Source organism: Bubalus kerabau, chromosome 6 (genome assembly GCF_029407905.1).
Source record: "Bubalus kerabau isolate K-KA32 ecotype Philippines breed swamp buffalo chromosome 6, PCC_UOA_SB_1v2, whole genome shotgun sequence".
Lineage (NCBI taxonomy): Eukaryota > Metazoa > Chordata > Mammalia > Artiodactyla > Bovidae > Bubalus > Bubalus kerabau.
In genome coordinates, this window is record NC_073629.1 from 2,306,501 (window position 1) to 2,378,589 (window position 72,089).

The 72,089-nt window shown below is 43.2% G+C and overlaps 2 protein-coding genes across 4 annotated transcripts in view; one reads left to right on the plus strand and one right to left on the minus strand.

Annotated features, from left to right (window-relative positions):
- The window catches only part of POU2F1 (POU class 2 homeobox 1), a 399,485-nt gene extending 398,554 nt beyond the window's left edge, over positions 1-931 (minus strand). For both annotated transcript variants that reach the window (XM_055587185.1, XM_055587184.1), the window contains exon 1: positions 928-931. The gene's annotated coding sequence lies outside the window, so the exon portion shown is untranslated. The remainder of the gene's footprint in view (positions 1-927) is intronic.
- Positions 932-12,992: 12,061 nt separating this feature from the next.
- On the plus strand, positions 12,993-56,867 carry GPA33 (glycoprotein A33). Of its 2 annotated transcripts, none has more exons than XM_055587190.1 (7): positions 12,993-13,885; positions 16,524-16,678; positions 24,895-25,111; positions 37,765-37,917; positions 53,824-53,943; positions 54,650-54,782; positions 55,169-56,867. In XM_055587190.1, the coding sequence occupies exons 1-7, from the start codon at positions 13,762-13,764 to the stop codon at positions 55,305-55,307; spliced, it is 1,041 nt and encodes a 346-aa protein (XP_055443165.1). In that variant the 5' UTR covers positions 12,993-13,761; the 3' UTR covers positions 55,308-56,867. The 2 variants fall into 2 exon arrangements, with proteins under 2 accessions (XP_055443165.1, XP_055443166.1); XM_055587191.1 differs by lacking the exon at positions 12,993-13,885 and adding an exon at positions 14,400-15,127.
- The last annotated feature ends 15,222 nt before the right edge of the window (positions 56,868-72,089 follow it).

A 72,089-nucleotide genomic window follows, 5' to 3' on the forward strand; every position in this document is an offset into this window, starting at 1 on the left:
GCTACAGCCCATGGGGTTGCAAGAGTCGGACACAACTTTCCAACTAAACCACCAATACGTGAGATTTTAGCCATTGCCTTAAAACCAGAGAAAGAGGCACTGGTGAAAGTGGTAACATCTGTATCACATATATGGAAACTGAGGCAGAGAGACACTACTACTCACCCAATATAATTTACAGAGCGAGAGAAGACTAAGCAAAAACAAAGAGAAAAACAACCAATTAGAAAGGCTCTTTCCAAAGGTCAAAGCTCTTTAGCTCTCTTTGTACTCTGGTCGTTGAAAACGCAGAACATGGGGAAACTCCACATAATAAAAAACAGACATTCATTAATATAATGGTAGACTCCAAATCAGGTGCTAAATAGCAAAGTCACTGTGTGGGGATCCATGGAGGGTCTATGGGTTAGGACGGAGGTCTTGGCATTAGACTCCTGGGAACTGACAGAAAGTAGAATGAGCAAGGAATTTGAGAGATAAGGGTTGGGGGAATTTTAGGAGTTGACCGTGCTGAGAATCTCATCAGCTTGCGATTTATTTATTTATTTTAAAATTTGGCCATATTTTAAAACTAAAAATATTATTTTTCTTTGAATGAAAGATTCTTTAAATTCTGTAGTGTTTACAATTGTCAAATATTTCACATACATGATTTTATATAATCCCACAATAACCCTTTCTTCTCCTACTCCTATCTTGCCCCTTCTCTCTTCCCTCTCCCCACTGGTAACCACTAGTTTGTTCTTTATATCCATGAATCTGCTTTTGTTTTTTCATTTTATTCATCTGTTTGCGGCATTTTTTAGATTCCACATGTGATATCAGACAGTGTTTGTCTTTCTCTGTATTAGCTTGCAATTTAGAAATTATTGTGGGCTTCAGGGATCTAGCAAGACTACGGTGTGTTGTTGAATCCAAGTTCATGTGCCCCATGTACAATGAGGCTAAATAAACTGAAATACTGGAGTGTGAAAGAGAAAGTTTTACCGCAAGGGCCATAATAGGAGAAGGGGTGGCTCATGCTCAGAAGACCTAAAGTCCCCATGAGTTTCAAGAAAGTAGTTTTAAAGGCCAGGTGAGGAAGGAGAGTCACAGGATGTGTGATCAGCTTGTGCACAATTTTCTGTTTGGCTGGTGGTGAGGTAACAGAGTGGTGTCACAGGGGTTGACATCCCTCTCAGGCTCCAGTAGCTCTGGAGGCTGCATGCTCATGGTCACTAAGTACTTTCTTCCATTTGGTAGGGGTTTCAGTAACTCTAAAACAACCCAGGAAATGTGGATCAGGTAGTGCTGTCTAGGTTCTTCAGGGAGGAGCTAAACATTCTGTTACTGTTATATGCTAGTTTACTGTTTAAATTCTTACTAGTTTTCCTGGTCCAACTGCTACTTTTGCATTCACTCTTGATTCAGACTTTTATGACTCAGGGCAGGCCTGGGAGACCACAGCTTTTCCACAAACAAGGGGCAGGCAGAGGACATGCGGAGAAGGAACTGTCCTGGGCGGTCCCATAGGGTCCTGCACAGTTACAGGAGGAGGTGAAGAGTTCTGCCAGGAAACTTGGGAGCCCTAAGACATGGGAAGTGGAATGGAACAGGGTCTGATTTAGGGCTCACTTTTCAGCTTCTAGAGGCAAGCTCCAAAGCAGTTGGCCTGCCAGCCCAGGGTGGTTCTCCCAGGTCCCCAGGTTTCCCCAGGTTCCCCTTCTTTCCCCATCTCTCCAAATGCAATCTTGAAGCTGTTGGTTGCTCGGGAGGGTCTGGTCAAACTCGGAGGCCCTGCCAGAAGGCCCATCTGTCTGGGGCAGAGGGGCCCTCGTCATCAGGCTAGAGGGCCTACTTGGTTCATTCTTTAACCCAAACAGCTCTTTACCAAGCACATAGTTTGTGCAGGAAACGCAGGAGTGAGGGGTCTGGAATGAACTGCAGTCATCAGGGAATCTGTCTCAGCCATCACATCCAGACCCGAATGACGTGCTTCAAGTCTCAAGGGTAGGAGGCTGAGAGGAAATGACCACCCTTTCTGGGCTGGGCCAGCGACCTCTGATCCTCTTCTCCAGAGCCTAGAAGTCTCTCTCATGCCTTGCCTCCTCCCCTACACACCCCTGCATTTGCAGTCTGGCTGCAACCTGAAAGCCATGCACGAATAAAAAGAAGGGATTTGGGCTTAGGGAAAAAATAACCCAAAACAAAACAGACCGAAAAGTGGCCCTAACTGTGAACAGCCTTGAGCAGTACATTTCACCTCTTCCTGTGAGAAGGCATGTGACCCCTGGGTGAACTCATCCAGTGGAACCAGTTCTTGGGATTGTGTTCAGACACACTGATAGAGTGTTCTGCCTCCATCCACTTTCCTCCACCCTCCAAGTCTGGCACCAGGGGCTCGTCACCTTTGCCTCCATACTTTATACTAAGGGGAAGGGGCTGGAGCAGTGGAACCATGGAAGCCGGGCTTGGTGGCTAGCTCTGGGTATATGTTTGTCAGGTGGAAATGTTTGTGGGTGAAATAGTCATTTCCATGTGTAAGCGAGCAATAAAGGCCTTCAAAAGTCAAACATAAAAACTGTTGGGTGACACTCCCCACCATGAGAAGGAACAGGGAAATTAGGGAGGGCTTTCTGGAGGAGGTGGGGATTAAGCTGGATTCCAGAGGACCTACTGGCTTTCCCTGTTGTTCTGTTCTTCACCTGAACTTGCTCAGTAACCACTAAAATTTTGCTGATGTCTTGGGCAGAGTACCATAACAGAATGAATGAAAACAGGCCCCAGGACTCATCGGACTTTGGGGAATCAGAATAAAATCACATTAGGTCATATGACGGAGAAGGCAATGGCACCCCACTCCGGTACTCTTGCCTGGAAAATCCCATGGACAGAGAAGCCTGGTAGGCTGCAGTCCATGGGATCGCTAAGAGTTGGATATGACTGAGCGATTTCACTTTCCCGTTTCACTTTCATGCACTGGAGAAGGAAATGGCAACCCACTTCAATGTTCTTGCCTGGAGAATCCCAGGGACAGGGGAGCCTGGTGGGCTTCCGTCTATGAGGTCACACAGAGTCGGACATGACTGAAGTGACTTAGCAGCAGCAGCAAAAGCAGGTCATATGAAGGGTATGCAAACAGAAGGTGGTGCATTCAAGAATTTAAAAACAGTACTTAAACCTACTAAAAGTCATTATGACAATTCCAAAAATGTCAGTGACACAATACCTCCCCCTCCCTGGCAGACGCTCCCACCCGCTTATCCTCTCATGTCACAGGCACTCAAGAAGGGCAGGCCCTCTTCCTTAACTGACTTTGCTGCTGCTGCTGCTGCTGCTGCTAAGTCGCTTCAGTCATGTCCGACTCTGTGCGACCCCATAGACAGCAGCCCATCAGGCTCCCCTGTCCCTGGGATTCTCCAGGCAAGAACACTGGAGTGGGTTGCCATTTCCTTCTCCAGTGCATGAAAGTGAAAAGTGAAAGTGAAGTCGCTCAGTCATGTCCGACTCTTCGAGACCCCATGGACTGCAGCTTACCAGGCTCCTCTGTCCATGGGATTTTCCAGGCAAGAGTACCGGAGTGGGGTGCCATTGCCTTCTCCTAACTGACTTTAGCTTGAGGCAAATTAGTTGCCTCAATAAATCTCAGTTTCCTAATCTGTGAAATGGAGAGGGCAACCTATAATGTATAAAAATGCACATTTTACCTCCCATTTGGTTATTAGAGATAGCAAATGAGGTTGTCAATGTAAAGACCCTGGATCAGTGCCTGCCACATAACAAGCATTCAATAAATGCCCGTTATTATTATTGTTGTTGTTATTAGTGTGGGCAAGTGTAAATTATAGGAAAGTAACTAGACTTTGATGATCAACTGTCTGATCACTCTGACCTGGCAGACATCTGCCAAGAGATTGAGAGTCACTGTGGATGAAAGATTTTCATCCACCCTCCCAAAGGCTGCTAGAGAAAATGCTCCAACTTGTGTATAAGACCAAAGCTCTTCCACTCTGGGAATTTTTTCAGCCACCAGACTCCATGAAAGACTTGATATAGTAGAAGGTACAGCTGCAGGAAAAGAGAGGCATAAAGAGGAGTCCACCAAGGGGAAAAAAGTCTCTGAGACTCTGCCCAGAGTCACTAAAATCTTTGAAGACTTGATAAAAAACATAACCAAACAAAAAGCCCTACCTTCCTAGAACTAGAGGAAACCTCAAAGCTTAAGTTAGAAAAGCAGGAAGTACTGCTTTTCACCAAGAAATAAGGGACTCTATCATCCCGAAATATTCAAGATGAGAAAATATTTTTTTTTTCTCCTCCATCTAAAAAAAAATTTCAATAAGCTCATGGATGATTCATCCATGATGGGTTTTTGTTGGGAACTATTAATAAGTTTCAAATTTCCTATCTTTGTAAAGTTGATCATGCCATTTTAGAATCCTCCCCCAGGGGCCTTTGTTAGAGCTACAGTCCCCAGCAGGAGACTTTTCCTCCATGACTTAGATTTGCCCACTCTGAAGTACCATGCTCCTGTTAGTCACACAGGCTTGGGCAGCTTCCCGAGACCCTCCCTGTCAGAGGGTGGCGTATCTTCGCCTCGTGTCCCTTGCATCTCTAAGTCCACACAGTGGCCTGGTCGACTCTGAGGTTTACAGGGCTCAATCTCAAACATGTACAAAGATGAGAACCAGATAAGTGGCCTTGTGCCAGTTCATCTTGACCCCATGAGTGCATGCTTAGTAGCTCAGTCATGTCCAGCTCTTTGCAACCCCATAGACTGTGGCCTGCCAAGCTCCTCTGTCCAGGGGATTCTCCAGGAAAGAATACTGCTGTGGGTTGCCATTTCCTCCTCCAGGGTATCTTCCCGACTCAGGGATCGAACCTGGGTCTCCTACATCTTCTGCACCGCAGGCAAATTCTAAGAGAGTGGCCTTGTGCCCAGTCCATCTCCACTTTAAGAGGGTGGTATTCAGACCACAGCCAGTAGTGTTGGCCATCAAGTACACTGCAAGATGGCCAGGCTGGCCTTTTATCTCCTCCCCGGCTCTAAGCCCTGTTGCCACACCTGACCCCAGGGTGTGACTCACACCTGGAGCCTGGGGAGGGCCTGCTGCTGCCTGAGCACAAGTCAGAAGCCAGTGCTCACAGGGAGGGCTCGTGTGCCTGGGGAATTACACTTTCTGCCTGTCAGAGACGAGATCAGATTAAAATGCCCCAGTCCCAGCTCCAGCCTTGAAGTGGGAAGAATGCAATGAATGGTCACCCTAAGTGTGGTATGTGTGCAATGAGTGATGGTTTAGGGCAGTGGCTGCAACCCAGGCAGCCCATCAGTATCCCCTGGGGAGTAAAAGTACACGTGTCCAGGTACCCCCAGACCCTCTGAATCAGACTCTTGAGAGGCAGAATCTGGCCATCTCTCTGATTATGAAAATTTACCCAAGTGATTCTGATGTGAAAACCTCAGTTCAGAGTTGCCTACTGGACCTTGAGGAGAAATAGGTTTAATGAATAGTTGTCTGCATGACTGGGGCTGATACTCTGCATGTGATTTGCAGCTCAATTTTGCAGCATCTGGCTGCTTCCCTGAGTTAAAGTCCAGCCTCCAAACTGATGTCTTAACTCACACTTTCATATGCATAGAAGTCGTCTTGAGATCTTGTCAAAACACAGACTGATTCAGTAGGTCTAGGGAAGGACCTGGGAATCTGAATTTCTAACAAACTCCCAAGTGATGTTGCTGCTCCTCCAGGGACTACAGTTTGAAAAACAAGGCCTCCAGGGAAGAACTGGTTCATGGGCACAGGTGTGATCCTCATCTTGCCCTCATCTTTGCCCTCTAGGGCCCCATCCCAGGGTCTTGGTAACCAAGTAGCACTGCTTACTGCGATGCTGGCTAGCAGGGAGGAAGCCTGGGGGAAAGTGAGCCTGGCTAAGCAGGTGCTTGTATTCCTGGCAAGGTCTAACCCTGATAATCCCTCCCTCCTTCCTAACATACTCTAGTCTGTCGGTCCCCCAAGATACACCCATTCCTGGTTCTCCTCTGGCATTCCTGGGCTAACCTTTTCACATCTCCTTTGCAGCTTCATGCTTCTCGGCCTACCATGAAATGTTAGAATCCCCTCCACTTAGACCCTCATCTACATCTGCATCTTTAGTTAACACCCATTCTGACTGGGCTTTCCTTGTGGCTCAGCTGGTAAAGAATCCACCTGCACTGCAGGAGACCTGGGTTCAATCCCTGGGTTGGGAAGATCCCCTGGAGAAGGGAAAGTCTACCCACTCCAGTATTCTGGCCTGGAGAATTCCATGGACTGTGGGGTCACAAAGAGTTGGACACAACTGAGCAACTTTCACTCACTCACTCACTCATTCTGATTGACCCACATTTGACCCCATTTTTGTCTTCAAACTCAATCTCTCTCTTGAGCCTTAGACCCATAAATCCAAAAGTATGCGTGACTTTTCAATTTAGGTATCTCAGAATCAGTTCAAACTCAAAAGCTGTAAACCAAACTCATGATATTTGTCTCCACATCTGGGCCTTTTCCAGTGATCTCTACATTTGTAAATGACACCCAATCCCTCCAGGAATGAAAGCCAGAAAAATAGGAGTCATCTGTTACTGTTTTCTATTGCTATGTAATTATCCATTCCAAAACTTAGTAGTAACTTAAAACAATAATAATAAGTATTTATTTTGCTCACGAATCTGCAACTCGGATGGGGCTTGGCAGGGACAGCTTGTCCCTGCTCCATGTGGTGTCAGCTGGGGTGACTTGATTGGGGTTGTAAGACCCACTTCCCAGACTCTGGCTCACTGGCTGGCAAGTAGTTGCTAATTCTGATCCCTCTGTTTGTGAACTTCTCCACAGGGAAGCTTGGGCTTCCTCACAGCATGGTAGCTAGATTATAAGAGTGAATATCTAAAGAGATATAAGGCGGAAGCCGCCAATATCTTAAAGTCTGGGCCCAGATATTGACCCAGCATCTTTTACCATACTTCCACCATATTCTATTGATCAAGCAATCACAGAACCTAGGTTCAAGGGAGGGGACATGAGTCCTTTTGATGAGAGGAGTTCCAAAGTATTTTGGGACCATATTTTAAAACCACCATATCACCCTTGACAGCTTCTTCTCCTTTAGCTACAAATTCAAGTCATCACTAAGTCCTGATGATTTTAGCCCTCCAGTATCTCTAAAACCTGTTCATCTTTCTCTATTTCCTCTGTCACCTCTCTGAAGTAAGCTCCCTCTCCTAAGCTACTTCCATAGTCTCCAACTGGGCTCCTGAGCCTATTTTGCCCCTTCTACCTGCTGTCCACCCTGAAGCCAAAATGATCTGCTAAAATAAAATTATGACCATGATACTACACCTACTTGAAGCTATTCAGTGATTGTCCATTACTATTAGGATAAGACTCATCTTGTGAGGCTAGTTTACCCTAACTCTTATTTAGACTCTGTAAACCACAGGGACATTCTTCCAAATCCCAATATTTCAGCACCTAGAATGTCTCTCTTGCCTGGAAAATCCCATGGACAGAGGAGCCTGGTAGGCTGCAGTCCATGGGGTCGCTGAGGGTCGGACACGATTGAGCGACTTCACTTTCACTTTTCACTTTCATGCACTGGAGAAGGAAATGGCAACCCACTCCAGTGTTCTTGCCTGGAGAATCCCAGGGATGGGGAAGCCTGGTGGGCTGCCGTCTATGGGGTCACACAGAGTCGGACACAACTGAAGCGACTTAGCAGCAGCAGAATGTCTCTACACTTTTGATATTACAAAAATGTTTGTCACATTACATCTTGCACTTCTTGGTCTGGAAAAATGTTATCATCAGACCTCTTTGTAGGGTCAGCACCTTCCTTTTTTCTGGCTAACCTTGAAGTATCACAAGTTCTTTCTCTCCATAAAGCCTTTCCAGGTAACTTTGAGCCACATTGTTTTTTTCCTGATTTGACTTTGAAGTCTCAATCACTTTTTTTTTTTCTCCCATCTGATTTGCTGCCATTTAACCTTTCATCCATTTTGAGACATGTTTGCCTAAGCAGCACGGGGACAAGAACTACTGCTTTTATATATATATATATATATATATATATATATATATATATATATATTTTTTTTTTTTTTTTTTTTTTTCTGTATCATAGTTTCCAGAACAAGTGCTCACAATCTATTTGTGAACAATATATTTTGGTTTTCCAGTATCAAGTTATAGTTTTGTGGTCCTCTTTTTTCCTCCGACTCTTTTCATTGGGCTCTCTCCTCAGATATAAAACTCCCTTTAATCCAGCTGGGGTATCCATCTTACCAAGCATTCTCAGATTCTATTACTGACCTTTAAATTATGAGATTCTACCATGTATGCTAAACATAAACAGCTAGATTCTTGTCCTTGATGATTGATTTTGAGGCTGTTCTGCCTGCTTATCTCCTTTATAATTTTTCTCTCTGTCCCCTCCAAATCTAGGTTAACTTTCCATCTGGACAACTTTCCCAAACTAGGCTTCTTTACAACCAGCACCTGACCTCTAACCAGCCCCCCTGCCTCCGCCAGTGCCCATTTCTAAGCCCTCTTTTCTTAGATGGCCCCCAGAAAGCCAGTGTAGGCCGTGCAAGCTCCACTCCTGCAAGGCCACTAGCATCCTGCGGGCCAGACTTTGCTGCTGCGGCTTTGTTCAGTCGCCCGGTTGTGTCTGACTCTTCGTGATCCCATGGGCTGCAGCATGCCAGGCCTCCCTGTCCCTCACTACTTCCCAGAGTTTGCCCAAGTTCACGTTCATTGCACCAATGATGCCGTCTGTCCTCTGATGCCCTCGTCTCCTTCTGCCTTTGATCTTTCCCAGGGACTTTTCTAATGAATCATCTGTTTGCATCAGATGACCAAAATACCAGAGCTTTAGCTTTAGCATCGTCCTTCCAGTGAATATTCAGGGTTGATCTCCCTAAAGATTGACTGGGAGCCAGAGGATGGGCTAAAAGAAAATGGGCCCGAGGAGCTGACACTGAGGAGTGAGAAGGGCCAGAGAAAGGGGTCCAAAGACGGTGGCGACCATTATGCCCACAGCTGAGCCCCTAACTCCACACTCTGACCAGAGCCAAGACTGCTGAGCACAGGAAGTGGGGGCCTTACCCTCAGCATCAGGACCTGGAAGTGAGCTTTGCTATGACACCGATGTGGGGCGAAGAGCACTGAAGAACAAGCGTGTTTGGACCATGCACTTGGATTTGCCTCCTTCATTTCCAAATTGGAAGTATCTTACAAACTATGCTGATGTCCCAAACAAGCAGTAACGTCCCAAGCAGCAATTCACTGCTTGTCCCTTTATGCTCACCACCAGGTTCCTTGGGTTGAAATCAATCATCATACTCAATTTGTGACAACAAAAATCATATTGAGCAGGATATTGTCAACCAAACCAGGAAACTTTGATAAGAGTGGCTGAGAGCATAGCAGTGCCCTCCTCATGATGAAGACTGGGAGAAAGGTTTGTAGCAGCAGATCCTGTTTGTCTGGGGCACAGCCAGACAATATAGTAATGATAGCCCTGCAAGAGACATAGTTACGGAATGTAAGCTCAATCTGGCTTCACACACCCATGTTGTCAAGTCTCTGCCCTATGTTCTGTCCTGGAAAAGCAATGGGAATGCACAGTAACGAATATCTATCTCATCAAATGCCAGACGGGAGAGGACTCTTGCTTCTTCCTGTTACTAGTAGGTTCTTCATTTTCCTCCTAATTTAATTATCTAAAGATAAACATCAGTGATTTTCAAACTGACAAGCGCTCACTCATTCGATGCAAGAAAGAACCCTCATACTCAAAAGAACTGTTTCAAATAGATGTAGATAATGGGAAAAAAAAAAACCCAAAACCCTCAATTGCTATCATGGCCTATTAGACTTGGGCCCATCCCATATTTCTGACCACACTGGGGGAGGTGTAACTTTGGAGTTGCTTTCTAGGAGAGTCCTGAAGGGTGAAGTCTGACAGATAGCAAGAATTATCCTAAACTGCCCTGAGGCCCAAGTATGAAGTTTGAACTTGGCCTCTGTTTATTTGGAATCATCACGGCCCACCCACACCACCCACTTCCATTGCTGCACAGCGGCTTCTATTAGTTTCTGGAACATGGCCCACCTTCTCCCATGCCCTGACCTCTGTACATGCTCTTCTCTCCTCCTCTCACCTCTTCCCTTTTTTTCTTGTGGTTCCCTCCTGCCCATCCTCCAATGTCAGCTCAAAGGGCCTTTCCTCAGGACAACCTCTCCTCATCCCCAAATCCTCTGTTATATCCTGTCATTGACTGTGTACCACCGGTTACCATGATGGTTTTACATTTATCTCTGTGATGTGGGAACTGTGTCTGTCTCTGCTTGCCATTTTCCCCCAGAGTCCAGCAGAGCCTTTGGAACACAGGTGTCCAGCAGCCATTTGCTGAGTGGGTGTCAACGAATGAGCACCCACCCCTTTGAACCTCAGCAGGCAGCAAGCTGGTTTGCTCTCAGTGTTTCCTACCTGTCTTTCTTCCTTTGCCTTTACACTATCCTTCTCTCCAAGCCTCAGTTTCCTAATAGCATTTGTTTTTTTAAATCAACATTTATCCATCCTGCATCCCCTTTCTAGGGATGGATGGGTGAGAGGGGCTAATTAAGGAGATGGGTTTGCCCTGCAGGTTAAAGGAAGAGAGCCACTCACTGTGCCTTCCCTCCCTCCCAGGCAGCGCTTGCATTCCTGGGAAGACCCCCTGGAGGAGGGCATGGCAACCCACTCCAGTATTCTTGCCTGGAGAATCCCATGGACAGAGGAGTCTGGAGGGCTCCATGGAGCTGCAGAGTCAGACATGACCAAGTGGCTAAGCTCATGCAGACACACACACACACACACACACACAAATGCACATGCACACGCGCACACACACACACACACTCACACACAGTGCCTTCACTCAGTGGTGGGATTTTAGTATTGAGACAGCCAGTGGAGAATATATTTGACTTGGAGGTAAAGTTCAGTTGCTCCTCAAACCACTCCACCTTGGCAACACTCAGGTTTTGTTCCCAACAGTCTAACCCCTGACTGTTGAGCTTGTCTCTGTTCCCAGAGCACCCTCTCTGCCCAGGGCACCAACTGTCACACTTGGAACCCGCCTTCTTCCGGGGTTCTTCCTCTCCTGGCAGTCAGTGCCCTTTGGGCGGCTTCCTTGTCCTCTGCCCTGTGAGTCAGGGATGCCATAAACACCCGGCATAGGTAGAACATGGCGACAGACGGACGCTCAGACAGACAGACAGACAGTGCACGTAGCGGTGCAAGGCAAAGCCCCCAGTCAGAGCTCACTGCTCCACTCCTGCCCACTGGCTGCTCTCTTTCTGCACACTCGGGCACAGGTGCCTCTTGCCATGGGCAAGGCTAGTCCTCCACCTTTGCCCATACCCACCCAGGCAGGGGTCGTGCTCCATCGGCTTCTTCTCCTTTTTTTTTTTTTTTTTTTTAAGGCGTCACTTCTTTTCTAGGAGCTCCATCTGTATGACCTAGGAGCCTGCTCAAGTCTCTCCATCTTCCATTCCAGAGGGGATGAAAGAGACCGTCTCAAGATCTTTCATAGCCTTCTGTCTGCAGCTTTCCCATTTCTCTGTGTTAGGCAAGCTCCCTGACAAAACAGTCCGTCCCCACTTCTCTGCTTCCTTATTTCCTACTTGACTTGTAGAAATGTAACTCAGTTTTATGGTTGCAAGAGTATCACATGTCTGCTGCAGAATGTTTGGAAAATAAAAATACACAAAAAAGAAATCCAGAATCCAGAGATAACTGCTATTAATTCTATACTTTGATATATTTTCTTTTAAAATTTACTTTCTGTGACTCTGTGGAAGTGAGATACTGTTATATGCACAGTTATGCACCCTGCTTTACTCTCTTATATACACAAGTTCAACAACATGAACTGAGTCCCTTGGGGGCTATTTCAAGTCCCATCAGCTCAGTAAGGCTTTCCATTAAAATCCTTCTTCTGGATCCAAATGCAGTCCCTCCCCTCTCTCCCCACCTCCATCCCTTCACACTTCACTCCTTAACACTTGCACTAAACACTTACTTAGGCTTTGTTAGGATGCTGGCTGACAGTGACTTCTAACTGCTTCCTGGGCAGGGAATACAAACCACTCAACATACAAGGTCTTATTAGCACCCAGCTCTGTGTAGACACCTTGGGGGTGGGAACTGGCAAATGATGAATACAAGAGGAGTCTGAGACACACACCCTGCTAGAAGGAGCTGCCATGTGATGAGGGGAGGCAGCCTGCACACGTAGACCCACACTGACATGATAATGATGTGTGTGGAACACAAGCTCCCTGGAGCAGTTCAGCAAAGCCAGTAAGGGCTGAGACGGTCCTGGTGGATTCCCCAAGAAGGTGGGACATGAACATGCCTCTGATCATTTTCTCAGTGCCTTGCACTAAGCTAGGGCCTTAGGAAAAATTCAGTAAATTGACAGGAATATATAGATTCCTAAAGATCTTTGTTGAAAAAAGGCTTCCACAAATGTCCATTGAGTTCTAACCCCTCCTCCCCGCCTCTCCATCCCTCCTTCCCCAGCTGTCATTCTGAGAGCCTGCAGGGGTCATGTCCACCTTGGGGGACAGGACAAACCAACACGCACGTGCACGTATGAGCTGCACCCCTTGCCCTAGAGACCAGCACTTTCTCAGTGTAAGAGCTCTATCTATCTAGTCCTAAGGCACGATGGGTCCCTTCTGGCCTCCAGCACACCTCCTCCCTGACTAAGACTGTGGTTTCTCTGTGCAAATGGATTTTCCTAAGTGGAGGCATTACTGCCAGTTTCCCAAGGGTTCCCATAATGTGCTATGTATGCCTCAAACAGCCGGTTCCATCAAGCATTTCATTAGCCTCCTTGGATGTATTGCTTTCTAGTTAGCTCTCAGGAGACCGTTTATTATCTTCTTAACAAACCTTAATTATTTACAAGCAATTCTGGAGGCCTCAAGCTGAGTCTTCACACCCCAGTCACTTAGGGAGTTTCAGTGACCTTTACCATTTCCACCTGGGGCCACCTGCAGACTTGGTGTCCCCTCTCTGGGGCTCCTTTGGTTATTTATTTGATTTTTTTTTTTTTTTTTACATCTTCTAGCAACTAAGTTTCTCTGGTTGTAAATCCTACCTATCTTTTAAATTTAAGTTCTTCGTAACTCATTCATTTTGTTGGCAAAGGGCGCTTAATTGAGTATTTCCTATGTATTAGGCACTTTGTTGAGCCCTGAGGATATGAAAATGAAAGAAGCACAGTGTAGCAGAGGAGAAGACACGGCAATATAGAATGTGGACACAGCTCTTGCTTATCTGCCAGGGTAAAGGTTGTGCATACTAAATATGCTATTATCCAGCCCTCACAGCCTTGAGTTAGGTAGTATAATTAACCTCGTTTTATAGTCAAGGAAGCTGAGGTACAGAGAAGTTAATTAAGTTGTGCAAGGTTGCACTGCTAGGAAAACTAAGGATGAGGATGCCAGCCTGGGCAGTTGGCTTCAGTGGCTGTGCTTTTGGCCACTCTGCCACGTGTGTGACAAACTCTCACGAGAGAGCACGAGGATGAAGGCACGCACAGGTGGTGCTTGTGGCACAAAAGTCTGAGATTTTCATTCCTTCTTTGCAGGTGAAAGCACCTACTTCCCAATTTGTATACCTTGGGAAGGGCAACACATCCCTGAACTATTTATTAGTTTTTAACACCTTATGGTGAATTAGCTTAGACAGATGATCTTCATCAATATCGGAAGAGCCCAGCCTTGGAAAAAAAAGAAAGGAGAGCAGCAGGGAGGAGGAGAGAAAGAATACTTCTGGAGCAGGAGAGACACAGCTGTTAGCAGCAACAGGATGTGTGAGTGGCAACGACTGGGGAGAGGGTGGGTTCTGGGCAACTGGAAAGAAGATGCCCAGTGTAGACCTATACAAAAAGTAGAAAGGGAGGTTGTTGGAAAGCTCTAGAAACCAACTTCTCCACTCCCTAGTGTTCTGATTATAGATTAGATATCCTTACCCAGTGCTTTTCCCTCATCCACTGCGTAGGATGCAAAGATTCCATAGAATGTGGGTCACAGTAAGCCTATGGGAAGAGGTGAAAGGAACTGGACTTATTACAGTTTATTACAGAACTAGGAATGAGAAAGCTGGTGATTACAAACATCAGAAGCCTCTGAGTTTATGATGGGAGGCTATTAAGAAGTTAAGCCAGATGTCTTTGCTGCCAGTAATGTCAGAACAAGAGGATACTCACTGAAGTCAGCGAGAAGGATTTAGATTAGCTATGGAGGATTCCCAGTGATGGCTGTTGGCACGAAGTGCTTAAACATAGGATAAATTCTCATCTAGGATTATGGAAAATGTAAGTGTGCCTTAGGGCACAGGATTGGCCTTTAAAAATCCTTCTCAGGTTTACAAATAACATTTAAATAGCACTCTATATTTGTTCAAGATATTTTCCCTTTCTTTATGAGTTCTTCCTCATCCATTCATTTCAATCTCTTCTCTCACTAACATAAAATGACTTTAACTCACTGTTATTATGATCTTTAAAAGTGATCTATTCTTTTTAAATTATTTAACTTACTTATTTTTCGCTGCACTGAGTCTCGGTTGCTGCTCTTGGGCTCCTCTCTAGTTGCGGCACCTGGACTTCTCACTGTGGCAGCTTCTCTAATTGCAGAGCGTGGGTTCTAGCGTGCATAGGCTTAGTTGCCCCGCCATATGTGGAATCTTCTTAGACCAGGGATTGAACTCATATCCCCTGCATTGACAGGCATATTCTTAACCATTGGACCGCCAGGGAAGCCCCTTGATCTATTCTTTAGTTATAGTCATTGCTGCTGCTGCTGCTGCTAAGTCGCTTCAGTCATATCCGACTCTGTGAGACCCCATAGACAGCAGCCCACCAGGCTCCCCCGTCCCTGGGATTCTCCAGGCAAGAACACTGGAGTGGGTTGCCATTTCCTTCTCCAATGCATGGAAGTGAAAAGTGAAAGTCAAGTCGCTCAGTCGTGTCTGACTCTTAGTGACCCCATGGACTGTAGCCTACCAGGCTCCTCCATCCATGGGATTTTCCAGGCAAGAACACTGGAGTGGGGTAATTATTATTAATTTACAATAGTTCACCCATGGTGATGGTGATGGTTTTTCTTGTGATTAACTTCTAATTAAGGATGCACCTCAACAAAAGACTATGAGATGAAAAGGTAGAAGTTATTCAATATGAATATATATATATATAGAACACACACATATGTAATGTAACTGTCATATATTAAGCACTGATTATGGGTCCGGAGTCATTCTAAACAAAGTACACATTTCATGTTATTTAATTTTCAAACAACCCATTTTTCAAGCAAGGACTCTGGCACAGACAGCTTACGTAAGTTGCTCAAGGCTATACATTTAATAGATAAAGGAACTGGAATTCCAAAGAGGTATTCTAGCTCTGAAGCCTGTGCATTTAAACTCAGTGCTATGCTACCCTTACAGGCACACCGAATCTACACCGACATACAGAACAATTCCTCCTAAGGAAGACCTGGGGGCTGATCAAAGTCACTACATACAGAAGGGCAACATAGAAATGAGTAGGAAACACAGAGATGTTGTATCCATGGGAACCCAACCCCTAACACAGAAACCAATAAGGAGGGTTATTGCTGATGGGCCCAAGCATGGACTTGCCCACCTGAGAAACAGCATAAAAATCAGCAGTTCGAAGGGCACCCAGACTATATGGAAGGAAATCCACTTGCTAGAGCTTCAGCCAAATGGGCATCACTCACATTGCAGTCACAGGTTGACTCAGATTCAAGGGGAGGGGACACAGACCCCAGGTCTCGATGGAGGAGAGTCAGTGTTACATGGTAAGAATGTATGTGATGAGAGATGCTAGTGTGACCACACTCTTTTTCTCACCGTTTTCTTTTTTTTCTGATAAACTTATATAGAATAAATGCTCCTGGGAGTACCCTCTCTCTCTTTACCTTAACTTAATCTTATTCAATGAATTTACCATATATAAGTGCTCCATAAATATGTATTAAATATTGAGTGAATTATCATCACAACAAAAAAAGATGGGGGAAAAATTTATTGAGTGTGTTCTATGTGCCCGGCATTAAGCAAAACATTTACATGTTATCTCATTTAATTCTCCAAACAGTTCTGAAAAGTATTAATGTTCCTTTTTCTGGATGAGAACTGAGGCTAAGAAAAGTTCACACAATGCCTAAGGGGAGGGGTGTGGCTGAGGCTCAAAGCCAGGCTTTTGCCCACCACACAAGCCGCTTGACTTTATTGAGATGCTGCAGGATGGGGCAGGGTGAACCAAGGTATACGTGTTTGTCTTCACCCAAGGCTTGGAGGAGAATAGCCGGTGTGCCATGGCCAAGATCGCAGTTGTAGTGTGTTGAGCTGTGGTTGGAGGAGATCCAGTGGATAGTGAGTGGGTGTGCCATGTCATTTACTTCCTACTTTCTTTCCAGTCTGGGTGACTGTCCATGGTATCTTTGTGGAAACCCCAAAGGATGTTCTTCGGGCTGCGAGGGGGAAAAATGTTACCCTTCCATGCTCCTACCAGACTTCCTCCGCCAACCGAGACGGATTTATCCAGTGGGACAAGCTTCTAAGGAGTCATACGGTAAGGATCCTTAAAACGCTGGGAGCATGCATATAGGACTGAGTATGACCTGACCATAGAGCAGCAGTTCCCAACCTTTTTGGCACCAGGGACCTACTTTATGAAAGACTATTTTTCCAGGGACTGGGGGGTGGGAGGTGGTTTGGGGATGACTCAAGACATTACATTTATTGTGCACTTTATTTCCATTATTATTAAATTGTGATATACATGAAATAATTATACAACTCATCATAATGAGAATCAGTGGAAGCCCTGAGTTTATTTTCCAGAAACTGATCTGACAGGAGGCAGAGCTCAGGTGGTAACGCGAGTGATGGGAGCAGCTGTACACACAGATGAAGCTTTGCTTGCTTGCCTGCCTCTCATCTCCTGTGGTGTGGCCCGGCTCCTCACAGGCCAAGGACCAGTACCAGCCCGTGACCTGGAGGCTGGGGACTCCTGTCTTAGAGGACACGCACTACAAAACCTTTCAATACAAGTTAGACAGACTAAACCTCATTAATGCCCAGGCTGGGCTGGGTGGGGAAGGAGCAGTGAATGTTGGACCCAGGGAGGGCTGTACTGTGCCATCTCTAGTTTGAAAGAGTTACCTTCCCTCAAACATCTTTCTGTTGTCCAGTCTCAAGGGACCTTTACTGTATCATTTGAGTCAGTCATTACTTTTGATTAACACAGAGCTCTCCCAGAGACCAAATTTTATTGTAGCTTTTTTCCCCTTCCTGCTTGGGTTCTTTCAGGGAGTATGGGGAGATTTTATTTTCTATTTTGGAATAGATAGTAATCCTATGGTCCAAAAATTAAAACATTGTGAAGAAGTACATTGATAAGTCTCATTCCCATCCTTGCCAATCTTGTCCCATCCCTGCCCCAGTTTCCATACCCTAATCCCCTTATCTCCCCTTTCTCCCAGACAAGGCTAATTTTCATTGGTACTGGTTCTTTGGGGGCCGCATTTGCTCTAATTTATTGGTATTTCTGCCACAATCATTCAGTACTGTGAATACCACTTTTGGCTAAGATCTGGTTTCTTGTGTTTCCTTCCAATGGTTCTTTATGCCAGTTCAGAAAATGTATGTATTCATATACATGAAAATACATATGCTTTCCACCCTAGAATCCCAGTCCCCTATTCACTAGAGGGGTATGTGTGTGTGTGTGTATGAGTGTGTGAGTGTGTGTGCTCAGTAGTGTCCAACTCTTTGCAACCCCATGGACTGGAGCCTGGCAGGCTCCTCATCCATGGAATTTTCCAGGCAAGAATGCTGAAGTGGGTTGCCATTTCCTACTCCAGTGGATCTCCCCAACCCAGGAATCGAACCTGGTCTCTTACATCTTCTGCATTATCAGGTGGATTATCAGTGGGATTCTTCCCACTGCACTACCTGGGAAGCTCACTAGCTGCTGCTGCTAAGTCACTTCAGTCGTGTCTGACTCTGTGCGACCCCATAGATGGCAGCCCACCAGGCTCCCCCGTCCCTGGGATTCTTCAGGCAAGAACACTGGAGTGGGTTGCCATTTCCTTCTCCAATGCATGCAAGTGAAAAGTGAAAGTGAAGTCGCTCAGTCGTGTCCGACCCTCAGCGAGAGGCAACCACTATTACCAGATATTGGGGTGGCCTTCTGTAGATGCATCACATGTAAACATAGGCATATATTTACATATATGAATATGTAAGTTTCTATAAACTTCATGTACACTGTCCTCCACTTGGCTTTTTTCTTCTTAATATACTTTGGAGCTCTTTCCATATGTCAGTGCATTTATATTTATCTTTTTTAAAAAATTCATATTATATATTTCATTTTATGAATGCTCTATATGTACCAATGATGGACATTTGTTTTACTCCCTATATTTTGCTACTACAAATAATATTGCAATAAATAGTCATATATGCATGTCTCTAGGTATATATCTATAACTATTATTGTAATTGTTAATAAATATGTATTCATATATAAGATAAATTATTTTAAAATGGAACTTTGGGGTCAAAGGCTATATGAATTTAAAATTTTGATAAATGTCAAGTTGCCTTCTTTGTATGTCAGACCAATTTTCAGGTTCACCAACAGTGCAGGCACTTATTTCTCTAATTCAGACTATTCTCAAACTATCTGATATTTGTGAATTTGATGAGTGGGAAAATATCTCTTTATTGATCAAATTCACATTTCTTTAACTGTAAGGAGAGGGACATCTATTCATAAGTTTTTTGGGGTTTAATTTTTTTTGTTTTGTTTTGTTCTGTTTTGCTACACCAAGTGGCATATGGGATCTTAGTTCCCTAACCAAGGATCAAACCCTCACCCCCTGCAGTGGAAACAGTCTTAACCACTGACCACCAGAAAGTCCCTATTCATCAATTTGAAAGTTACTTCTACTTTTAAAGTGCAGACATGCCTGGCATTAGATCCCCAGCTATTCAGAGAGAAGGCATTAAGCTTTTCCCTGACAGAGAAGAAGGGATGACCCAAGACATCCAAGTCCTAGAGCAGCAGGGCTGAGGAGAAAAGAGAGTAATTCTTGGCCTGAGGCACCTTACTCTCTGTTGCCCAAGGGACCCTGATGGGCCAGAGTACCTGTCCTATCTGTTTCCAGAATCTCAGGGAAGAAACCTAGAGAAGGCAGCTGCTGCCGTTAGCTTGCAGAAACTGAAGACATGTTCTCTCAGCAAACCAGATGTTAGGTCTCTGCCAGGCACCTAACAAAGATAAATTTACCTCTTTTGAGATAAATACTAAAGATCTTATGTTGACTGATCCCTTACTTCCTAAAGGATTTGAGGCAATCACGTTGAGAGCAAGTAAGTTCAGTTCAGTTTAGTTGCTCAGTTGTGTCCAGCTCTTTGCGACCCCATGGACTGCAGCACACCAGGCTTCCCTGTCCATCACCAACTCCCGGAGCTTGCTCAAACTCATGTCCATCGAGTTGGTGATGCCACCCAACCATCTCATCCTCTGTCATCCCCTTCTCCTCCTGCCTTCAATCTTTCCCAGCATAGCGTCTTTTCTAATGATTCAGTTCTTCTCATCATGTGTTCAAAGTATTGGAGCTTCAGCATCAGTCCTTCCAGTGAACACCCAGGACTGATCTCCTTTAGAATGGACTGGTTGGATCTCCTTGCAGTCCAAGGGACTCTCAAGAGTCTTCTCCAACATCATGGTTCAAAAGCAGCAATTCTTCGGTGCTCAGCTTTCTTTATGGTTCACCTTGCACATCCATATGTGACCCACTGGAAAAACCATAGCCTTGACTAGACAGACATTCGTAGGCAAAGTAATGACTCTGCTTTTTAATATGCTGTCTAGGTGTGAGAATACTCTGTGAGTTCTACCACAGCCCTATTTTTAATTTTAATTTGCTGTTACTTGAGAGCAAGTAAGAGTGCAGAGAAAAGGATTACATCTATGCCCTCAAGGAGATTATTGTGACAGGTACTAGCAAGAGTGGGAGATGACATGGGGGAGAGTCAAGGAAGGGGAAGCCTTAGGATGGCTGTAACCAGTAGGTCAGAAAAAAAAGCTGAACTGAGAAAGACCGACATCCATACAGTCATCCACAGCTCAAGACAGGTCCTCATCTCCTGCTTTCTTGTTCCTCCCTTTCTCAGCCAAGCTTCCTGAGAGTCATCTGTTCCTACCAGAGCTGTGGCATGTGACCGGGTGAATTATGCATCTGGGTACCCAGCCCAGGGGACCTGATCACCATTAGCTTGGCACAGATGTGTCTGTCCAACAACTAGAGTATCTTTTCCTGATTTGCATAAAGAGTACATTCAGACCTCAGACCTGACTCTTTTCCCTACCCAGCATGGTCTGCCTTCCTCCCCTAACACTCCACCAAAATTATCAGCAACTTCTCTTTTGTTAAATTTAATGTACTGATTCTGTCCTCATCTTATTTCATTTCTCCCTAGCTTTTCTGACTATCAGCCACTTCCCCATCTCAGAACCTCTCTCTCTTGGCTTTCTGATAGTCTTATCTTGGCTTCCACTCTTATCTCTCTGACCTCTCCCTGACTTTCTCAATTAAGTAGCTTGGGGGCTTGCCATTTCTCTACTTGCTTACCTGAGGTGGCTCCATTAAGCCCATGGCTCAATGTCATTTGCTTTTCATATATTATCTACTTCAATCCTCACAAAAATCCTATGATACAAGTGTTATTATCGTTATCTCCACTTTGTAGAAGAAGAAAGAGACTCATAAAGGAGTCAAATATTTCACTCAGTTCAGTTCAGTTCAGTTGCTCAGTTGTGTCTGACTCTTTGTGACCCCATGGACTACAGCACACCAGGCTTCCCATCACCAACTCCTGGAGCTTGTTCAAACTCATGTCCATTGAGTCAGTGATGCCATCCAACCATCTCATCCTCTGTCGTCCCCTTCTCCTCCCACTTTCAATTTTTCCCAGCATCAGGGTCTTTTCCAGTAAGTCAGCTCTTAGCATCAGGTGGCCAAATTATTGGAGCTTCAGCTTCAACATCAGTCCTTCCAATGAATATTAGGACTTCAGAACATTTCCTTTATGATTGACTGGTTGGATCTCCTTGCAGTCCAAGGGACTCTCAAGAGTCTTCTTCAAGACCACAGTTCAAAAGTATCAATTCTTTGGCAATCAGCTTTCTTTATAGTTCAACTCTCACATCCATACATGGCCACTTGTAAAACCATAGCTTTGACTAGACAGACCTTTGTCAGCAAAATAATGTCTCTGTTTTTTAATAAACTGTCTGGGTTGGTCATAGCTTTTTTTTCCCAAGGAGCAAGAATCATTTAATTTCATGGCTGCAGTCACCATCTGCAGTGATTTTGGAGCCCCCCAAAATAAAGCCTCTCACAGTTTCCATTGTTTCCCTATCTATTTGCCATAAAGTGATGGGACCAGATGCCATGATCTTAGTTTTCTGAATGTTGAGTTTTAAGCTGACTTTTTCACTCTCCTCTTTCACTTTCATCAAGAGGCTTTTTAGTTCCTCTTTACTTTCTGCCTTAAGGGTGGTGTCATCTGCATATCTGAGGTTATTGATATTTTTCCAGGAAATCTTGATTCCAGCTTGTGCTTCTTCCAGCCCAGCGTTTTCCATGATGTACTCTGCATATAAGTTAAATAAGCAGGGTGACAATATACAGCCTTGACGTACTCCTTTCCCTCTTTGTGAGCCAGTCTACTGTTCCATGTCTAGTACCATCTGTTGCTTCTTGACCTGCATATAGATTTCTCAGGGGTCAGGTAAGGTGGTCTAGTATTCCCATCTCTTGAAGAATTTTCCACAATTTGTTGTGGTCCACACAGTCAAATGCTTTATTGTAGTCAATAAAGCAGAAGTAGTTGTTTTCCTGGAACTCGCTTGCTTTTTTGATGATCCAACAAATTTTGGTAATTTGATCTCTGGTTTCTCTGCCTTTTCTAAATCCATCTTGAACATCTGGAAGTTCACAGTTCATGTACTGTTGAAACATGACTTGGAGAATTTTGAGCTTTACTTTGCTACTGTGTGAGATGAGTGCAATTGTGCGGTAGTTGGAGCATTCTTTGGCATTGCCTTTCTTTGAGACTGAATTGAAAACTAACCTTTTCCAGTCCTGTGGCCACCGCCGAGTTTTCCAAATTTGCTGGCATATTGAGTCCAGCATTTTAGCAGCATCATCTTTTACGATTTGAAATAGCTCCACTGAAATTCTGTCACCTCCACTAGCTTTGTTTGTAGTGATGCTTCCTAAGGTCCATTTGGCTTTGCATTCCAAGATGTCTGGCTCTAGGTGAGTGATCACACCATCATGGTTATCTGGGTCATGAAGGTCTTTTTTTGTATAGTTCTTTTGTGTATTCTTGCCACCTCTTCTTATTATCTGCTCCTTCTGTTAGGACCATACCATTTCTGTCCTTTATTGTGCCCATCTTTGCATGAAATGTTCCCTTGGTATCTCTAATTTTCTTGAAGAGATCTCTAGTCTTTCCCATTCTATTGTTTTCCTCAAGATCATACAACTACTAAGTGGCAGAGCTGGGATGTGAATTGAGGCTGTCTGGTTCAAAAGTAGTGATCTTAGCTATACCATGTTTTATTTGATAAATGATGAGTATATTGATGAATAAACAAATTCCAAAGGTAAGAGTCAAATAAATGAAGGGGGTTTCAAGCCATGGATGACTGCCCAACACAATGCCTGGACATCTTATATACTCAGTTAATATTGGTTGACTGAAGGTCTGAAAACAGAACTAAAATGGAGTAAGTAAGAGGTGCCATAGGTTACAAGAGGTGAAAGCCTCTGGTATGAAGTGCCTGCCTGCCCTGGGCTTTTTTTTTTTTTTTTTTTTTGATTGTGAATTAAGTTTTATTTTGGGACATTACTAAGGACTTTAGCCTGGGAGACAGCCTCACAGATAACTCTGAGGAACTGCTTTGTTCTTTTTTTTTTTTTTCTGTCTAAATATTTTAAAAGATTTAAAAATTATTATTATTTTTTTTTACTTTACAATATTGTATTGGTTTTGCCATACATCAACATGCATCCACCACGGGTGTACACGTGTTCCCCATCATGAACCCCCCTTCCACCACCCTCCCCATACCATCCCTCTGGGTCATCCCAGTGCACCAGCCCCAAGCTTCCTGTATACTGCATCCAACCTGGACTGGCGATCCATTTCTTATATGATATTATACATGTTTTAATGCCATTCTCCCAAATCATCCCCCTCCCCCCACAACAGAGTCCAAAATACTGTTCTATACATCTGTGTCTCTTTTGCTGTCTCGCATACAGGGTTGTCATTACCATCTTTCTAAATTCCATATATATGCGTTAGTATACCGTATTGGTGTTTTTCTTTCTGGCTTGCTTCACTGTGTATAATAGGCTCCAGTTTCATCCACCTCATTAGAACTGATTTAAACATATTCTTTTTAATAGCTGTGTAATATTCCATTGTGTATATGTACCACAGCTTTCTTGTCCATTCATCTGCTGATGGACATCTAGGTTGCTTCCATGTCCTGGCTATTATAAACAGTGATGCAATGAACACTGGGGTACACGTGTCTCTTTCACTTCTGGTTTCCTCGGTGTGTATGCCCAGCAGTGGGATTCCTGGGTTGTATGGCAGTTCTATTTCCAGTTTTTTAAGGAATCTCCACACTGTTCTCCATAGCAGTTGTACTAGTTTGCATTCCCACCAACAGTGTAAGAGGGTTCCCTTTTCTCCACACTCTCTCCAGCATTTATTGCTTGTAGACTTTTGGATAGTAGCCGTTCTGACCTGCGTGAGATGGTACCTCATGGTGGTTTTGATTTGCATTTTCCTGATAATGAGTGATGTTGAGCATCTTTTGATGTGTTTGTTAGCCATCTGTATGTCTTCTTTGGAGAAATGTCTGTTTAGTTCTTTAGCCCATTTTTTGATTGGGTCATTTATTTTTCTGGAATTGAGCTGCAGGAGTTGCTTGTATATTTTTGAGATTAGTTGTTTGTCAGTTGCTTCATTTGCTATTATTTTCTCCCATTCTGAAGGCTGTCTTTTCACCTTGCTTATAGTTTCTTTCATTGTGCAGAAGCTTTTAATTTTAATTAGATCCCATTTGTTTATTTTTGCTTTTATTTCCAATATTCTGGGAGGTGGGTCATAGAGGATCCTGCTGTGATGTATGTCGGAAAGTGTTTTACCTATGTTCTCCTCTAAGAGTTTTATAGTTTCTGGTCTTATGTTTAGATCTTTAATCCATTTTGAGTTTATTTTTGTGCATGGTGTTAGAAAGTGTTCTAGTTTCATTCTTTTACAAGTGGTTGACCAGTTTTCCCAGCACCACTTGTTAAAGAGATTGTCTTTTCTCCATTGTATATTCTTGCCTCCTTTGTCAAAGATAAGGTGTCCATAGGTGCATGGATTTATCTCTGGGCTTTCTATTTTGTTCCATTGATCTATATTTCTGTCTTTGTGCCAGTACCATACTGTCCTGATGACTGTGGCTTTGTAGTAGAGCCTGAAGTCAGGCAGGTTGATTCCTCCAGTGCCCCGGGCTTTTAGTACTATAGATCATAAGAGGAATCCATGAATGGGCCCCATATGTGGAGCTCTTTGTTCTTCAGGGTCGGCTTGTCAGTACATCTGGGCCTGGGGACAGTGGGTGAGGGTAGACAGGACAGGCTGCAGCATCGTGCCAGGGTCTTAGGCTGAAGACCAAGTGGTATTTCTTCTTCCTTCCAGGAAAGCGTGCTCATCTGGGCATTTTCGACCAAAAAATATGTCTACGGTGAACTTTATCAGAATCGTGCTAGTATATCAAACAACGCCGAGCAGTCAGATGCCTCCATCACCATTGACCAGTTGACCATGGATGACAATGGCACCTATGAGTGCTCCGTCTTGCTAACGTCAGATCTGGGTGGCGTCTCCAAGTCACGTGTCTATCTCTTGGTCCTTGGTGAGTGCTTCCTCCTTCCTGGGGTGATAGGAAGAAGCTGGGGAGGGTGGGGTGTGAGGAGGAGGCACCCTGGTGGCAAGATAAAACTGGAAACAACGCCTAATGAAGAGCTAAGACTTCTCCCCTCATCTAGTCTGTCCGGAGGCTTGGGGGGTCTGCTTCTCCCCTGGAACCAAATACGATTCTGTCTGGGCATACAGCTCCCCAGGACAGAGGTCAAGGCTGATTTGGAGTGGTCCCTGGAGGTCATCCCTGAAGATTCTTGTCCATGCTCCCTCCAGTGCTCTTTCCTTCACACCAGCTCCTCTCTTTTTCATGGAAAACTTACTAAAGAGAAGAAAAATGGAAATCCTAGATCCTACTGGAAAGATTCTAACTGCCTTGCTGTGATGCTGAGGGCCAAATCATGACTCTTACAAGTCAGGCATCTTTTCCAGCTCTAAATTCAGCGAATCAGTAGAAGTCCTTCATACCACCATCTCTCCAGACCTTGGCTCTAACACACCATTCATCAGGTTCTATTGTTTCTGAAATATGTCCCACAATAACATTCTTTTTATACAAATAGCTTATTATTGGAGTCTATCATTTTGGAATGATTGGAACTATCACCTACTTTTAGGATCTTCATTTTGTAGATGAGGCCCAGAGACTCAATGTCAAACAGTTGTTGGAAAAACTTTAGTGAGCCAGCCTGTGTCTCCTCTAAGAAATGATCCCCACACTGGTAGGTAGCAATACTTTTTAGCCATACTTTAAACCAAACAAATGGATCATGTTCCTCCATTTTACCCCCTTTACACTACATAGTGGGATTTTATTTTTAATTGCATAAGGTAGCTGCCTGGGTTTTTGAATCATTGTAGTGAGTTAAACAATAAAGCCCTGAATAAAGAATGACCATCTCCTCCTTGCACCCTAGTGCTAACAAGGTGGCCAAGGCTAGTACTTGTGTGCATTCTTCTAGACTCCTCTCCAAGTCCTTTCAACACACACACACACACACACACACACACATTTCATTTTTCTTTCTTTCCTTTTCTTAAAAAAGAAATCATATTATAAAGGTTTTTTTGTAACTTTATTTTTCTTAATGTTTCATGTAAATTTCTCCAGATCATTACATACAAATATACCTATTAATATAATACATTCCCTTGCATGAATGTACTATGATTATTCCAGTGGCCCATACTGATGAACATTCTCAAGCTGTTTCCATTTTTTGTACAAACAATATATGTGTATGTATAATATGTGTGCATATATGTATGTACATATATATGTATATGCATATTCTTTTACTGTGTTACCTTTGTTTCTGTTGGATACATTCTTAAAAGTAGGATTTCTATTGCTCAACATCATTAGGCATCAAGGAAAAAAAAATTAAAAAGAAGGATTTCTAGGTCAAAGACTTTGCCTTCATTAAAAGTTACTACATACTAGCAAATTACTTTCTCCAAAGCAACTTACTATTGCCATGAACATTATGTGATCATGCTTGTTTTCCTATATTCTTACCAGAACTGAATATTATCAATCTTCTTAATTTTTCTGTGAAAGTGAAAGTCGCTCAGTCCTGTTCAACTCTTTGTGACCCCATGGAATTCTCCAGGCCAGAATATTGTAGTGGGTAGCCTTTCCCTTCTCCAGGGGATCTTCCCAACCCAGGGATCGAACCCAGGTTTCCCACATTGCAGGCAGATTCTTTACCAGTTGAGCCACAAGGGAAGCTTTATTTTTTATAAATTTGTTAATTGACTAAGTGAAAAAAAAAAATCTGTTCAGTTCAAGTTTCACATCCATGCTAAGTCACTTCAGTTGTGTCTGACTCTTTGCAACCCAATGGACCATAGCCCACCAGGCTCCTCTGTTCATGGGAGGATTTTCCAGGCAAGAATAATGGAGTGGGTTGCCCTTCTACAGGGATACTTCCAACCCAGGGATCCAACTCTCATCTGTTATGTCTTCTGCATTGGCAGGTAGGTTCTTTACCACTAGCAGCACCTAGGAAACCCGGATAAGCTTCACATGTCTGCTTAACTTGGTGCTGACCACCTTAGGTGAGGAGACCAGCAGTGGGTTAAAGGCTGGGTTTGTTTCCTTATTCTCCTTAGTCCACTTCCTCCCATTCTCACGTCTGTGACTCTGAGGTCATGGCCAAGTGTTAAAGGGGAAAGCAAAGCCGTGATCACCTAGCCAGGCCACTTACAGTCTTCTCTTGCTATCTCATGATCCCAACCAGAGCAGATATCCCACTACTGTTTCTTTTGTGAGGTGTGTGATAGGGTTTCTCAGCACTGGCCCCCACCAAGGGATCCACCTGACACAAGTATTTTGCACACCTGCAGGGCAGATTTTCACATCTTTCACCCTTTCCCACCATCCCCTGATTATGGTAACTTGCTCTTACTCTTCACTGTCCACTCTGGGCTCCCCTTGACCCAGCCAACAGCTCTCTGGGGCCAAATCCTTTCAGTGTGACAAGAACATGCCTCCATCCTTATTCTGCTAAACCCTGCACCTGGAAGGGCGGATCCTTTTCACTGTTGCATGCTCTCCTCACCTTGCCATTGCAGTCTGCTCCAGCCAGCTTCTCTGAGCAAGAGGTAGGACCTGAATGTGACCCCAGATGGTTCCTCAGATACCCAAGGACATCTATAAAGCCCTTCCAACATCATGTTCCAGGAGTAGACTGTAGGAACTTAATGATTCCTTACAAGTCTCAGCGAGAAGTGCGAGATGCCAGTTCCCAACAATAGACAACTGCTATCTCCACATGGTATTCTCTTGGTTCCTCCCCGGCTGGGAACGAGATGTGGGGAAATACCTCCTTCCCTTCCACCAAGAGAAGGAGGAGAAATGCTCATGGTCCCTATTTCTGGCAGTCTTCTTTAAAGAAATCTCTCTGATGAATCTCTAGTCTTCTCTTAAATGGGAAGGAGGAGGGCAACTGATAATTAGAGAATTCACTCCTGGGAAGGCCACTCCTCTCCTCAGCAGGGAGGATGCTAGCCATTCAGAGCCTCAACTTGAAGATTTTAGTGGACATTCTGAGACACAGGAGAAGTCCCCTCCATATCCCATTGATGTTTTCTGCTCTGGATTTGGGGACTCTTGTCTTGTACAAGATCTCTCACACCACCTTTGTGGTTATAAAAATGAACTTAATGTTCTTTTCTTATGTCTGTAAGTCTTGTTTTTTACCCTTAGATCTTTGTTTCATCAGGAATTTATTTTTGAACACAGGATACTAAGGGTCTTTGTTTTCTTCCAAATGGATAGCCAATTACATCAACATCATTTATTTATTATACCAAAGAAACAATTATTCTCCCACTGGAATGCCAGGTTTGTCACAAGTTAAATTGCTACATACACACAGCTGTTTTTTACTGCTTATTTCATTTTTTCTCCTTTGGATTATTCCTATGCCAATATCACATTGTTGTGATTATAGTGTGTCTATAGTCCATGTTGAGATACAAACACACATGCACACATACATATTTAGTTATCAGCATTTGTGTGCATGGCTTTTAAAATCTGGCACTATGTAATATCTGCTCTTACTAAACTTTTCCAAATCAGTTTTACACATTTATTCTTTCATGTTAATATTAAAATCACTTTGCTATGTTTAAAAAAAGTTGGTTGGAATTATATTCAATTTACGTACTAATTTGCAATGGAAGGACATTTTAATGATATAAGGAAGATGATATATCAGATTTTCTGACCTATATTGGTGAATCTATAATGACTGGATTCCAGGCTATCTGTGGCCAAATAAAGACTAATGTGTTTACTTAGTTGTGTAAGAGGAGGGCAGGAAACTGTACCCATTCCATGCAACTAAAGACCCAGTCTCTGTGTCCCCCTGCTCTGCAAACCAAGGGGATCCTCTTAAATGAAGGGAAGTTCAGTTCAGTTCAGTCACTCAGTTGTGTCCGACTCTTTGCAACCCCATGAATCACAGCACACCAGGCCTCCCTGTCCATCACCAACTCCCGGAGTTCACTCAGACTCACGTCCATCGAGTCAGTGATGCCATCCAGCCATCTCATCCTCTGTCATCCCCTTCTCTTGCCCCCAATCCCTCCCAGCATCAGAGTCTTTTCCAATGAGTCAACTCTTTGCATGAGGTGGTCAAAGTACTGGAGTTTCAGCTTTAGCATCATTCCTTCCAAAGAACACCCAGGACTGATCTCCTTCAGAATGGACTGGTTGGATCTCCTTGCAGTCCAAGGGACTCTCAAGAGTCTTCTCCAACACCACAGTTCAAAAGCATCAATTCTTCGGCGCTCAGCCTTCTTCACAGTCCAACTCTCACATCCATACATGACCACAGGAAAAACCATAGCCTTGACTAGACGGACTTTTGTTGGCAAAGTAATGTCTCTGCTTTTGAATATGCTATCTAGGTTGGTCATAACTTTCCTTCCAAGGAGTAAGCATCGTTTAATTTCTTGGCTGAAGTCACCATCTGCAGTGATTTTGGAGCCCAGAAAAATAAAGTCTGACACTGTTTCCACTGTTTCCCCATCTATTTCCATGAAGTGATGGGACCAGATGCCATGATCTTCGTTTTCTGAATGTTGAGCTTTAAGCCAACTTTTTCACTCTCCACTTTCACTTTCATCAAGAGGCTTTTTAGTTCCTCTTCACTTTCTGCCATAAGGGTGGTGTCATCTGCATATCTGAGGTTATTGATATTTCTACCAGCAATCTTGATTCCAGCTTGTGCTTCTTCCAGCCTAGCATTTCTCATGATGTACTCTGCATATAAGTTAAATAAGCAGGGTGACAATATACAGCCTTGACAAACTCCTTTTCCTATTTGGAACCAGTCTGTTGTTCCATGTCCAGTTCTAACTTTCTGACCTGCATACAGATTTCTCAAGAGGCAGGTCAGGTGGTCTAGTATTCCCATCTCTTTCAGAATTTTCCACAGTTTATTGTGATCCACACAGTCAAAGGCTTTGGCAGTCAATAAAGCAGAAATAGATGTTTTTCTGGAACTCTCTTGCTTTTTCCATGATCCAGAGGATGTTGGCAATTTGATCTCTGGTTCCTCTGCCTTTTCTAAAACCAGCTTGAACATCTGGAAGTTCACGGTTCATGTATTGCTGAAGCCTTGCTTGGAGAATTTTGAGCATTACTTTACTAGCATGTTAGATGAGTGCAATTGTGTGGTAGTTTGAGCATTCTTTGGCATTGCCTTTCTTTGGGATTGGAATGAAAACTGACCTTGTGGCCACTGCTGAGTTTTCTAAATTTGCTGGCATACTGAGTGCAGCACTTTAACAGCATCATCTTTCAGGATTTGTAATAGCTCAACTGGAATTACATCAGCTCCACTAGCTTTGTTTGTAGTGATGCTTTCTAAGGCCCACTTTACTTCACATTCCAGGATGTCTGGCTCTAGGTCAGTGATCACACCATTGTGATTATCTGGGTTGTGAAGATCTTTTTTGTACAGTTCTTCTGTGTGTTCCTTCCACCTCTTCTTAATATTTTCTGCTTCTGTTAGGTCCATACCATTTCTGTCCTTTATTGAGCCCATCTTCGCATGAAATATTCCCTTGGTATCTCTAATTTTCTTGAAGAGATCTCTAGTTTTTCCTATTCTGTTGTTTTCCTCTATTTCTTTGCATTGATCGTTGAGGAAGGCTTTCTTATCTCTTCTTGCTATTCTTTGGAACTCTGCATTCAGATGCTTATATCTTTCCTTTTCTCCTTTGCTTTTCGCTTCTCTTCTTTTCACAGCTATTTGTAAGGCCTCCCCAGACAGCCTTTTTTGCATTTCTTTTCCTTGGGGATGGTCTTGATCCCTGTCTCCTGTACAATGTCATGAACCTCAGTCCATAGTTCATCAGGCACTCTGTCTATCAGATCTAGTCCCTTAAATCTATTTTTCACTTCCACTGTATAATCATAAGGGATTTGATTTAAGTCATACCTGAATGGTCTAGTGGTTTTCCCTACTTTCTTCAATTGAAGTCTGAATTTGGTAATCAGGAGTTCATGATCTGAGCCATAGTCAGCTCCTGGTCTTGTTTTTGTTTTTTGTTGACTCTATAGAGTTTCTCCATCTTTGGCTGCAAAGAATATAATCAATCTGATTTTGGTGTTGACCATCTGGTGATGTCCATGTATAGAGTCTTCTCTTGTAAACTATCATCAAATTGCAATGACCTTTGCCTGTATCAGTCAGTTCAGTCGCTCAGTCGTGTCCTACTCTTTGTGACCCTATGGACTGCAGCATGCCAGGCTTCCCTGTCCATCACCAACTCCTGGAGCTTACTCAAACTCATGTCCATCAACTCAGTGATGCCATCCAACCATCTCATCCTTTGTCATCCCCTTCTCCTCCCACCCTGAAGCTTTCCTAGCATCAGGGTCTTTTCAGATGAGTCAGTTCTTCACATCAGATGGCCAAAGTATTGGAGTTTCAACTTCAGCATCAGCCCTTCCAATGAATATTCGGGACTGATTTCCTTTAGGATGGACTGGTTGGATCTCCCTGCAGTCCAAGGGACTCTCAAGAGTCTTCTCCAACACCAAAGTTCAGAAGCATCAATTCTTTGGTGTTCAACCTTGTTTATGGTCCAACTTTCATATCCATACATGGCTACTGGAAAAACTATAGCCTTGAGTAGACAGACCTTTGTGACAAAGTAATGTCTCTGCTTTTTAATATGCTGTCTAGGTTGGTCATAGCTTTCCTTCCAAGGAGTAAGCATCTTTTAATTAGATAACACCAAGTTCACAATCATAACAACTATCCTTTTTTGAGTGTCTGTTTGGTATGTGCCAGGCATCTCAATAAGTCCTCTATGGATATGATCTCATTTCATCTTTGCAATACATCTGTGACAGTGGGTATTAACACTCATATTTGATAGAAGGGAACACTGAGACCCAAGCAGTTAAATGACCACCAGAAAGTGTCCAAGCTTTGATGCAAACAAGGATTTGATGCTCAAATCCCTTCACTGTTCCCAACCATCAAGCCTTCCAATTCCGGGTGATTCCCAAACTCTGCATGGCTGACAACTTTTCAGCATACCCTTTCTTTCACTTTGTGGCAGATGTAAGCTTGCCAATTATGTTTTATGGTGTCATTGCATTAACTTGTATCTTGCCCTTCCTGTGCCCATGGCAATGAAAAAAGGTTGGAGAGGCAGAGCAGTGCCAGCCATGGATGTGCCCACTGTCCACAGGAAATGCCCATCTTGGAAGCATCACTCAATGAAAACTGAGGTTCTGTAACTGCTCTTCCACACTGAAGGTCTTAACCTCGGTCTGGGACACTGAAGCCCCACAGCCCGCTGAGTACATGGATATTTATTTCAAGGTTTTCACTGGGAGCTCTGATGGTCTTAGAGCTGCAGGAACACCTCCCCTAATCTCCTGGACAAGGCTGACACCATCACATTTTATTATCTTAAGGCATTTTTACAGCTGTGTTTCGTTTGACCCGGACCAGGTGGAGTGCCGTGATGGTTTTTCTACTGGGCCCATGGAATCAAGAGTCTGCCTCTTTGTGGAGGGCTCCTCATGTCAAAATCTCTAGTGCACCAGACTCTTAGAAAGAAGCCTGTTTCTGTTCTGCTGGCCTGTTCTTGTTCTCCTGCTCCAAGGACCTTAGTCCTGACACAAATAAACAAATAGCTGTGTTTGATGACCCCTTGTCTCTTAAAAATATACTAATTTAAAGAAAGATGAAACAAAAAAAGACAAACATTCACATATATCATTGGGTTTTATTTCTCCGTGTTTTCTTCCAGCTCCTATCCACATACTTATTTCCATACATAATGGAATTTGTAACCTAACCATAGGAACTTTTCTCTTTTCATTTCATTATGTGCTGTCTTAGCACTTGCTGTTCTGTAAGCTTCATGCCACTTCAGCAAGGGAATGCTGAGTCCTCTGTCCCAGAACTGGACACTGTTTCCAATTTAAGCTATTATAATTAATGTTTCATTAAACCGTTTTGTGTTCACAGCACTTAATTTTATCTGCATTAGCTCCCGAGAGAGAGATTACTCAGCCAGGGAAACGAGCATTTTCCTCCAGTTTCTCTTCTGCACTGTCTGCCCTCCCTCACCCCCTCCCCTTATCCTGATTCACCCCCAACTGAGTCCCTCATTGTGCTCCACCTGGTCCTTCTCTGGCTGATTCTGGCTCCTCTGGCTTCCGTATTTAACGGCTTTGGTTTTCTTCTGGCAGCAAGCTGGTTTCAGGCAGGGCAGCCGGGCCCAATTCAAGTGTGACCTTCTGGATTTCCCTCCTCTCCTCTCTTAGGACCAGCTGCACTTTAAGAGACGAATTAGTTAAACTCGAACAGCAAAGACTACAAATTTAATGAGATTATGAAACTCGGTGAAAAGACAGTTTTGCTTTAAAAAGAGAAATAATTGGTACTATATGTTAAGTAAACCCAGGAAAAAAGATTTTTACAAGTTTCATTTCCAAATGGTTTGGTGCTGGGCTGATTTTAGGCAGAACAGCTTTTGAATTAAATGGGGTCGTCCATTCAGGCTGCGTGACCTCACAGTAAACTGAGGTGAGCATGGAGCTTCCGGAAGGAGGGGAACCGTCTTGGTCACCAAGGGACAGTCACCTGGCCCGGGGACCCGGAACCTGGCGCCGCCGGGCAGGACTGGTCGTCTTCCCGGCCTCTGGCGCCCCCTGACGTCTGCAGCGGGAGTCTCAGGCTTTGGAGAGGCCTGGACCAGCTCCCTCCCATCACTCCGCCCTCTATAAATATTCAGGTATTATCTACAATTTATTTAGGAGCTGGGACGCGCCAACTGAGAATCCAAAATCTACAAGAGTCCTAAGTCCCCCCGCCCCCCGCCTCAGCGGGTGGAAGGGCTGTTTGAACTAGATCTGTATTATTCTAGGTCCTAGCTGTTCTTGATGGTGAGGGCTGCGGAGGGGAGCTTCGGGGAGGAGCTGGACGAAGTAAGGACTGGCGGTGCCTAGGATGAGCTGAGGTGGGAAAGTAGTTTGAGGGCTGTGATTTAGGGCCTGGGGAAAGGACCCTGACATATTCCTCCGTAAGGTGGGTCTCCTAGGAAGTGCTTGATCCCTTGTTTGCCGTTTTTTCTACTGCTGCCTCTAGAGTGGATTCAGTTCAGTTCAGTTCAGTCTCTTAGTCGTGTCTGACTCTTTGCGACCCCATGAATTGCAGCACGCCAGGCCTCCCCGTCCATCACCAACTCCCGGAGTTCACTCAAACTCACGTCCATCGAGTCGGTGATGCCATCCAGCCATCTCATCCTCTGTCGTCCCCTTCTCCTCCTGATCCCAATCCCTCCCAGCATCAGAGTCTTTTCCAATGAGTCAACTCTTCACATGAGGTGGCCAAAGTATTGGAGTTTCAGCTTTAGCATTATTCCTTCCAAAGAACACCCAGGACTGATCTCCTTTAGAATGGACTGGTTGGATCTCCTTGCAGTCCAAGGGACTCTCAAGAGTCATCTCCAACGCCACAGTTCAAAAGCATCAATTCTTTGGCACTCAGCTGTCTTCACAGTCCAACTCTCACATCCATACATGACCACTGGAAAAACCATAGCCTTGACTAGAGTGGATTAAGAATTTGTTTTTAATAATTTTCCCTCAGCAAACAGTGGCATAAGAAAGCTAGTCACTGGATATGTACAGCATATGCTGGCTATTAGTCATGCACCCTTAGCATGGTTCTGAGTCAATGAGAGACTTCGAAGGTGGTGTCGTATTTGTGGCCAGTCTCTTTTGTGGAATAAAAGATTAGGATCCTGTTAAAGGAGTACCTGGGAAGCAAGGGTGATAATTTTTATTGGTAGGGAGGGATGTTTCTGGATCTGCGGAGAGCTCAAGAGATAAAGCTTGGCTCACGAACAGCTCTGACCAGTAGCCAGTCTCCTCAGAAGTGATGCTCTCTTTTTCTGTCCTGCAGATACCTGCTGGCTGGGCCTGCAGGGAGGGCAGAGAGCTGTTTATGAGAATAGCCCGTGGGTAGCAGCCTTTTCCTCCCCAGGCTGCTTCAGTCCTGAAGCAGGGGTCTGGGCATGGATACCTGAGTCCTGTTCTTGAACCTAGGTTTAGGGACTAACTGATTAGAGTGGCAGTGGGAAATGCCTTTGATTTGCCCCACGCTGCTCCATGCCTGGCTGTCCCTTACCAAGACAACAGGAAATGAGGGGGCACACCCAGCAACCACCTGCCTTTGTCGGAGAGCAAATACCAGAGCAGATGTGAGGCTAGAGGGGAGAGGTGCCTCCTGGATAGCCTCTCCCAGCAGCCCTGGGCCGAGCGGAGATTGGAATTCACCCTCCACGCCCAGCAAGTGTGCGCCTGTGCAGTCTGCACTGTAGAAAGGGCAGCACTGTTTATTGGGGCAAGCAAGCCGTCCAAGGGGGCATGTGAAGAAAGAAGCAGGATGGACAGGCCTGCCGCTGAGGAATTCAGTAATAGTACTTTCCACTGGTGTCCTCTTCCTCCCACCCAAAAGGACACTCCCTGGAGTCTTCTTGCCTCAGGGCCTTTGCACAGGCTGCTGCCTCGGGCTGGAGTGCCATCCAGTCTCTTTCTCTAACCCCTCCCAGCACCTCCATTATTGGCTTCACGACTGGGGCAGTGTCCCTTGTCATGCCTGTCCTGTCTCAGCATTGTTGCGTCCTGCCTGGTCTGCCGGGAGCCGGCGAGAGACATTCCACTCGTGACAAAGGTCATGAGGAAGGAGGCTCGGCATACGCAAAGGCGGGATCGAGCCTCAGGAGTGCCCCCGGATATTCTCGAGCATCTACCCCCCAAAAACCAGAGTCTGCCTACTTTATTGCTTTGTGCTCTCACCTCTGACTTTACTGGGGGCTGTCCCCCACCACCATCTCACTCTCTCTGTCAAAGAGTTAACTTACAGCTCCAATTAATAAAGTTCCTGGGCTATTAGGAGTGTTTAAATCCAAACCCCTCAGATGGCTCTCTAACTCGCCTGACAAGTTTACCCGGACACCTACAGCTATGCATACGATTGTTTACAGTCTCCCAGCCTCCAGAGGCACGGGAAGCTTAAGATATTCAAATAGCTTAGAGCCTCTCAGAGAATTAGAAACTGTCAGAATAAAACTAGTAAAAGATTTCATTGATGAGCCAATGTTTGTTGCCAAGTTTTCACATCCCCTGAATTGTATCCTTGAATGTGCATTAATTAATATAGTTGGTATGTAGAAAAAATAAGTAGTGGCCTTGGTGTTAGTAACTTTAGACCCTTAAGGTAGTAAATTCTTTCCTTTGTAAACCCATTACACATCCACCCTATAGGAACGTAATCTTATCTTTGGAAGATGGCGCCAAACCATAAAATAATTACTCTTAGAGAAAATAAGTCTTTGTTGATAAGTCCTTGTCAAGAGTCATAAAATGTTAATAGGCCTCTGGCCAGAAGATGATGTAAATCACCTAAACCATTTGTATACGATAAATCTGCAGGAAAGAAACCCTGGTTTTTGATAAGCATCAAAGACTGCTGATTTTGCATCCCCTATTATCCTCTATGTGTAACTTAGGGTATAAAAGCCCCTGTTGAAAATAAAGCTATGGGCCTTGCTCACCAACGCTTGGTCTCCCCATGTCATTCTTCCCTTTAACTTCCAGCTGAGTGTCCATCTGGAGCGCGGATGTCCTCTGCGACCATTTATTTGCCTGGGCTTCTAAGACCCACTCGAGAAGGTGTCTAAGGTGGGGCACCTTCCGCTATTCGAGAGGGCGCCTGCGGCCTCCGTGGTCAGAGCTAACCTGGTGTCACGGGTTATATTGATTTTCCGCGTAAACCAAGCCACTCAGCTTCTTTTCTCCACTGAATTTTCCTACTGAGCTATCCTCATTCTATTACTCTTTATTATCTCTAATTAACATTTGAATAGGTCGCCTAGCCGTCTCTCCTTCGAATACCCTGGATCAGCCGGGGCTGGACCTCGGCACTGGTCATTGTTGTTTTTTTTTTTTTTTTTTGCCCCCACTGGATTCCTTAAACACAAAAACTCACACACTATGTCATCTCCATGCCCAGCAGTCAGGTATACAGTATTTTTGTAGAAAAACCACTGTACACAGTGGTGTGTTAACTTACAGTGTTGAGTGAACGACCCTGGCTTAAGGTCTTCAGGAATTCTAAGAGATCAGATTGGGCTTGTGCATTAAGGGTGGCCTGTTGGTTTTCGCAACCTTCTTTCTGTGGGCTTCTTTTGTGTGTGTCTGTTCCTTCCTGCCCCCTCCATCCGCTCAGCCCTCGTTCTCTACCCTGCACATAATCCTACTGCCGCCAGGGGGCTCTTCCATCACCCAGTTACTTATGGTAATTCCATTTCATCAGCAAAGCACAGGAAGAGAGTTCTGCTTAACTGAAGGGAACATTGCTAAGAAGTTAGCATTGAAGGGTTTCAGAGAGAGAGGCTTTCACTGAAACCAAGGGTAGGCAAACTGCAGCCAAATCCAGCCTGCAGACTGTTTTCTATGGCATGTGAGCTAAGAATGGTTTTTACCTTTCTTTGCCTGTGAACAAACAAGGTAATTGGTGTGTGTTGGGGTGAGGGAGTGGCTGTCACCAAGCCCCAACTAATTCCTGGCTTCTCTCTGGCTCTTCCCCTGCGCAGTGCCGCCCTCCAAGCCAGACTGTGGCATCCAGGGAGAGACTGTCATTGGGAACGACATCCAGCTGACCTGCCAGTCAAAGGAGGGCTCCCCAGCCCCTCAGTACAGCTGGAAGAGCTACGATGTCCTGCACCAAGAGCGTCAAGTCACACCAGGTAAAAAGGTCTGCAAGGAAGGCCAGCGCCCCACATCGAGGTGCCGCTGATGTGATTAGCACTGCCAGAGGAGACCCTGGGCTAACCAGTCAGATGCCCCTGAAGGCTGCCCCTCCCTCCTGCATTTTGCACTGGATTCTCTTGGACATCTCTCTAAGCAGCATTTTTCTCATAATAGTGCCCACCTCATAGGTTATTGTGACAAATAATAACATCGTACACATTAACTTGTTTTCTTTATTCCCCATAACTGAGTTCTCTTGAGTAAGCATGTATCAGTAACCAGGCGCTACACAAGCACTCGTGGGATTTTAGTTTTGATTATGATTATGTCCTAAAGTATACATTTGAGTCCTCAAGTCTGACTCTGTGGCTCCACTTAAGGACGGAGAAGTTTCTATTTCCACCCTCTGTCTAGGCAGATACATCTCAGACTGCCCTGGTTCCCACCCCCAAACTCAACCCCATTATATGGTCCCATCCACTACACAACTGGGTCTGCTCTGAGGTTCCCACATTCTCAGGGAAGGAAATGGTAGGTTCTGCTCTGGTTGCCAGGAGACTGGTTTTGTACCAGGCAGTTTGGTATTTGACCTTTTAATCAGGAAACAAACTGGAAAGAAAAAAGGAGCTGCCTTTTGTATAAACATCCCGCTGCCATTACCTTGGAGTCAACTAATGTGGGAAAACCCCAGTGGAATCCCTGGGCCCTGTTTCCACCAGCTGCTTAGCCAGCTGCACCTACCACTCCTGAAGATCAAGAAAGACAAGGTCTGGAAAGTCCCACTGGATTAACTTCTGGGAAGACTTTCTATCCAGTGTGGGTGGAAAGGAAGTGGGTGGTGGAGCAGTGGGTATAGACAGCAGGTCTGAGGAGATGAGATGGGAGAACGAGTCCCACCAAGTGAGGGCGCAGACAGGGGCTCCCGCCAAAGGAAGGGACTTAAGCTCTCTACCATTTGTTTGTCTGGGGGTAAAACAAGAACTTCTGAAAAGTTAAAAAAAAAAAAAAAAGAATTAGTAGAACCCACACTATTGAATGTAAAATAGAAGATAAGTTATGGATTTCAACAAGCTTCTGGATTTGTTTACATATTTCTAGCTGGCAAGTTTTTATTGAGTGTGTCAAAACTGGTTGGCAGCTCTCCTCTGGCTGTATGACGTCCCGTCTCTGGGCTGTGAACAGCCCAGGGACTCCATAAATGGTAACAGGTCAACCACAGACACTAGTTGATCTGGCCTTCCAGCAGAGTATGTATAGCAGAGGGTTGCATGAGTGCATGCTCAGTCACTCAGTTGATTCTTTGTGACCCCATGAACTGCCAGACTGCCTGCCAGACTCCTCTGTCCATGGAATTTTCTAGGCAAGAATACTGGAGTGGGTTGCCATTTCCTTCTCCAGGGGATCTTCCTGATCCAGGGACCGAACTTGTGTCTCTTACATCTCCTGCGTTGGCAGGCAGATTCTTTACCACTGACCCACCTGTCAGTGAAGCTAGCAGAGGGTAACAAGATAGGAAATGCTGCCGTAGTTTGTATCCAGTGGTGCTAGAACCCAGAGGGGTCAAAGAAGAGTTCTTCAAGGAGGGGGCACTTGAACAGGCAGGAGAGCATGGTGGTTAGGAGCATGCATGGGCTTGAATCCTGGCTTGTTAGCTGTGTGACCTTGGCAAGTCAGTCTCTCTGTGCTTTCATTTGCACATCTGTAAAATGGGCATAAAATTAGTATTTATTTCATAGGGATATTGTGAAGATTTTTTTTGGCTTCTCTTTGCAGCATGTGAGATCTTAGTTCCTCAACCAGGGATCGAACCCATGCCCCTTGCATTGGAAGTGTGGAGTTAGGGAAGTCCTATTGTGAAGTTTAAATAAAAGTCCATGTAAAGTACTGAGACCACCAAGTGCCTGGTAGAATGATCAGCTGTTATCTGAGCTGGTTCCTTATGAGTGAGTAGGCTAAGGATGGAGAAAGCTTAGGAACTGTGCATGCAGGAAGGATGGGAGGTGCCACTGAAGAGAAGCTGAGATGAGAGATGATGTAGGGCCTGCTCATTGGATTCAGGAGGCTGGCCTCTGCCCTGGAGGATGTGGGGACCCTGCTCACAGCTCTCCCGCCTTCATCAGGAAAGATTCCTCTGCTGGTTAGAAGCCAAAGCTCAGTTTTTCAATGATCCAAAACATGAGGGCCATAAAAGAGGTTAAATGGAGATTGCTTAGTTACTTTGGAAAAGATTTATTCAGCGTCTAGTTAAGAATTACTCGGAGTCAGAATTGGGATTTGACAGTGACCGAAAAAAGCATCTGGATGGTGGTGCGGGTTGGGCGTTGTTCTTAAAGACTTTGGCTCTGCCTTGCCTCACGGAGCCCTAGGAAGTCTATCGTGTCATCTTGTGTGGGTCAGTTGAAACCCATTTCTGACTTTTAAAATATTTTAAAACAACCCATAGTGGGCAATCTGGGGAGCAGAGTTCCTCAACCCTTCTACATCCAAAGAGAGAATTCTCAACATTAGAGATTGTTTGCTTTAACTTAGATCAGCGGGAGTAAGCCAGGAGGAAAAGGACAGGGAATCTGGAATCAACAAATGAGGGTTTGAGTTCTGGCTTCTTCTGTCACTCATGGCCTCTCAGACCCTTAGGGTCTTCATCTGCAAGATTGGGATGATCGTTATACAGCCTTCCCCAAAGACTGTGGAGGCGATCACCTCTGTGATCAGAGGTATGTGATACCTCTGAACATCCTTGTAAACCCTGTCAGTCAGCTGAGTTTCATGCACTGAAGGAGTAGGAATCTGGGTAATAAGGAAGGTGGGAGAAGTAATTCTAGGGGCGGGAGCGCTTTAGGGGAGGATATTCTGAAGGATGGGCTTCCCAGGTGGTTCAGTGATAAAAGAACCCACCTGCTGATGCAAGAGATGCAGGAGACCTGGATTTGATCCCTGGGTCGGGAAGATCCCTGGAGGAGGAAATGGTGACCCACTCCAATGTTCTTGTCTGGAGAAGCCAGAGGAGGCGGGTGGGTTACAGTCCGTGGAGTCACAGAGTCGGACACGACTGGGCATGCTGAGCACACACTCCCACGTGCATTCTGAAGGGCAGCATGGACGTTGCTCCCAGCAGCCAGGGAAGATCTTGAAGGCAGCTTGAGCTTGTTGACAAACCATGGGATCAGGGAGATGCTGGGGTAGTGGGCAGAGAAGTTAAACCTTGTCAATTTGACATCAGTGTCTCTTGCTGACCTGGGCTGCTCTGGAGGGAAACCTCTCCCTGGCTGAAGCAGAGGGAATGTGGAAACCCTTCTGTCCTACGTGTTTCCCTTCTTGACCACGAGGTGTCATTGCAGAAGAAACATTCATTTTGGCCAGATTTCAAGAACAACTGGGTCCTTTCCAGAGGAAAAGGGACTTGAGAGCTCCAAATCAGAATCAAAACAGGTCTTGTGGCAATGTTTGTGTGCTGGTTAATCCGAGGGTAGCTTCTCATGTTTGTTGCTTGTTTTGAGAGACTGGGGAAGGAAAGTGCTGACTCTGGCCTAGGCTGCCACATGTTCCTGACCCTAAAGAGGGCCAGGAGTGCCAAGCTGGGCTCTGATAAATGGGAAGAGCCTGGCAAGAGCCTGAGGTTTTCCACCTTGATCTGTTTGAAATATGCTGGGCACATTTAACATATAAAATGAGTTTCATGTTCTAAAATAGTGGGACTCTGTTAAGAGCCATACACCTCTGAAACATGTCCAGGTTCATAGAATATTTCTCAGAATGGTTTTGTGTTCCTTCAAGACACCTCTTAAAAATATGAAAATCCAATTGGCTTAGAAAACGAGGCCATTAATACCATAACCCCATGTTAGAAGTGTCCGGTGCTATCAGCACATCAGAAACTCTAACTCATGCTGAACTTGCTTTGGTCACAAACCCTTTCTTAGTATCATATGTTAATATCACATGTAAACAGTGTTCCAGAAAAATTGCCAAGGTATGAAATTCTAGGATGGAAGGAATAGTGTGTTACAGAGAATGAGTAACCAGAGACTATCATGCTGAGTTTTAGGGGATGAATCTAAAGAAAGTATATACGAAAAGATTGGAAGAAAATAATCTCAAATCAAAGTGCTATTATTTCCAGCAGGTGAGATTATGAACGATTTTTATTTTGTTCTTTGTTCTTCACAGATGCCTTCTCAGACCCTTCAGATGAGATTAAGATCTAATAGGGCTCCCATTATGAACTCTAGTCTGTTCTCCCTTATATACACCAAAGGATAGGGACCCTCTTCATCTTGTTTTGAAATGATGTGATAAGCATAGCAAGATTTTCTAGATTAGACTAAATTGAAGTAATAATTTTATGTCATAAATTCTTGTGTATTATGTACATGTTATTGTAATGAGCATAACGTAATATAAGTTTTTATAATAAGTATCTATTGCTTGTATAATTATCTTTTCTTTAAAAATTTTTTATTTTATATTGGAGTATAGTTGATTAAAATGTGTCAGTTTCAGAATGATTCAGTTATACATACACATATATCTATTCTTTTACAGGTTCTTTTCCCATTTAAGTTATTGTGCTATACTGTAGGTTTTTGTTGACTGTCTTATATATAGCAGTGTGTATATGTTAATCTCCACCTCCTAATCTATCCCTTCCCCTACATTTCCTCTTCGGTAATCATGTTTGTTTTCTAAATCTGTGAGTCTGTTTTGTTTTGTAAATAAGTTACCCTTGTATCATTTTATTAGATTCCACATATAAGTGGACTTCCCTTGTGGCTCAGACAGTAAAGCGTCTGCCTACAATGCAGGAGACCGGTTTCAATCCCTGGGTCGGGAAGTCTCCTGGAGAAGGAAATGGCAACCCACTCCAGTATTCTTGTCTGGAAAATCCCATGGACGGAGGAGCCCGGTAGGCTACAGTCCATGGGGTCGCAAAGAGTCGGACTTCACTTTCTTTCACATATAAGTGATTTACATGATATCTTTCTCTGATTTATTTCACTTAGTATGATAATCTCTAAATCCATCTGTGTTGCGACAAATGGCATTATTCCACTCTGTTTTATGGCTGAGTAATTGTCTATATGTACCGCTTCTTCTTTATCCGTTCATCTGTTGATGTCTTCATGTCTTGGCTGTTGTGCTCAGTGTGCAGTAAACACTGAGGTGCATGTATCTTTTCAAAGTATGGTGTCCTCTAGATGTGTTCCCAGGAGGGGCATTGCTGGGTCATATGGTAGCTCTATTCTTGAACAGTATTCTGTATCGTTCTCCATAGTGGCTGTACCAATTTACGTTCCCATCAATAGTGTAGGAGGGTTCCCTTTTTTCCACACCCTCTCTGGCATTTATTGTCTGTAGGATTATTGATGATGACCATTCTGGCCAGGTGAGGTGAAACCTCTTTGTAGTTTTAATTTGCCTTTCTCTAACAGTCACTGATGTTGAGCATCCTTGACTTAATGATGTGGTGCTTTTTGGCCATCTGTATGTCTTCTTTAGAGAAATGTCTATTTAGATTTTCTGCACGTTTTTTGATTGGATTGTTTGTTATTTTGATATTGAGCTACATGAGCTGTTAATATATTTTGGCGATTAATCCCTTGTTGGTCACATTGTCTGCAAATATTTTCTCCCATCCTGTGTGCTGTTTTTTCATGTTGTTTATGGTCTCCTTTGCTGTGCAGAGGTTTTTAAGTTTAATGAGGTCCCATTTTTTATTTGTTTATTTTTATCACTCTATGAGGTGGCTCCAAAAATTGTTACGATTTAGGTCATTGAGTGTTCTGCCTATGTTTTTCTCTAAAAGTTGTATACTGCCTGGTCTTACATTGAGATCTTTCATCCACTTTAAGTTTGTTTTTGTGTGTGGTGTTAGTGCATGAGTGCTAAGTCACTTCAGTCATGTCCAACTCTTTGTGACCCTGTGGACTGTAGCCCACCAGGCTCTTCTGTCCGTGAGATTCTCCAGGTAAGAATACTGGAGTGGGTTGCCATGCCCTCCTCCAGGGGATCCTCCTGACCCAGGGATTGAACCTGCATCTCCTGTGGCTCCTGCATTGCAGGTGGATTCTTTACCACTGAGCCACCAGGGAAGCCTGGTGTGTGGTGTTAGAGAATGTTCTGATTTCATTCTTCACATGCAGCTGTCCAGTTACCCCAGCACTGCTTATTGAAGAAATTGTCTTTTATCCATTGTACTGATATTATTATTTCCTCCTTTGTTGTAGATTAATTGGCCAAACATGTGTAGGTTTATTTCTGGGCTTTCTCTTCTGTTCCATTGACTTACATTTCTGTTTTTGTGCCAGAACCATACTGATTTGATTACTGTAACTTTGTTGTATAGTCTGAAGTCAGGGAGCCTGACTCCTCCAACTCTGCATTTTTTCCCCCCTCAAGGTTCCTTTTGCTATTATAAGTCTTTTGTTTCCATACAAATTTAAAAATTTTTTGTTTTAATTCAGCAAAAAAAAGCCATTGGCTTGGATAGTGTAGTCATTTTGATAGTATTGATGTCTCCAATCCAGGAACAGGGTGTATCTTTCCATCTGTGTCATCTTTGGTATCTTTCATCAGTGTCTCATAGTTTTCAGAGTACAGGTTTTTTGTCTCCTTAGGTAGGTTTTTCCTAAGTATTTTATTCTTTTTGATGTGACGGTAAATGGAATTGTTTCCTTAATTTCTCTTTCTGATCTTTCACTGTTAGTGCATAGAAGTGTATTTCTGTGTATTAATTTTATATCTGGCAAATTTACCAAATTCTTTGATGCGATCTGGTCATTTTGTGGTCTCACTTCTTTTCCAATTCGGATTCTTTTTTTGTCTTCTCTGATCACTGTGACGAGGACTTCCAAAACTATGTTGAGCAAAGGACATCCTTGTCCTATTGCTGATCTTAGGGGAAACACTTTCAGCTTTTTCATCACTGAGTATAATGTTGGCTGTGGGTTTGTCATACATGGCCTTTATTATGTTGAGGTAGTTTCCATCTATCCTACTTTCTGAAGTTCTTTTTAATCATAAATAGGTGTTGACTTTTGTCAAAAGCTTTCTATTTTTTCTTTTCTGCATCTATTGAGATGATCATATGTTTTTTATTCTTCAATTTCTTAGCGCATTATATCACACTAACTTGATTAATTTACAGGTATTGAAAAAGCCCTGCATCCATGGGATAAACCCCACTGGATCATGGTATATGATCCTTTTAATGTATTGTTGGATTTGTTTGAGTAGTATTTTGTTGAGGATTTTTGCATCTATATTCATCAGTGATATTGGCCTGTAATTTTCTTCTTTGTAGTATCCTTGTCTGGTTTTGATATCAAGGTGATGATGGCCTAAAAGAAGGAGTTTGAGAGTGTTCTTTCCTCTGTAATTTTTGCAAGAGTTTCAGAAGGATAGGTGTTAAGTCTTTTCTATATATAAGTACCAAGTACTAATGGACTGCACAACTCGAACTCTGGTTAACTCGTCTCTAAATGTTAGATAGATTAGTCTATGAAGCCATCTGGTTCTGGATTTTTATTAGATGGGAGGTTTTAAATTACAGTTTCAATTTCAGTACTTGTAATTAGTTCATATTTTGTATTCTTCTCAGTTCGGTCTTGGGAGATTATACCTTTCTGAAATTTGACCATTTCTTCCATATTGTCCATTTTATTGGTGTATGGTTGCTTGTAGTAGTCCCTTATGATCCTTTCTATTTCTGTGGTGTCCATTGTAACTTTTCCTTTTTCATTTCCAAGTTTATTGATTTGAGTCCTCTCCCTTTTTTTATTGACGAATCTGGCTAAACATTTATCAGTTTTGTTTATCTTCTTGAAGAACCGTCTTTTCGTTTCATTGATATTTTCTATTGTTTTCTTTGTCTCCATTTCTTTCTGCTCTGATCTTTATGATTTCTTTCCTTCTGATAACTTTGGGTTTTGTCTGTTCTTCTTTCTCTAGTTGTTTTAGGTGTAAGGTTAGGTTGTTTATTTGAGATTTTTCTTGTTTTCTGAGGTAAGACTGTATTGCTATAAACTTCCCTCTTAGAACTACTTAGGTTTTGAATCATTATTTTTATATTTTCATTTTCCTCTAGGTATTTAAAAATTTTTTTTTCTTTGATTTCTTCAGTGATTCATTTTTTGTTTAGTAGCATATTGTTTAGGAGAAGGAAATGGCACCCCACTCCAGTACTCTTGTCTGGAAAATCCCATGGATGGAGGAGCCTGGTAGGCTGCAGTCCATGGGGTCTCGAAGAGTCGGACACGACTGAGCGACTTCACTTTCACTTTTCACTTTCATGCATTGGAGAAGGAAATGGCAACCCACTCTAGTGTTCTTGCCTGGAGAATCCCAGGGACGGGGGAGCCTGATGGGCTGCCGTCTATGGGGTCGCACAGAGTCGGACATGAATGAAGCGACTTAGCAGCAGCAGCAGCAGCATATTGTTTAGCCTCCATGTGTGTGTGTTTTTCAGCTTTTTTTTTTTTTTTTTCTTGTAGTTGATTTCTAATAGTATAGCATTGTGGACAGAAAAAGATGCTTGATATATTTTCAGTTTTCTTAAATTTACCAAGACTTGCTTTGTGGCCCAGCATGTGACTTATCCTGAAGAATGTGTACTTGAGAAGAATGTATATTCTGCTGCTTTTGGATGGAATACTCTATAAATATCAATTAAGTCTATCTGGTTTAATGTTTCATTTAATGTCTATGTTTCCTTATTAATTTTCTTTTTTTAAAAAATCCTTTTGGCCACATCACATAGCATATGGGATCTTAGTTTCCTGACCAAGGATCAAACCTGTGCCCCCTGCATTGGAAGTGTGGAGTCTTAACCACTGGACCACCAAGGAGATCCATCCTTAATGATTTTCTGTCTGTATGATCTGTCCAGTGATGTAAGTGGGGATGTTAAAGTTCCCACTATTATTGTATTACTGTTGATTTCTCCTTTTATGTCAGTTATCATTTGTTTTATATATTGAGGTGTTCCTATGTTGGGTACATATATAGTTATAATTGTTATATCTTCTTCTTGGATTAATCATTTGATCACTACATAATGTCCTTCTTTGTCTCTTATAACAGCCTTTATTTTAAAGTCTGTTTTGTCTGATATGAGTCCTGCTACTTCAGATTTTGATTTCCATTTTCATGGAATACCCTTTTTCATACCCTCACTTTCAGTTTGTGTGGGTCCCTGGATCTGAAGTGGGTTTCTTCTAGACACTGTATATATGAGTCTTGTTTTTGTATTCATTCAGTCAGTCTATATCCCTTGGTTGAAACAATTAATCTATTTACATTTAAGTTAATTATTGATATGTATTTTCTTATTCTCATTTTGTTAATTGTTTGGGGTTTGTTTTTGTACTTTTTTTTCTTCCTTTCTGTTCTGTTTTCTTGTTATTTGATGACAAATTTTAGTGTTATATTTGGATTCCCTTTTCCTTTTTGTTTGTGTATCTATTGTTTATTTTTGGTTTGCAGTTAGCAGGAGGTTTTGAAATAACAGTTTATATAGGTACAAGATTGTTTTGAGTTCTGGTCTTTTGATTTCAAATGTATATTCCATATGCTGCATTTGTTCTCTCCTCTTCTCATGATTGCTGGTTTCTATATCATATTTGTGTGTGGATGATTTCCTACCTTTACTGTTTATTGGCTTTACTGATAAGCTTTCCCATTTGTAATTTTCTTGTGCCTTTTTCTTTTCCACCTAGAGAAGTTCCTTTAGGATTTGTTGTCAAGCTGGTTTGGTTGTACTGAATTGTCTTAGCTTTTGCTGGTCTGTAAAACTTGATTTCTCCATTGATTCTGAACAAGAGCCTTATTGGGTAGAGTATTCTTGGTTGTAGGTTTGCGCCCCCTCCCCTTTTTTCTTTTAGCCACACCATGCAGCATGCAGGGTCCTAGTTCCCTGACCAAGGATCAAGCCCATGCCCCTGTATTTGGAGCATGGAGTCTTAAATACTGGACTACCAAGCAAGTCCTGGTTTTCCCCTTTTATCACTTCATATTGTGCCACTCTCTTCTGGCATGCTGAGTTTCTCTTGAAAAATCAGCTGATAACCTTATGGGAATTCCCTTGTATATTATTTTTTGCTTTTCCCTGTTGCTTTTAACACTATTTCTTTGTCTTTAATTTTTGTCAGTTTGGTTAATATGTGTTCTTGACATGTTCTTCATTGAGTTTATCCCATATAGGACTCTCTGTACTTCCTGGACTTGGGTCAGGTTTCCTTTCCCATGTTAGGGAGTTTTTCAGCTTTTGTCTCTTCTAGTATTTTCTCAGGGCCTTTCTCTCTCTCTTTTCCTCCTGGGACCCCTATAATGTGAATATTGGTGTGTTTAATGTTGTCCCATAAGTCCTCATTTCTTCTCATTCTTTTTCTTTATTGTGGTGTGCCATAGTGACTTTCAGCATATTGTCTTTCAACTCCCTTACCTGTTTTTCTATCTCATTTTTACTACTGATTCCTTCTAGTTTATTTTTCATTTCAGTTATTATATTGTTCAGCTGTTTGTTATTTATATCTTTTAGCTCTTTGTTTACCATTTTTGTATCTTCCCCATCTGTGCTTTCATTCTTTTTCTGAGGTCTTCGGTCATCTTTACTATCATTATTCTGGTTTCTTTTTTGGGTAGATTTCCTATCTCCACTGCACTTAATCTTCTTGAGGGGTTTTGTCTTGTTTCTTCATCTGGAACATATGCTTCTGGCCATCACATTTTGTCTAATTTTCTGATCTCCATTTCACAAGCTGCAGGTCTACAGTTCCTCTTGCTTCTGGTGTCTGCTCCCTTATTTGTGAGGCTCTCCTAGAGGCTTATGAAAGCTTCCTGGTGGGAGGGACTGGTTCCTGCCCATTGGTGGGTGGAGCTGGGTCTTACCCCTCTGGTGGGCAGAACCATGTCAAGGGCTGTGTTTGAAGGAAATGGTAACCCACTCCAGTGTTCTTGCCTGGAGAATCCCAGGGATGGCAGAGCCTGGTGGGCTGCCATCTATGGGGTCACACAGAGTCGGACATGAATGAAGCGACTTAGCAACAGCAACAGTGGGGTCAAGAAGACTTTAGGCAGCCTCTCTGCTGATGGGTGGAGCTGTGTTCCTGCCTTGTTTGTTGTTTGGCCTGAGGCATCCCAGCACTGGAGCTCTTGGGTGGGGCCAGGTCAAAATGGTGCCCTCCAGGAGAGCCCACACCATAGAGTACACCCCCATACCTCTGCCTCCAGTGTTTTTGTCTCCACAGTGGCCACAGCTACCCCCTGCCTTCCCTGGAGACTCTACAAAACCAGCAAATACTTCTGGCTCAGGCTCCTATGAAGTCACTGCTTTTTCCCTGGGTCCCAGCGCACATAAAACCTTGTGTGCACCCTCTAACTCAACAGAGTTGAATTTCTGATTTCCACAGTTCTGTGGAGTTTTTGTGATCAAGCCCTATTGGCCTTCAAAACCAAATGCTCTGAAGAGTCCCCTCACTCAGTGCCAGACCCCCAGGCTGGGCAGCCTGATGTGAGGCTCAGAATTCTCACTTCTGTGAAAGAAACTCTGTGATATAATTATTTACCAGCTTGTGGGTTGCCCACTTGGTGGGTATAGGATTTGATTGGGCATATTGTGAATGTGCCCTTCCTACCATCTTACTGTGGCTTCCTCTTTGTCTTTGGATGTAAAGTATCTTTTTTGGTGGGTTCCAGTCTTTTTTGTCAGTCATTGTTTCAGCAGTTAGATATGATTTTGGTATTTTTGTGGGAGGAGTTGAGCTCAAGTCCTTCTACTCTGCCATCCTGTCTCCAACCAGAAGCCAAAGTTCTTTAACAACCATAGGTGTGGACATGTGGGTAATCCTTTGGGTGTGTCTTCTTAGACAAATTCACATAAAATATGTGTCTGTACTTGGTATTTCTATAGGCACAGCAGTCTAAGATTGGTTTGTTGGTCACCCCATCAAATGTGGAATCTTGTTCACAAAGTTTCTTGGTCAGAGAGGCCTCATTTTGAAGATAAATGATGTGTTTCTATATGATGCTAGCCTTTAGAACCACACAGCCTGTTCCTGCAGCCATTCCTGCGAGTGGCACTGTCCAGAACACCAAGATTCATGTTCTCTTCCATGGGGTCCTTTCTGAGACCACAATGGGGCAATTACTCATAAACTGTGCTTCTTCTTCATCTATGATCTGGAAAGTCCTGGCATGGTCTTTCTCCTTATAACCCTCTCTGTTCTCTTTTCTATATTTTTTTATAGAAAGGTGTCAACTGTTCCTGGGAATTCTAGACCCAAAAATGAATCTTTGTTATTGTTTTGTCATTTCTTATTTTTGTGACCTTGGGGAAGTCCCTTAACTTCTCCAATCCTCCAGTTACCTCTAGGGCACTGGAGATTGAAATATTTCTTCCATCCACAATACAAGATTGTTGGAAAAATCAGAGGACATCATATTTGAGGAAGTATAGTGAGTAGCACATTCAGACAAGAAAAATTCACACTGAGATACAATCTTGCAACAGAGTAGAGCTGGGCAGGGAAAGGATTGGCCACCAGGGGAACTAGCAAGAGGTAAAGCTGGGTTACTATGAATGGAGGTTTGTGACATTGCACAGGAGTCAGGGATCAAGACCATCCCCATGGAAAAGAAATGCAGAAAAGCAAAATGGCTGACCGAGGAGGTCTTACAAATAGCTGTGAAAAGAAGAGAAGCCAAAAGCAAAGGAGAAAAGGAAAGATATACCCATTGAATGCAGAGTTCCAAAGAATAGCAAGGAGAGATAAGAAAGCCTTCCTCAGTGATCAGTGCAAAGAAATAGAGGAAAACAGTAGAATGGGAAAGACTAGCAATCTCTTCAAGAAAATTAGAGATACCAAGGGAACAATTCATGCAAAGATGGGCACAATAAAGGACAGAAATGGTATGGACCTAACAGAAACAGAAGACATTAAGAGGTGGCAAGAATACACAGAACTGTACAAAAAAGATCTTCATGACCCAGATAATCACGATGGTGTGATCACTCACCTAGAGCCAGACATCCTGGAATGTGAAGTCAAGTGGGCCTTAGGAAACATCACTATGAACAAAGTTAGTGGAAGTGATGGAATTCCAGCTGAACTATTTCAAATCCTAAAAGATGATGCTCTGAAAGTGCTACACTCAATATGCCAGCAAATTTGGAAAACTCAGCAGTGGCCACAGGACTGGAAAAGGTCAGTTTTCATTCCAATCCCAAAGAAAGGAAATACCAAAAAATGTTCAAACTACCAAGATGAATTGCATTCATCTCATATGCTAGCAAAGTAATGTTCAAAATTCTCCAAGCCAGGCTTCAACAATACGTGAATTATGAACTTCCAGATGTTCAAGTGGGTTTTAAAAAAGGCAGAGGAACCAGAGATCAAATTGCCAACGTCTGCTGGATAATCAAAAAAGCAAGAGAATTCCAGAAAAACATCTGCTTTATTGACTATACCAAAGCCTTTGACTATGTGGATCACAATAAACTGTGGAAAATTCTAAAAGAGATGGGAATACCAGCCTACCTGACCTGCCTCTTGAGAAATCTGTATGCAGGTCAGGAAGCAACAGTTTGAACTGGACATGGAACAACAGACTTGTTCCAAATAGGAAAAGGAGTACGTCAAGGCTGTATATTGTCACCCTGCTTATTTAACTTATATGCAGAGTACATTATGAGAAATGCTGGGCTGGATGAAGCACAAGCTGGAATCAAGATTGCTGGGAGAAATATCAATAACCTGAGATATGCAGATGATACCACCCTTTTGGCAGAAAGTGAAGAAGAACTAAAGAGCCTCTTGATGAAAGTGAAAGAGGAGAGTGAAAAAGTTGGCTTAAAGCTCAACATTCAGAAAGCTAAGATCATGGCATCCAGTCCCATCACTTCATGGCAAATAGATGGGGAAACAGTGGAAACAGTGGCTGACTTTATTTTTCTGGGCTCCCAAATCACTGCAGATGGTGACTGCAGCCATGAAATTAAAAGACGCTTACTCCTTGGAAGGAAAGTTATGACCAACGTAGAAAGCATATTGAAAAGCAGAGACATTACTTTGTCAACAAAGGTCCATCTAGTCCGGGCTATGTTTTTTCCAATAGTCATGTATGGATGTGAGAGTTGGACTATAAAGGAAACTGAGCACTGAAGAATTGATGCTTTTGAACTGTGGTGTTGGAGAAGACTCTTGAGAGTCCCTTGGACTTCAAGGAGATCCAACCAGTCCATTCTAAAGGAGATCAGTCCTGGGTGTTCATTGGAAGTACTGGTGTTGAAGCTGAAACTCCAGTACTTTGGCCACCTGATGCAAAGAGCTGACTCATTTGAAAAGACCCTGATGCTCAGAAAGGTTGAAGGCAGGAGGAGAAGGGGATGACAGAGGATGAGATGGTTGGATGGAATCACCGGCTCAATGGACATGATTATGAATAAACTCCAGGAGCTGGTGATGGACAAGGAGGCCTGGCATGCTGCAGTCCATGGGGTCACAAAGAGTCAGACACGACTGAGCAACTGAACTGAACTGAAAGCTGGATTGTCAAGGCCAGATCTGTAACATCATGTCCATATTAAGAAACATGGGCTTATTACTGAAGATGAGGGACTGCCTCTGAAATGTCACTCAGATCCTATTTGCATTTTAGAATATCTCCTCGGAAGGAGTGTAACCCACCTGGTGACAGCAGGGGCGGCTGGCTGTGCAGCACATTAGAGGACAAGGTCTCTAACTATTCTCTCATAATAGTGGCTATGACACAGCATTAATGAGGATGTGTGTGTGTGAGCTCAGTTGCTTCAGTTGTGTCCAAGTGTTGGCGACCTCATGGACTGTAGCCTGCCAGGCTTCTCTGTGCATGGAATTCTCCAGGCAAGAATACCAGCATGGGTTGCCGTGCTCTCCTCCAGGGGATCTTCCCGACCCAGGGGTTGAATTCACATGTCTTATGTCTGCTGCAGTGGTAGGGGGTTTCTTCACCACTAGCACCACCAGGAAAGCCCATCATTGAGGATAGGATATATAAATTTGTCTAAACATTTATGTTTTATGCTTTGGCTCTCCCTTTCAAGGTGAAGACATTTGTAGGATCATAGATTTAGTAGAATGTCTTCTCATGAGGACATCTAGACCATTGCCCTGAATTTGGGGAGATCAGATACTTTCCCTCCCACTTCCAGGTTCAGTAACTAGTGCTCACAGAAGTTAAATGGCTTACTTAAGTGGTGGAAAAGAAAGAGGAAGAGTCTAGACTGACTGCCTGCCTCCTCCCGCCCCACCACACATACATGTACATACAGAACGTACAAATACCACATAAACTCACACACACACCACTCATGGTACAGAAATACAGAAGTCAGAGTCCTTGAGGTTCTAAAGCCTGCTTTCACATGAGTCTAAGCTGCAGAATTCTGTTTCTGAAGATCATAAAAGTGATAATCATATCATCTAATTATAAAACATTTCTATGTAATATGTAATGCATATTATGTTTCCTAAGCATTTACATCAGGCATTTGGTTGTGGGCTTATATTCATTAGTACTTTATTTCATGTTCACAATTGCCCTATTGTGAAGGCACTATTATTATTTTATTTGTAAATAAACAGATTTAATGAAGCTAAGTTCCTTGCCCAAAGTCACAAAATTAAGGTGGCTTCAAACACACGGTTCCTGCCTGAATTCTAAGCACTTCAGAATTGTGCAGCCCGCCTAGTTTAATCATCCTGCAGCCCTAGAGGTGGATATTTTCTCCACATTCCAGATGAGGCTCAGACATGCTCAGTGGCAATGCTTTTATCTACATAGGAGTTCAGGAGTCCACACTCCTTCTTAGCTGTTTCTATTCTGCTATGATGGACTGTCTCCTCAGCCTGACTCTTCTTCCTTCCCAGTCACAGGACAGACCTTCTCTCTGAAAAACATCTCCACAGAAATGTCGGGTTACTACATCTGCATCTCCAGGAACGAGGTGGGGACCGAGTCCTGCAACATCACCGTAGCTGTCAGATCTCGTAAGAGCAGTTTGGGGTGGAGGGAGAGTGGGAGGGTGAAGGCCAGAAGGTGACTGGCTGGGGGTCCAAAGAGTCAGCTGACTGGGAGGTGAGCTGGGCAGCCTCTTGGGGTCTCCCATTGGCAGGTGGCTGAGGCGATGACCAGATGCTCCTATCCCAGGTTCCCCTCATCTGGAGGCTAGCCCTGTTCCCTTTGTTGTTTGGAAATAGCACCTAAGACTGGCTTCTGGAGACATTAGTCCTACCCTTAGGGTTGCTCTGTGGGCATGGGGGAAGTGCCCAGATCTGGCTTCCACAAGAGTCTGGACCCCATCACTTGGGGAGGGACACCCTGAGCAGTTTGGAAATGAGCTAGAGTAGGAGCTGGCATGACACCTGAGGGCCTTTTTGGAGCCTGAGTAGCTCAGATCTGTTGGCCATCTGCCTTTTGTACACCTCCATCCTGAGAAGTATCCTCCCGCATTGTCTGGTTCCATTCCCACGAGGCCGTGCCTTCCACGGAGTGCCCCCAGAGGCTGGCGGCACTGCCCCTTGGGCTGGGAAGACAGGCACCGCTCAGAGCCTGGGAAGGACCGCCTCTCATCTGGGACACTGGCTGTTGTGGTCCCTCATCCCTGGCATGCTCCCTGCATCTTGACTTGTGTTATGGGCTCGAGTTGGGAACTGTGGTTAGTGCTCACAGGACTTGCGGCTCTGTCTCTCCCAGCCTCCATGAATGTGGCTCTGTATGCGGGCGTCGCTGGGGGCGTGGCTGCGGCTCTCGTCATCATTGGCGTCATCCTGTACTGCTGCTGCTGCCGGGACACCGGCAAGGCTGAAGACACCGAGGTCGCACGGCCGTGAGTGTCGGGGACGCCTGTTGGCAAGGGTCTAAGCAGATTAGGAAGATGTGCCCCAGCTCCTCACAGCCTCTTCCTTTCACAACACCCCAGGGGGCAGCTGTTAACAATAAAAACAACTTTTATCCATCCCATTTTATAGTTGAGAAAAGAGTAAATGATTCACCCAAATCCTAAAGTGGCATTACTATCTGGCACATGACTCCAGGGCCCATGGTTCGCCAGTCTCTAATCCCAGGGTAGAGTTTCCTGTGGGTGTCCAGAGCCGGGTGTAGGGGCAAGCCTCTGTCATAGGCTGCTCTCTCCACATAGGAAGCACTAGACCCAGCTCCCTCAGTCCTGATGGGTGAGTGTGAACCCTTCCCCTCTGTCCTCAATGCCTGCAGGAATCGGGCAGCCTACCGGGAGCCACCAGAGCAGCTGACAGAGCTTTCCAGAAGACAAGAAGAGGAGAGTGAGGATGACTACAGGCATGAAGACCAGAGGAACGCCGGCCGAGAGACCCCTGACCAGGCTGGCCGATGATCTGGGCCTGCTGCAGGCTGGGGCCAGTGGGAGGATTAGGGGTCATCCCCCTGCCTCCAGGCCTCTCCCCTCCTTTCCAGACCCTACTTTTCTGACCCTTTGTCCCAGTTATTGAGGGATGCTTCATTCCCCATGTTGGCTGCTGGAGGACTTGGCTTGGCCTAGCCAAGGGGATGTCACTTTTGACTGACCCTGCCAAGTGCCTTCCCCTTTGAAGTGACCCTCCTATTACCCTCAGGGCCCTTCACCCTGGACTAGGCAGCAGCCTCCACTTCCCCATGGCACTCCTGCTCCCCAGAGGTGATACTAGCCTCAGGATGGCAGAAGTTGCCCTCCCCATTGTGTGCCCAGCACCCAGGGGAACAGCACCTGGCAGAGGTTTTGCATGCAATACATTTTAGTTGAATGAATGAAGGAATAATTGAGTACATAAAGCCTTTATTTATCCAACTTTGGTGTGAACTCCTTGCTTTGGACCCATGTTGGCCTGGCCTCAAGCTCCCTCTCCAGCTGCATCTCCCACAACTTTTCTGAACATTCCAGATGCTCCCTGCAAGGGCCACCCCAGCTCCCACTGCACACACCCTCATGGGGTTTTGCTTTCTCCTTTTGGCTGGGAATGCCCATGAAACTCCCATCTCTGCCTGTCAAATCCTTCCTGCCCCTCCAGGCCTGTCTCAAATGCAATTGAACTCTATAACCCCATCCTAATCTCACACACAGATGGGGACAATCTTGTTACTCTGTCCCACATCCATCACAGGCCACATGGCACAGTTGTCTGAGGGTCTCTCCCTCTGTGTATCGGAGAAGGCAATGGCACCCCACTCCAGTACTCCTGCCTGGAAAATCCTATGGACGGAGGTGCCTGATGGCCCTTTGTGTATAGTGTGAACTCCTGGAGCAAGGCTTGGGCCTCAACCCCCTGGTTTTCCTGGAGCCCTCACAGTCTACAGCTCTTCTAGCAGGCTCAGTCCACCTAAATTTAGGAAACTGCTTTCCTAGATTGGGCCTTCCCCTGTCTGGTCCCTGAGACACACCCAAACCCACTTGCTAATTTCATGAATGAAGGAAGAAATGATTTAAATGGACACACACTCATGTGAGTACGTACACTGGAGTGAGTCAGTTTGTAGCTGGCCCTGTGGTCACAGTGATTCTTCTCAAGGCCAGAGTAACTGACATGCCCATCTCTGCTTCTTGATACCTAACCCCTGCTCTGCCCAGCCTGTTCCTGTCTTGGCTGGGCTGCCAGGTCTGCTTTGCTGGCTGGCTGTCTAGTTGCCCCTCCCATAGCCTCTCACCTGTTGGTCAATTACTTCTTCTGTTCCCAAGAACTCGACAGTGTTCTGCTGCTTGGGTCTTGTGATCCAGTGGCTAGTCTCACTCAAATGCAATTTTCCAGTAAGTAAACATTGTCATTTTTTTTCTGAACAATCAGGAAAGCAAATCTGTAAATCTGTTGTCCATCTGTGATTTTTAAAAATATATTTTTTATATGTTTTGTTAAATTCTTTGGTTCATTCAAAATGCTGTCAGTAATAATAAAATTGTTGTTGGAAATTCTTATTTCTTTTTTAAAGTGGGCTTTATTCACATCAAGGTAGAGGTTATATCTTTTGTTGTCATGTGTCAGCCTACTGTGACCCTCTCTTGGGCTTTCTGGGAGAGGTGAGGTGAGGTGAGGGAGTCAAGCAAGGAGAGAACTGGGTCAGATCCTGCGGGTCCCATTGCTTGTAGCCATGGTAGGGTCAGGCAATGGTTGCTGGGGACAGGACAGAGCCCTGCTGATTACAGAATATTCCAGGCACCTGCAACATCAGAAAGAACACACAGACCTGGGAGTTGGTGCATGAACTCTAAGGAAGATGGTGGAGAGGTTCTGGCCAGATATACCCCAAGAATACCGCTCCTGAGAGAGGGAAGAAAGCAGACCCCCAACCCCCACTCCAACTGTCAGAGATCTGGTGACTCTTCCTCCTCCCCAAGCACTCAGCTCTGTCACCCTCTCCCACCACATAGTCAAAGTCCTCTTGACCTAGGTGCCCCGGTCTTGCACCTGTCCCACGGTACTGTCGTTACCATGGTCTGTGTCTGCCTAGGCCTGTGAGATTCGTGAGAATAGGAACTGATCTTACTCATGGCCTGGCACTTATTGACACAAAACTTGATATATTTTCATTGAATGAATAATTTTTTTTTGTCACCGTGTCCTGTTCAAGGCCATTTCCTTGTCTTCTAGTTACTTTGGGTGTCTCCCAGCCCTCCTGGTGCAAGGTTTTACACACATGATCTTGAAAGTGGTGGAAAGGAGGTGGCCACCTCCCCCAGCCCTGACCTGGCTGACCTCTCTGCCCCTGGAAGGGCTCTGAAAGTTCACCCACCTTAGCTCCAGGCTTGGGCAAGAAAACGAGGGAGATTGGAACCCACCACATTCCTTCAGCAATAAATATTTTGTGAGCTCCTACAATGTGTCACATTGAGAAACCTGTATGCAGGTCAAGAAGCCACAGTTAGAACCAGACATGGCACAACAGACTGGTTCCAAATTGGGCAAGGTGTACTTCAAGGCTGTATATTGTCACCTTGCTTATTTAACATCTATGCAGTAAAGTACATCATGAGAAATTCTGGGCTGGAAGACGCACAAGCTGGAACCAAGATTGCCAGGAGAAATATCAATAACCTCAGATATGCAGATGACATCACCCTTATGGCAGAAAGTGAAGAAGAACTAAAAAGCCTCTTGATGAAGGTGAAAGAGGAGAGTGAAAAACTGGTTTAAAATTCAACATTCAAAAAATTAAGATCATGGCATCTGGTCCCATCACTTCATGTCAAATAGATGAGGAAACAGCAGAAAAAGTGACAGACTTTATTTTCCTGGGCTCCAAAATCACTGCAGATGGTGACTACAGCCATGAAATTAAAAGATGCTTGCTTCTTGGAAGAAAAGCTATGACCAACCTAGACAGCATATTAAAAAGCAGAGACATTACTTTGCCAACAAAGGTTTGTCTAGTCAAAGCTGTGGTTTCTCTAGTAGTCATGTATAGATGTGAGAGTTGGACCATAAAGAAGGATGAGTGCTGAAGAATTCATGCTTTCAAATTGTCATGTTGAAGAAGACTCTTGAGAGTCCCTTGGACTGCAAGGAGATCAAACCAGTCAATCCTAAAGGAAATCAGTCCTGAATATTCATTGGTAGGACTAATGCTATGAAGCTGAAGCTAAATCTCCAATAATTTGGCCACCTGGTGCAAAGAACTGACTCATTAGAAAAGACCCTGATGCTGGGAAAGATCGAAGGCAGGAGGAGAAGGGAACCACAGAGGACAAGACGGTTGGATGGAATCACTGACTCAATGGACATGAGTTTGAGCAGGCTCAGGGAGATGGTGAAGGACAGGGAAACCAGGCATGCTGCAGTCCATGGGGTTGCAAAGAGCCGGACATGACTGAATGACTGAACAGCAACAACAATGTGCCAAACACAGTACTGGCTGCAGGGGATATAGAGCTCACTATGACGTCATTACTAAGGAGGTGCTACAATCTAATGGAGGTGACAGGCAGGAGCGTGGTCATGTGAGATGGTGAAGATGTCATGAGAACAAAGTACAGGGGCCTGAGTTACTCAGCCAGAGGGGATTGGGAAAGCTTCAAAGAGGAGGTGACCTGTGGGTTGCATCTTGAAGGAAAAAAAGGGGTTTTAAAAGTGAGAAAGGGGGTGGTGCTGTGCCTTCTGTCCTCCGTTTCAGGTCTCTTTTACTTTGGTCTTAAATTACATAATGAGTTCATGAGACTACCCTCCTGCTGTATTTATTTCAAGCCATAAACTCAATGAGAATCAGATTATTGTTGGTTCCCTTACAATCACCATTACCACAGCCTCCTTCCCAATTTGGGGTTTCCAGCTGACAGTTCATAGCCTTACTGTGTTTGAGAAAAGATACCAAGAAAAAGAAAGAAGAAAAAAAGAAAAGAAACCTGTGGTTGAGGGAAGATTGTTTGCTAGACACTCATTAGGCACTTGAAACAGTTTTTCAAGTAATCCTCACTTAGACTTTCAAATATTAAGGCGTATTTTTTTCTCTTTATCTGCTTTTATTTATTTATTTTAAAAATTTATTTATTTTAATTGGAGGCTAATTACAATATTGTAGTGGTTTTTGCCATACATTGACATGAATCAGCCATGGGTGTACATGTGTTCCCCATCCTGACCCTCCCTCCCACCTCCTTCCCCATCCATCCCTCAGGGTCATCCCAGTATACCAGCCCTGAGCATGGAACCTGGACTGGCAATCTGTTTCACATATGATAATATACATGTTTCAGTGCTATTCTCTCAAATCATCCCACCCTCGCCTTCTCCCACGGAGTCCAAAAGACTGTTCTATACATCTGTGTCTCTTATGCTGTCTCACATATAGGGTCATCATTACATCTTTCTAAATTCTGTATATATGCGTTAATATACTGTATTGGTGTTTTTCTCTCTTACTTCACTCTGTATAATAGGCTCCAGTTTTGTCCACCTCATTAAAACGGATTCAAATGTATTCTTTTTAAAGACTGAGTAATATTCAAGTGTGTACATGTACCACAACTTTCTTTTTTTAATATAAATTTATTTATTTTAATTGGAGGCTAATTACTTTACAATATGGTAGTGGTTTTGCCATACACTGACATGGATCCACCACGGGTGTATATGTGATCCCCATTCTGAACCCCTCTCCCACTTCCCTCCCCATCCCATCTCTCTGGGTCATCCCAGTGCACCAGCCCCGAGCACCTTGTCTCATGCATCAAACATGGACTGGCGATCCTTTTCACATATGATAATATACATGTTTCAATACCATTCTCCCAAATCATCCTACCCTCGCCCTCTCCAACAGAGTCCAAAAGACTGTTCTATACATCTGTGTCTCTTTTGCTGTCTACCACAACTTTCTTATCCATTCATCTGCTGATGGACATCTAGGTTGCTTTCATGTCCTGGCTATTATAAACAGTGCTGCAATGAACATTGGGGTACACATGTCTCTTTCAATTCTGGTTTCCTCAGTGTATATGCCCAGCAGTGGGATTTCTGGGTCATATGGCAGTTGTATTTCCAGTTTTCTAAGGAATCTCCACACTGTTCTCCATAGTGGCTGTACTAGCTTGCATTCCCACCAACAGTGTAAGAAGGTTCCCTTTCCTCTATACCCTCTCCAGCATTTATTGCTTGTAGACTTTTTGATAGCAGACATTCTGACTGACGTGAGATGGTACCTCATAGTGGTTTTGATTTGCCTTTCTCTGATAGTGAGTGATGTTGAGCATCTTTTCACGTGTTTGTTAGCCATCTGTATGTCTTCTTTGGAGAAATTTCTGTTTAGTTCTTTGGCCAATTTTTTGATCAGGTCATTTATTTTTCTGGAATTGAGCTGCAGGAGCTGCTTGTATATTTTTGAGATTAATTCTTTGTCAGTTGCTTCATTTTCTATTATTTTCTCCCATTCTGAAGGCTGTCTTTTCACCTTGCTTAGAGTTTCCTTTGTTGTGCAGAAGCTTTTAATTTTAATTAGGTCCCATTTGTTTATTTTTGCTTTTATTTCCATTACTTTGGGAGATGGGTCATAGAGGATCCTGCTGTGATGTATGTTGGAGAGTGTTTTGCCTATGTTTTCCTCTAGGAGTTTTATAGTTTCTGGTCTTACATTTAGATCTTTAATCCATTTTGAGTTTATTTTTGTGTATGGTGTTAGAAAGTGTTCTAGTTTCATTCTTTTACAAGTGGTTGACCAGTTTCCCCAGCACCACTTGTTAAAGAGATTGTCTTTAATCCATTGTATATTCTTGCCTCCTTTTCAAAGATAAGGTGTCCATATGTGCGTGGATTTATCTCTGGGCTTTCTATTTTGTTCCATTGATCAATATTTCTGTCTTTGTGCCAATACCATACTGTCTTGATAACTGTGGCTTTGTAGTAGAGCCTGAAGTCAGGCAGGTTGATTCCTCCAGGTCCATTCTTCTTTCTCAAGATTGCTTTGGCTATTAGAGGTTTTTTGTATTTCCATACAAATTGTGAAATTATTTGTTCTAGTTCTGTGAAGAATATGATTGGTAGCTTGATAGGGATTGCATTGAATCTATAGATTGCTTTGGGAAGTATATTCATTTTTACTATATTGATTCTTCCAACCCATGAACATGGTATATTTCTCCATCAGTTTATTTTGAAATAAAGGCTGTGAAAAGAGACAAAGAAGGACACTACATAATGATCAAAGGATCAATCCAAAAAGAAGATTTAACAATTATAAATATATATGCACCCAATATAGGAACATTGCAGTATGTAAGGCAAATGCTAACAAGTATGAAAGGGGAAATTAACAGTAACACAATAATAGTGGGAGACTTTAATACTCCACTCACACCTATGGATAGAGCAACTAAACAGAAAATTAGCAAGGAAACACAAACTTTAAATGATACAATGGACCAGTTAGACCTAATTGATATCTATAGGACATTTCTCCCCAAAACAATGAATTTCACCTTTTTCTCAAGTGCACACGGAACCTTCTCCTGGATAGACCACATCCTGGGCCATAAATCTAGCCTTGGTAAATTTAAAAAAATTGAAATCAATCCAAGCATCTTTTCTGACCACAATGCAGTAAGATTAGATGTCAACTACAGGAAAAAAACTATTAAAAATTCCAACATATGGAGGCTAAACAACACACTTCTGAATAACCAACAAATCACAGAATAAATAAAAAAAGAAATAAAAATACACATAGAAATGAATGAAAATGAAAACATAACAACCCAAAACCTATGGGATTCAGTAAAAGCAGTACCAAGGGGAAAGGTTCATAGCAATACAAGCTTACCTCAAGAAACAAGAAAAAAGTAAAATAAATAACCTAATTCTACACCTAATGCAACTAGAAAAGGAAGAAATGAAGAGCCCTGGGGTTAGTAGAAGGAAAGAAATAACAAAAATTAGGGCATAAATAAATGCAAAAGAAACAAAAGAGACCATAGCAAAAATCAACAAAGCCAAAAGCTGGTTCTTTGAGAAGATAAATAAAATTGACACACCATTAGCCAGACTCATCAAGAAACAAAGGGAAAAGAATCAAATCAACAAAATTAGAAATGAAAACAGAGAGATCACAACAGATAACACAGAAATACAAAGGATCATAAGAGACTACTATCAGCAACTCTATGCAAATAAAATGGACAACGTGGAAGAAATGGACAAATTCTTAGAAAAGTATAGCTTTCCAAAACTGAACCAGGAAGAAATAGAAAATCTTAACAGACCCATCACAACCACGGAAATTGAAACTGTAATCAGAAATCTTCCAGCAAACAAAAGCTCAGGACCAGATGGCTTCACAGCTGAATTCTACGAAAAATTGAGAGAAGAGCTAACACCTAATCTACTCAAACTCTTCCAGAAAATTGCAGAGGAAGGTAAACTTCCAACTCATTCTATGAGGCCACCATCACCCTAATACCAAAACCAGATACCACAAAAAAAGAATCCAAGGTACAGTGAATTCTAGCATTTGAAATAAACAGGCCAAAATCACTGATGAACATAGATGCAAAAATCCTTAACAAAATCCTAGCAAACAGAATCCAACAACATAGTAAAAAGACCATACTTCATGACCAAGTGGGTTTTATCCCAGGGATGCAAGGATTCTTTAATATCTTCAAATCAATCAATATAATACACCACATTAACAAATTGAAAGATGAAAACCATATGATTATCTCAATAGATGCAGAGAAAGCCTTTGACAAAATTCAACATCCACTTATGATAAAAACCCTACAGAAAGCAGGCATAGAAGGAACATACCTCAACATAATAAAAGCTATATATGACAAACCCACAGCAAACACTATCCTCAATGGTGAAAAATTGAAAGCATTTCCCCTAACATCAGGAACAAGACAAGGGTGCCCACTCTCACCACTACTATTCAACATAGTTTTGGAAGTTTTGGCCACAGCAATCAGAGCAGAAAAAGAAATAAAAGGAATCCAAATTGGAAAAGAAGAAGTAAAACTCTCACTGTTTGCAGATGACATGATCCTCTACATAGAAAACCCTAAAGACTCCACCAGAAAATTACTAGAGCTAATCAATGAATATAATAAAGTTGCAATATATAAAATTAACACACAGAAATTCCTTGCATTCCTATAAACTAACAATGAGAAAACAGAAAGGCATATGTTAAGGTCAGGCATGCATATCATTACCCAAAGAAAGACTGGCTGCCCGGGGCCAGGGAATATGTACCTTCTTAATAAATTAGCCACAGTTCAGGGCCTTGTTCTTAAGTTGCTTTTGGGCACACTGAGAGGGCATTGGCTTTCAAAGGCAGAGTCACATTACCCAACATGATAGAGCCTGATGTACAGTACGAATAGGAAACACTTGGACAGCACGTGCTCTGAGCCAGCTACTGTTTAAAGCACTTTCCATATAGCATCTCATATTTCTCACCACAACTCTCTGAGATAAATCTTATTATTATTCCCATTTTACAGATGAGGAATCCAAGGTACAGTGAATTTTAGCATTTGAAATAAATACAGACTGTCAATTTGATATTTACAGCTGTCAGGTAGAATGGACTTCTGTCCACCTGACCTAGGCATTCTCACCCTGTGGGCATCATGACCTCAGCTGTTGGTGTGGAATCAAAACAAAGGAAGTTAGTTGTCTTCAAGGAGCGCTCATCCTCTATAACAATGTGTGCAACCAGGGGCTCTGCCATCTGCAGGGGTTCTGAAACCTTCACTGGCTTTGACCCTCTCCCTAGATGTTCTGGTTTAGGGCCCTGGGCATCAGCAGAGATCATGCCTGGTCCCCATTGGAAAGTGTAGTTCCCCAGGAAAGGCCTCTTCAGGTTCACTTGGCTATTGGCTATTGAGTTTGCTTACTGAGACAATCTCTTCTGCGGACAATTTCCACAAAGTCTTATCTACTGTCTCTGCTTTGTGGATGAGGAAATTGAGGCCCAGGGAGATAATGTCAATTGAGTTAACATAGCAAGTCAGTATCAAAATAAGAATTAGACTCAATTCTGTCTGATTCTGAAGACCTTCCCATTGATCATATTTCCTCCTGACCCCATGTGTATGAACTGGATGACTGAATGGGAAAAATGTGGGAGTGGAGACAGAGTTAGGGAGTTTTAAGTTTGGCAGTTACCTACTGTAACATAGACATTTCAGATATAATGTATGTGCATTTCTAAAAAACCTTGCTGTCTGCAAAGTCACAAGCTAAAAATAATGGGATTTAAAAGAAAGTTAGGATTAGAAGCAGACCAATAAAGCTTTCTAAACTGATCACTTTTAAACATTAACAATCATAGTGAAAATACAAGTGATGTTAAGTCAATGCTGTGAGTATCCAGGGGCATTCAATTCTGTAGAATTTTGAGCAGTTCATTTGACCATAGAATTGGGAGTGTCTCTCTTTTAAAAATATGATTTTTATCACTTGTTGGTTTTAGGCTACGTGCTTATTTTTGTACTTGAATTTTCCTGTTAGTACAGTTGACCCTTGAACAACAGGGTTTGAATTGTATCAGTCAGTTCAGTTCATTTCAGTCGCTCAGTCATATCCGCCTCTTTGTGACCCCATAAATAGCAGCACACCAGGCCTCCCTGTCCAACACCAGCTCCCGGAGTCTACTAAAACTCATGTCCATCGAGTCGGTGATGCCAACCAGCCATCTCATCCTCTGTCGTCCCCTTTTCCTCCTGCCCCCAATCCCTCCCAGCATCAGGGTCTTTTCCAATGAGTCAACTCTTTAGCTTCAGCATCAGCCCTTCCAATGAACATCCAGGACTGATCTCCTTTAGGATGGACTGGTTGGACCTCCTTGCAGTCCAAGGGACTCTCAAGAGTCTTCTCCAACACCACAGTTCAAAAGCATCAATTCTTTGGTGCTCAGCTTTCTTCACAGTCCAATTCTCACATCCATACATGACCACTGGAAAAACCGTAGCCTTGACTAGACAGACCTTTGTTGACAAAGTAATGTCTCTGCTTTTTAATATATGCTGTCTAGGTTGGTCATAACTTTCCTTCTAAGGAGTAAGCATCTTTTAATTTCATGGCTGCAATCACCATCTGCAGTGATTTTGGAGCACCCAAAAATAAAGTCTGACACTGTTTCCACTGTTTCCCCATCTATTTCCCATGAAGTGATGGGACTAGATGCCATGATTTAGTTCTCTGAATGTTGAGCTTTAAGCCACTTTTTCACTCTCCTCTTTCACTTTCATCAAGAGTTTTTTAGTTCCTTTTCACTTTCTGCCATAAGGGTGGTGTCATCTGCATATCTGAGGTTATCGATATTTCTCCCGGCAATCTTGATTCCAGCTTGTGTTTCATCCAGCCCAGCGTTTCTCATGATATATTCTGCATATAAGTTAAATAGGCAGGGTGACAATATACAGCCTTGACGTAATCCTTTTCCTATTTGAAACCAGTCTGTTGCTCCATGTCCAGTTCTAACTCTTGCTTCCTGACCCGCATATAGGATTCTCAAGAGGCAGGTCAGGTGGTCTGGTATTCCCATCTCTTTCAGAATTGTCCACAGTTTATTGTGATCCACACAGTCAAAGGCTTTGGCATAGTCAATAAGGCAGAAATAGATGTTTTTCTGGAACTCTCTTGCTTTTTCGATGATCTGTAGGATGTTGGCAATTTGATCTCTGGTTCCTCTGCCTTCTCTAAAACCAGCTTGAACATCTGCAAGTTCACGGTTCATGTATTGCTGAAGCCTGGCTTGGAGAATTTTGAGCATTACTTTACTAGCGTGTGAGATGAGTGCAATTGTGTGGTAGTTTGAGCATTCTTTGGCATTGCCTTTCTTTGGGATTGGAATGAAAACTGACTTTTCCCAGTCCTGTGGCCACTGCTGAGTTTTCCAAATTTGCTGGCATACTGAGTGCAGCACTTTCACAGCATCATCTTTCAGGATTTGAAATAGCTCCACTGGAAATCACCTCCACTAGCTTTGTTCGTAGTGATGCTTTCTAAGGCCCACTTGACTTCATATTCCAGGATGTCTGGCTCTAGGTGAGTGATCACACCATTGTGATTATCTGGGTCATGAAGCTCTTTTTTGTATGGTTCTTCTGTGTATTCCTGCCACCTCTTCTTAATATCTTCTGCTTCTGTTAGGTCCATACCATTTCTGTCCTTTATCGAGCCCATCTTTGCATGAAATGGGTCCTTGGTATCTCTAATTTTCTTGAATTGCATAGGTCTACTTATATGAAAGGGGGCCTGGTGGCTCAGTCGGTAGAGTCTGCCTGCAATGTGGGAGAGTCAGGTTTGATCCCTCAGTCAGGAAGGTCCCCTGGAGGAGGAAATGGCAACCCAACTCCAGTATTCTTGCCTGGAGAATTCCATGGACAGAGGAGCTTTGTGGGCTATAGTCCATGAAGTCACAAACAATCGGACACAACTGAGTGACTAACACCTTATACACAGTTTTTTTTTTTTCAATAAGTATATGGGAAAATTTTTTTGAGATCCGCAACAATTTGAAAAACTTGCAAATTGTGTAGCCTAGAAATATCAAAAGGTTTAAGATAATGATAACTATATCATGAATATATAAAGTATATGTATGTACTAATCTATTTTACCACTTACTATCATAAAATATACACAAATATATTATAAAAAATAAAATTTATCAAAGCTTATGCTCACAAACAGACCATACATGGTGCCACACTTAGTAAAGGGAAATGTAAACAAGTGTAAAGATATAGTATTAAACCATAACTGCATAAAATTAACTGTGGTACATACTGTACTAATGTACATAATCCATAGCAACCTCCTGTTGCTATTGTGATAAGCTCAAGTGATACGAGCGTCCACTGTGCTGTGTGATGCTAATCAGCTAATCAAAAATTGTGTGAGCGGATTCTCTCTCCAGGCAATTGCATGTTACACTAAAAGGAGATCTCATGATTCTTGTGTATTTTCCTTTGTGTTTAGTGAAATACCATAGACCTTGAATAACACCATGGGACCCATACGAACTATCACTAATGATGCTGGAAGTGTTCCCAAGAAGCAGACATTACAAGACATGACATTACAAGAAAAAGTTGAAAGGCTTGATATGTACAGTAAATTGAGGTCTGCAGCTGCCCACCATTCCAAGATAATGAATCCAGCGTAAGGACCATTGTAAAAAAAGAGAAAATTCATGAAACCATTGTTGCAGCTACTCCAGCAGTCTAAAAAGCCTTGCATGCATGCGTGCTAAGTCACTTCAGTTGTGTGCGACTCTGCAACCTATGGACTGTAGCCCACCAGGCTCTGTCCATGGGATTCTCCAGGCAAGAATACTGGAGTGGGTTGCCATTCCCTTCTCCAGGGGATCTTCCTAACCCAGGGATTGAACCCACGTCTCTTACATCTTCTGCATTGGCAGCTGGATTCCTTACCTTTAAAGCCACCTGGGAAGCCTTAGAAAACCTTGCACTCTTTGCAAAATACCTTTCAATCTAGTATCGGTAGTACAGATTTTATGTGTTACAGAGTTGCTCTAAGAAAGGCAGGCATGCTCTGGGAGACAGTGAAGGACAGGGGAAGCCATATGCTGCAGTCCATGGGGTCTCAAAGAGTCAGACTCGACTTAGCGACTGAACAGTAACAACAAGGCATACCTATAGACTTTAATGTGATTCAAGAAAAAACGAAGTCATTATATAACTTAAAGTGAAAGGAAGGTGAAGGATCTAAAGCTGGAGAATTTAAAACCAACAAGGTATGATTTGATAATTTTAGAAAGAGGCTTGGCTTCAAAAACATCCAGATAACAGGAGAAGCACCTTCTTCTGACCAAGAGGAAACAGGAAAGTTACCAGATGCCATGAAGAAAATCACTGAGGAAGGAAATCTGCCTGAAAATGTTTTTAATGCAGATAGAAGTACCCTATTCTTAAAAAAAAAAATAAATTTTACCAAGGACTGCTGCTGCTACTGCTAAGTCGCTTCAGTTGTGTCCGACTCTGTGCGACCCCATAGACGGGCAGCCCACCAGGCTCCCCCGTCCCTGGAATTCTCCAGGCAAGAACACTGGAGTGGGTTGCCATTTCCTTCTCCAATACATGGAAGTGAAAAGTGAAAGTAAGTCACTCAGTCGTGTCCGACTCTTCGCAACCCCATGGACTGCAGCCTACCAGGCTCCTCCGTCCATGGGATTTTCCTGGCAAGAGTACTGGAGTGGGTTGCCATTGCCTTCTCCATTACCAAGGACATTTATCATTAGTAAGAGAACTGAGCTGGAGAAGGCAATGGCAACCCACTCCAGTATTCCTGCCTGGAAAATCCCATGGGCAGAGGAGCCTGGTAGGCTGTCGTCCATGGGGTCGCTAAGAGTGGGACACGACTGAGCGACTTCACTTTCACTTTTCACTTTCATGCATTGGAGAAAGAAATGGCAACCCACTCCAGTGTTCTTGCCTGGAGAATCTCAGGGACAGTGGGGCCTGGTGGACTGCATTACAGGAGAAGTACCTTCTTCTGACCAAGAGGAAACAGGAGAGTTACCAGATGTCATGAAGAAAATCACTGAGGAAGGAAATCTGCCTGAATATGTTTTGTTTTGTTTTTTTAATTTTATTTTATTTAACTTTACAATATTGTATTGGTTTTGCCATATATCAAAGTGAATCTGCCACAGGTATGCATGTGTTCCCCATCATGAACCCTCCTCCTTCCTCCCTCCCCATACCATCCCTCTGGGTCATCCCAGTGCACCAGCCCCAAGCATCCAATATCGTGCATCGAACCTGGACTGGCGACTCGTTTCATATATGATATTATACATGTTTCAATGCCATTCTCCCAAATCATCCCACCCTCTCCCTCTCCCACAGAGTCCAAAAGACTGTTCTATACATGAGTGTCTCTTTTGCTGTCTTGTATACAGGGTTTTTGTTGCCATTTTTCTAAATTCCATATATATGCGTTAGTATACTGTATTGGTGTTTTTCTTTCTGGCTTACTTCACTCTGTATAATAGGCTCCAGTTTCATCCACCTCATTAGAACTGGTTCAAATGTATTCTTTTAAATGGCTGAGTAATACTCCATTGTGTATATGTACCACAGCTTTCTTATCCATTCATCTGTTGATGGGCATCTAGGTTGCTTCCATGTCCTGGCTATTATAAACAGTGCTGCGATAAACATTGGGGTACACGTGTCTCTTTCAATTCTGGTTTCCTCGGTGTGTATGCCCAGCAATGGGATTGCTGGATCATAAGGCAGTTCTATTTCCTGTTTTTTAAGGAATCTCCACACTGTTGTCCATAGTGGTTGTACTAGTTTGCATTCCCACCAACAGTGTAAGAGGGTTCCCTTTTCTCCACACCCTCTCCAGCATTTATTGCTTGTAGACTTTTGGATCGCAGCCATTCTGACTGGCGTGAAATGGTACCTCATAGTGGTTTTGATTTGCATTCTCTGATAATGAGTGATGTTGAGCATCTTTTGATGTGTTTGTTAGCCATCTGTATGTCTTCTTTGGAGAAATGTCTATTTAGTTCTTTGGCCCATTTTTTGATTGGGTCATTTATTTTTCTGGACTTGAGCTGTAGGAGTTGCTTGTATATTTTTGAGATTAGTTGTTTGTCAGTTGCTTCATTTGCTATTATTTTCTCCGATTCTGAAGGCTGTCTTTTCGCCTTGCTTATAGTTTCCTTGTTGTGCAGAAGCTTTTAAGTTTAATTAGGTCCCATTTGTTTATTTTTGCTTTTATTTCCAATATTCTGAGAGGTGGGTCATAGAGGATCCTGCTGTGATGTATGTTGGAGAGTGTTTTGCCTATGTTCTCCTCTAGGAGTTTTATAGTTTCTGGTCTTATGTTTAGATCTTTAATCCATTTTGAGTTTATTTTTGTGTATGGTGTTAGAAAGTGCTCCAGTTTCATTCTTTTACAAGTGGTTGACCAGTTTTCCCAGCACCACTTGTTAAAGAGATTGTCTTTAATCCATTGTATATTCTTGCCTCCTTTGTCAAAGATAAGGTGTCCATATGTGCGTGGATTTATCTCTGGGCTTTCTATTTTGTTCCATTGATCTATATTTCTGTCTTTGTGACAGTACCATACTGTCTTGATGACTGTGGCTTTGTAGTAGAGCCTGAAGTCAGGCAGGTTGATTCCTCCAGTTCCATTCTTCTTTCTCAAGATTGCTTTGGCTATTTGAGGATTTTTGTATTTCCATACAAATTGTAAAATTATTTGTTCTAGCTCTGTGAAGAATACAATTGGTAGCTTGATAGGGATTGCATTGAATCTATAAATTGCTTTGGGTAGTATACTCATTTTCACTATATTGATTCTTCCAATCCATGAACACGGTATATTTCTCCATCTATTAGTGTCCTCTTTGATTTCTTTCACCAGTGTTTTATAGTTTTCTATATATAGGTCTTTAGTTTCTTTAAGTAGATATATTCCTAAGTATTTTATTCTTTTTGTTGCAATAGTGAATGGAATTGTCTCCTTAATTTCTCTTTCTGTTTTCTCATTATTAGTGTATAGGAATGCAAGGGATTTCTGTGTGTTGATTTTATATCCTGCAACTTTACTATATTCATTGATTAGTTCTAGTAATTTTCTGGTGGAGTCTTTAGGGTTTTCTATGTAGAGGATCATGTCATCTGCAAACAGTGAGAGTTTTACTTCTTCTTTTCCAATTTGGATTCCTTTTATTTCTTTTTCTGCTCTGAAGTTTTGCTGTGGCCAAAACTTCCAAAACTATGCTGAATGGTAATGGTGAAAGTGGGCACCCTTGTCTTGTTCCTGACTTTAGAGGAAATGCTTTCAATTTTTCACCATTGAGGATAATGTTTGCTGTGGGTTTGTCATATATAGCTTTTATTTTGTTGAGGTATGTTCCTTCTATTCCTGCTTTCTGGAGAGTTTTGATCATAAATGGATGTTGAATTTTGTCAAAGGCTTTCTCTGCATCTATTGAGATAATCATATGGCTTTTATTTTTCAATTTGTTAATGTGGTGTATTACATTGATTGATTTGCAGATATTGAAGAATCCTTGAATCCCTGGGATAAAGCCCACTTGGTCCTGGTGTATGATCTTTTTAATGTGTTGTTGGATTCTGATTGCTAGAATTTTGTTAAGGATTTTTGCATCTATGTTCATCAGTGATATTGGCCTGTAGTTTTCTTTTTTTGTGGCATCTTTGTCAGGTTTTGGCATTAGGGTGATGGAGGCCTCATAGAATGAGTTTGGAAGTTTGCCTTCCTCTGCAATTTTCTGGAAGAGTTTGAGTAGGATAGGTGCTAGCTCTTCTCTAAATTTTTGGTAGAATTCAGCTGTGAAGCCATCTGGACCTGGGCTTTTGTTTGCTGGAAGGTTTTTGATTACAGTTTCAATTTCCATGGTTGTGATGGGTCTGTTAAGATTTTCTATTTCTTCCTGGTCCAGTTTTGGAAAGTTGTACTTTTGTAAGAATTTTTCCATTTCTTCCACGTTGTCCATTTTATTGCCATATAATTGCTGATAGTAGTCTCTTATGATCCTTTGTATTTCTGTGTTGTCTGTTGTGATCTCTCCATTTTCATTTCTAATTTTATTGATTTGATTTTTCTCCCTTTGTTTCTTGATGAGTCTGCCTAATGGCTTGTCAATTTTATTTATCCTTTCAAAGAACCAGCTTTTGGCTTTGTTG

Bases quoted from the DNA above. Each gene is read 5' to 3' on its own strand.
- GPA33 (XM_055587190.1), top strand. From the start codon at position 13,762: ATGATCTTCATCAATATCGGAAGAGCCCAGCCTTGGAAAAAAAAGAAA. The intron at 16,679-24,894 runs GTAAGGATCCTT...TCTTCCTTCCAG, and splicing joins AGCTTCTAAGGAGTCATACG to GAAAGCGTGCTCATCTGGGC. The intron at 53,944-54,649 runs GTAAGAGCAGTT...TGTCTCTCCCAG, and splicing joins CACCGTAGCTGTCAGATCTC to CCTCCATGAATGTGGCTCTG.